At 44.7% G+C, this 72089-nt stretch overlaps 1 long non-coding RNA gene, 1 other non-coding gene and 1 pseudogene across 2 annotated transcripts; 1 reads left to right on the plus strand and 2 right to left on the minus strand.

The window, feature by feature from the left end:
* The first annotated feature begins 32778 nt into the window (after positions 1-32778).
* On the plus strand, positions 32779-32959 carry LOC132209105 (U2 spliceosomal RNA; annotated as a pseudogene).
* Positions 32960-37818: 4859 nt separating this feature from the next.
* On the minus strand, positions 37819-49031 carry LOC132209101 (uncharacterized). Its single transcript, XR_009445204.1, has 4 exons — positions 48805-49031; positions 46987-47162; positions 43503-43601; positions 37819-37916 (listed from the first exon to the last, which is right to left on the minus strand). It is a non-coding gene; the product is annotated as an uncharacterized LOC132209101 (long non-coding RNA).
* A 9892-nt stretch (positions 49032-58923) lies between these two features.
* Positions 58924-59005, minus strand: trnas-cga (transfer RNA serine (anticodon CGA)). Its single transcript has one exon. It is a non-coding gene; the product is annotated as a tRNA-Ser (tRNA).
* Positions 59006-72089: the final 13084 nt, after the last annotated feature.

A 72089-nucleotide genomic window follows, 5' to 3' on the forward strand; every position in this document is an offset into this window, starting at 1 on the left:
CCCTGGCACCAAACACCTCATTTTCAACATGGACGTCCAGTCCCTGTACAACTGTATTCCACATGCAGATGGCCTCAAGGCCCTCCGCTGCTTCCTGTCTCGCTGGCCTGACCAGTCACCCTCCACCAACACCCTCAACCGCCTCGCTGAACTCGTCCTCACCCTCAAAAACTTCTCTTTCGATTCCTCCAACTTCCTGCAGACAAAGGGGATGGCCATGGGCACCCGCATGGGTCCCAGCTATGCCTGCCTCTTTGTATGTTACGTGGAACAGTCCTTTGTCCGCACCTACACAGGCCCCAAACCCCACCTCTTCCTCCGTAACATTGATGACTGTATCGGCGTTACCTCTTGCTCCCCAGAGGAGCTCAAACAGTTCATCCACTTCACCTACACCTTCCACCCCAACCTTCAGTTCACCTGGGCCATCTCCATCACATCCCTCACCTTCCTGGATCTCTCAGTCTCCATCTCAGCTTGTAACTGGTGTCCATTTCAAGCCCACCGACTCCCACAGCTACCTAGAATACACCTCATCCCACCAACCCTCCTGTAAAAATTCCATCCCCTATTCCCAGTTCCTTCGCCTCCGCCGCATCTGGTCCCATGATGAGGCATTCCACTCCCGCACATCCCAGATGTCCAAGTTCTTCAAGGACCGCAACTTTCCCCCCACTGTAGTCGAGAACGCCCTTGACCGCATCTCCCACATTTCCCGCAACACATCCCTCACACCCCGCCCCCGCCACAACCGCCCACAGAGGATCCCCCTCGTTTTCACACACGTCCCCACAAACCTCCGGATCCAACGCATCATCCTCCGACACTTCCGCCATTTACAATCTGACCCCACCACCCAAGACATTTTTCCATCCCCACCCTTGTCTGCTTTACGGAGAGACCACTCTCTCTGTGACTCCCTTGTTCGCTCCACACTGCCCTCCAACCCCACCACACCCAGCACATTCCCCTGCAAACACAGGAAGTGCTACATTTGCCCCTACACCTCCTCCCTCACCCCCATCCCAGGCCCCAAGATGACTTTCCATATTAAGCAGAGGTTCACCAGCACATCTGTCAATGTGGTATACTGTATCCATTGTACCCGGTGTGGCTTCCTCTACATTGGGGAAACCAAGCGGAGGCTTGGGGTCCGCTTTGCAGATCATCTCCGCTCGGTTCGCAATAAACAACTGCGCCTCCCAGTCATGAACCATTTCCACTCCCCCTCCCATTCTTTAGATGACATGTCCATCATGGGCCTCCTGCAGTGCCACAATGATGCCACCTGAACGTTGCAGGAACAGCAACTCATATTCCGCTTGGGAACCCTGCAGCCCAATGGTATCAATGTGGACTTTACCAGCTTCAAAATCTCTCCTTCCCCCACCGCATCCCAAAACCAGCCCAGCTGACCCCCTCCCCCATGGCATCCCAAAACCAGCCCAGCCTGTCTCCAACTCCCTAACCTGTTCTTCCTCTCACCCATCCTTTCCTCCCACCCCAAGCCGCACCTCCATCTCCTACCTACTAACCTCATCCCTCCTTCTTGACCTGTCTGTCTTCCCTGGACTGACCTAATCCCTCCATGCCTCCCCACCAAAACTCTCCTCTCCACCTATCTTCTTTTCTCTCCATCTTCGGTCCGCATCCCCCTCCCTCCCTATTAATTCCCGAACCCTCACTCCATCCCGCTCCCTGATGAAGGGTCTTGGCCCGAAACGTCAGCTTTTGTGCTCCAGAGATGCTGCTTGGCCTGCTGTGTTCATCCAGCCTCACATGCTATTATCTCTGACAGTCTCTGTGCTGTTTGATGTGATGCAATGCCACCCTCTGCTGGCCTCCACACGCCACTGCATAGGCAACAGCAGAGGATGAGGAGCATCAGGGATTTGTTCAGAGAGGGCCTGGGAGGGCAGAAGCTCACAACACCATCCAAACTGATTTCTTCCTCATGTACTTATCTAAATGTCTTTTAAATGTTGTCACTGCATTCACTTCCACCATTTCATCTGGAATTTTATTCCATACGCGAACCACTCTCTGTAAAATAATTGCCCCTCATGTCTCTTTTAAAATGTTTGATCCTCAAAATTTGAAACATCCCCACCGCCCTGAAATCCTCCATCTCCAAGAAAAGATAACCGACATTCAACTTATTTGGGCACCTCATGATTTAAAAGCCTCAATCAGGTCACCCCTCATCCTCCTGTGCACAAGTCAGTAAAGTCCCAGCCTATCCAGCCTCTGAAAACACTCTGAAGTGGTGATGTATCCGGATTGAATCAGGCGACAGTGTTGGGCCCATGCAGTGTTTTCAGTGTAAGGGAGTATGTCTACATGTCAGCATTCTGAAACTTGCGAACACATCCTTCCATGGCACTGTCTCTCTATCTCCCCCTCTCTGTCTATATATCCAACCCATCCCATTTGTTCATATTTGAACCGATTCCAGACCATCTCTCTCTGGCAGTGACACCCATGGCACCCCTGGTCCTGGCACAGGCAGCACAGTGGCTCAGTGGTTAGCACTGCAGCCTCACAGCACCAGGGACCTGGGTTCAATTCCAGCCTCGGGCAACTGTCTGTGCGGAGTTTGCACTCTCTCCCCGTGTCTGCGTGGGTTTCCTCCGGGTGCTTCGGTTTCCTCCCACAGTCCAAAGATGTGCAGGCTTGGTGGATCGGCCATGCTAAATTGCCCGTAGTGTTCAGGAGGGTGTGGGTTCCAGGGGGATGGGTCTGGGTGGGATGCTTCAAGGGGTGGTGTGGACTTGTTGTGCCAAAGGGCCTGTTTCCACACCGTAGAGAATCTAATCTAATCCTTATATCTCAAACCATCCATTCCCACCGACATCCCGGTAAATCTCTGCTGATCCCTCTCCAGGTTAATATTATCCTTCCTATAACAGTGCGACCAGAACTGGACACAGTACTTCAGAAGATGCCTCACCTACATCCTGTACAATGTGAAAATGACATCCCAACTCCCAAACTCAAAGGCCTGAGCAAACAAGGTGACGAACTAAATGCCTTCTTAACCAGCCTGTCTGTATGTGACGCAGACTTCGAAGAATTATACCTGATGGATTAGTCTCTGTTCTGCAACACTAACAAAGGCCCTAATTTAAATTGTATAAGTCCTGCCCTTGTTTGTTTTACCAAAAGCAATGTCTTGCATTTGTGCAAATTAAACACAATCTGCCACACCACAGCCCAGTGAGTGATATTCCCACCCCCCGACACAACCCTGACATGTTTTGAAATACCCTCCCATCTCCAGAAGGCCTACAAACTCCTGCCTTTATTTTGGCAAAGACCCTGAGCTTGGTTTGCCTTGTGCGGGCAGCAGGAGGCGTGGGGTGGTGGCGGTGGGAGTGTGGATTGCAGACCAGCCTGTGATGAGGAGATTCATTTTCTTCAGGGTAGAGAGTTTACCAAGGGGCACCCAGATAGGTCCTAGTTATGCCTGTCTCTTCATTGGATACGTGGAACATTCCTTTTCCCAGTCCTATTCTGCTACCCTCCCCCACCCACAGCTCTTTCTCCACTGTATCAATGATATCATCGGAGATCGTAGGAACTGCAGATACTGGAGAATCTGAGATGTCATCAGCACAGCTTCTCTCTCTCGTCTGGAATTGGAAAGCTTCACATATTTTGCTTCCAACTTCCACCCTGCCCTCACTTTCACCTGGTCTATCTCTGACCCCTCCCTTCCCTTCTTCAACATTTCTGTTTCCATTTCTGGGATAGACTGGCCACTAATATTCATTACAAACCCACTGTCTCCCACAGCTACCTGGGCTATATGTCCTCACACCCTCCTTCCTGTAAAATTCCATAAATGTCTTGCATTTATGCAGATTAAACACAATCTGCCACACTATAGCCCAGTGAGTGATATTCCCACCGCACCCCCACACAACCCTGACGTGTTTTGAAAGACCCTCTCAGCTCCAGAAGGCCTACAAACTCCGGTCTTTATTTTCGCAAAGACTCCCTCCATCCCATTCTCTCAGTTCCTCCGTTTCCTGCACATATGTTCAGATGAGGCTAACTTCAACAAGAGAGCCTCCGACATGTCCACCTTCCTTCTCAACCAAGGATTCCCCAGCTCCTTTGTTCACAGAGCCCTCAACCAGGTCCGATCCATCTCGCACACTTCTGCCCTCACTCCTTCTCCTACCTCCCGCAACAGCGATAGGGTTCCCCTGAGCCTCACCAACTATCCCAACAGCATCCACATCCAGAAGATCATCAGACGCCATTTCTGCCACTTTCAGTGAGATGCCACCACCAGACCACCTCTCCCTTGAGAACAAAGTGTGAAGCTGGATGAACACAGCAGGCCAAGCAGCATCACAGGCCTGCCTTCCGCAGGGACCGTTCTCTCCGGGACACGCTGGTACACACTTCCTTCACCCCCAGCCATTCCCCACAGCCCTACGGCCCTTCCCCTGTAACCGGTGAAGGTGCAACACCTGCCCATTTACCCGCTCCCTCCCCAGTATCACCAAGCATACCTTCCAGGTGAAGCAACACTTCACCCGCACTTCCCAGAATCTCGGCGACTGCATTCGCTGCTCACAACGTGGTCTTCTCTACATTGGGAAATGAAGTGAAGACTTGGTGAACGCGAGGTTGAACATTTACGCTTGGCTTGTAAAAAAAGTCTCTGGACTGCCTGTTGCCTGCCACTTTAATGCACCACCCTGCTCCCTGGCCAACATCTCTGTCTCTGGCTTGCTGCAGTGTTACAGTGAAGCCCAAAGCAAGCTGGAGGAACAACACTTCATTTTCCACTTGGGGACCCTGCAGCCCTCCGGACTCAGTATTGAGTTCAATAATTTTAGGGCCTAAACTCTCCCATGTCCCACACCCCACTGCACACACCAGGCCTTGTTACCACACAGCCTGCCATGACACACTCCCTGTTGTTAGTCACTAACAGTCCCTATTAACAAGTACTCACCCTCCCAGCCTGATCGTTATTAACTCCTTTGTCTGTCCAACTTCTTTCTCTCTCTTTGGGCCCTAGCATCTCGTTTACTCTCTACCCCACCAACCTCCCTATTTTCAGCATATAAACTGACATTTTCTCACGACCATCAATTCTGAGGAAGGGTCACTGAACACCAAACATTGACTCTGTTTTTTTTCCTTCAAAGATGCTGCCAGATCTGCTGAGCTTTTCCAGCAACTTTGTTTTGGATCCTAGAAAATAATTTGTTGCTGTGTTACATTTAATGCTTTTAGGAGGAGGGCAGTCACACCTTAGAGGTGGGAAATAGTGATCTGCAATATGATCTTTTAGGGTTGGAAATTATGCTGTTTTGTCATGTCTGGTGTTCAGTAATGTCTAATCGAGATTCTTCATCGTGCAGAACATGTCTGCAGAATTTCTTTCCCGAACATTGCACTCTCCAGATATAGTAGGAACTGCTGCTGCTGGAGAATCTGAGACAAAAAAGTATCGAGCTGGATTAACACAGCAGGCCAAGCAGCATCAGAGGAGCAGGAAAGCTGACATTTCGGGTCTGGACCCTTCTGCAGAAACGGGGGAGGGGAAGGGATTTTGGAATAAATAGAGAGAGAGAGCGGGAGGTGGATGGAAGATGGATAAACGAACAGATAGGTGGAGAGAAGACAGACAGGTCAAGGAGGCTGGGATGAAGCCAGTAAAGGTGAGTGTAGGTGGGGAGTTAGGGTGGAGGTTGGTCAGTCAAGGCAAGACGGACAGGCCATGGAGACAGGGATGAGACTGGTTGGTAGGAGGTAGGGGCAGGGGTTGAGATGGGAGGAGTGGATCAGTGGGAGAAAGGATGGACAGGTCAGGGAGGCAAGGACAAGCTGTCAAGGTTTTGGGATGCAGTTGGGGGTCGGGAGATTTTGAAGCTTGTGAAGTCCACTTTGATGCCATTAGGCTGCAGGGTTCCCAAGCAAAATGTGAGGTCCTGTTCCTGCAGCCTTCGGGTGGCATCGTTGTGGCATTGGATGAGGCCCAGGATGGACATGTCATCCAGGGTGTGGAGCGTAGATGTTCCACAAAGGGGTCTCGAAGGCTCTGCTTGTTTTCCACAATGAAGAGGAAGCCACATCAGGAACAGGGGATACAACATACATCAGCAGATGTGCAGGTGAACATCTGTTTGATGTGGAAGGTTTTCCTGCGGCCTGGGATGGAGGGTACGGGGTCGTGAGGTAGGGGCAGGTTCCTCACTTCTCGCAGTTGCAGGGAAAAGAGTCGGGTGACGTGGAGCTGGATGGGAGTGTGGAGCGGACACGAGATTCATGGAGAAAGTGGTCCCTCCGGAAAGCAGGGAAGAGTGGTGAGGGGGAAATGTCTTTGGTGGTGGGGTCAGATTGCAGATGGCACAGGTGCTGTAGGATGATGTGTTGGATCCGGAGGTTGGTGTGGGTGGTCAGGGCGGGTGGGGCACCTTAGGGCGAGAAGATTCTGTTTGGGTTTTATTGAGGGGAGGGGGTGTGAGGGATGAGTTGCGGAAAACATGAGAGATGCGTTTGAGGGTATTTTCAACCACTGTGGAGGGTGAGTTGCAACCCTTGAAAAACGATTACATCTGGGATGTCTGGGAGTGGAATGCGTCATCTCAGGAACAGATGCAGAGGAGGCAAAGGAATTGGGAATAGAGGATGACATTTTTTGCAGGAAGGTGGGTGGGAAGAAGTGTATTCTAGGTAGCTGTGGGAGTTGGTAGGCTTGAAATGGATATTGGTTTCCAGGTGGTTTCCAGAGATGGAAACACAGAGGCCCAGGAAGGAGAGAGATGTATCACAAATGGTCCAGGGAAACTCAAGGTTGTGTGGAAGATGTTGGTGAAGTGGATGAACTGTTTGAGCTCCTTGTGGGAGCACGAGGCAGCACCGATACAGTTATCAATATAACGGAGGAAGAGGTGGGGTTTAGGGCCAGCGTGGCTTTGGAAAAGGGATTGTTCTATGTAACCTACAAAGAGGCAGGCATAGCTTGGGCCCGTGCGGGTACCTACGGCCGACCCCTTTGTCTGTAGGAAGTGGAAGGACTTGAAGGAGAAGTAATTAATGGTGAGGACGAGTTCAGCTAAGTGGACAAGGGTGTCAGTGAAGGGGGACTGGTCGGGCCTGGGGGACAGGAAGAAGCAGATGTCCTTTAGGTCATCTGTATGGGGATTACAAGTATACAGGGATTCGAGGTCCATGGTGAAGATGAGGTGTTGGGGACCAGGGAATTGGAAGTTCTGGAGGACGTGGAGGGCGTGGGTGGTATCATGGACATTGGTGGGAGTTGCTGGGCCAAGGGGGAGAAAATGGAGTCCTGATTGGTGGAGATAAGTTTGGTGAGGCAGGAGCAGGCAGACACAATGGGTTTACCAGGGCAGGCAGGTTTGTGGATTTTGGGAAGGAGATAGAAGCGGGCGGTGCAGGATTAGGGAACAATGAGGTTGGAGGCTGTGAGTGGGAGTCACCTGAGGTGATGAGGTTGAGGATGGTCTGGGAGATGATGTATTGGTGGTCATGGGTGGGGTCATGATCAAGGAGGCAGTAGAGGGAGGTGTCAGAGAGCTGGCATCTGGTCTCTGCAATGTCGAGGTCAGTGCACCATTCTAAAACTGTGCATGTTTTATCGTAAGGTGAGGGTTGGAGACAAGGGAACGGAGGGTTGTATGTTCTGCGGGGCGAGGTTGGAGTGGGTGAGAGGGGTGGAGAAGTTGAGGCAATTGATGTCTCAATGGCAGTTGCAGATGAAGAAGTCGAGGGAGGGTAGGAGGCCTGGGGATGGTGTCCAGGAGGAGGGGGTGTATTGGCGGTGGGAGAAGGGGTCAGTAGAGGGAGGATTTCAGATAATAACCATTAAAGCTGGAAATCATAGCCAAGCAATTAAAGATGTTAATAGTTTATCTCAATGGCACAGCACCTGTAGTTGAGGCAAGTACCTTGCACTTGTTCAACACTGAAAAATCTTCCCTTTGTAATTCAGTAAATTTAACCAGAATTTGATAAACCCAAACTCCGTTGATAGCTGGCATGCAAAATGTGACCCAAAATCTGGGCATGACTCAGGTCTTGTGTAATGGGTAGCGCCAATGCCTCTGTGCCTGTGCTCTGATTCAATTCCAATCTCTGAATCTATGATAATGTCACTAGCTCTGGACCAGGAGTTCTAGATACAACTCCTGCCAGTCGCAGAGGTGTGTCACAGCCTGTCAGAACAGGTTGATGAGCAAATATACGGGACAGTCACATTGTAGATTCAGGGGCCATCGCAGTGTGGTGGCCTTCACCTTTGGACCAGAGGTCTCGATTCAAATCCCACAGCAGTGTCACATAAAATCTCTAAACAAGTTGGTGAAAGCTTTTCCAGAATTGTGACTTGATTGAGAAGGACCAGTGTTGAATTTCAGAATTCAGGCCTGGGATAACAGAAAGCACAGCCATTCGTGTTGAATGGAGCAAAATGTGCACCTTTTATATGTTTATAAAAGCATGAAGGGCATGGATAGGGTGAATAGTCAGGGTCTTTTTCTGAGTGTATGGGGAGTCAAACATTAGATGTCACAGGTTTATAGAACAACGGGAAAGATTTAAAAACCATACGAATGAACTTCCAGATAAAGTGCTGGAGGCTTGTGAAAACACAATTTCAAAGGATAGGTATACGTATTGGAAGGGTCCAGAGGAATGTAGGCCAAACGCTGGCAAATGGGATGAGATTAATTTCGGATACCTGGGCAGCATGGACATGTGGACCGAAGGATTTGTTCCCATACTGTACATCTTTATGATTCATTCCTTTGCTCAGGATCTCTTTGTAATCTTGGATAACTTTGTCTGTCCATGGTTCAAATAATCTCAGTGTCATCCGGAAACTTGCTAACCTTGCCTTCTATAATTTTCAGCTAAATCATTCATTTAAATGACAACCAAAAGTAAATCTAGCACCGATCCCTGTGGATCACCGCAAACCACAGGCTTCCAGTCTGAACGACAATACTCCATGACCACCCAGTTTCCTGCCATAAAGCAGAAACACACACACACACACACATGCACACATGCACACACACGCACTTGCATACACGCACACAGCCGTGGAGATAGATACATGTTGATGAATAAGCAGTTCAAGGGTTATGGTGAGAAGACAGAGAATTGTTTTGAGAAATATGTCAAACATAATCGAACAGCAGAGCAGACTCGATGGGCCAGATGGCAAATTCTACTTCAATTTCTTATACTGTCTGGTCTGAAGGTATCGGGAATATTTTGAGGAGGTAATTTGCTGTGAGGCTAACACACTTTAAGGAGTCTCCCAATTAAGACTGAGATACTAATATATCTTTATATTTAATATTGTGCTGTCTGTGGTGTTCTCATCCCGAGGGAATAGTGAACACTGGGTTAATGAAGATATTCAAGGCGGAGCTCAACTGACCTTTAACGGACAAGAGAGTCCATTATTGGGAAGAAACAGGAAAAGTGTGTTCAGCCACAAACAGATCAGCCATGATCTTTCTAAATTAAGCAGCAGTCTCGAGGGGCCAATTGGCCAACTGCAGCTCATATCCTGTTTGTTGTTGTCTCACTCCACCCTTCAAAGCTGTTACAGAGGAAAAGGATGTCCCCATTCAAACAGTCATGGTTGCTATCATAGAGACACAGAGATATACAGCATGAAAACAGAGCCTTTGGTCCAACTCATCCACGCCATCCAGATATCCTAAATAAATCTGTGCCCATTTTCCAACATTTGGTCCATTCCTCTCACAACCATTCCGAAACATATACCAATCCTGATGCCATTTAAATGCTGTAAATATACCAGCCTCCATCACTTCCTCTGGCAGCTCATCCCATAAACACATCACCCTCTGCATGAAAATGTTGCCCCTTAAGTCCCTTTTAAACCTTTCCCCTCTCTCCTTAAAGCGGTGCCCTCTCATTTTGGACTCTCCCACCCCGGGGAAAAGACCCTGGCTGTTTACACTCCTGTGTCTCTTTTGACTTTGCAAACGTCTGTAAGGTCACTCATCAAAGACTTTTTATTTTATCGTGTACCAATTGTGGCAATGTTTCCACACAGCACCCACAGCCAAAAATGAAATTAATCATTAAGATTATCTATATTTGTGATGTTCTTAAAGGGACAGATGTTAACCAAACTGATAGGAAATCTCCCATCTTCCTCAATACATTTCCGGGGAAAATTGAGCACCTGATTGATTGGGCAGACTAGATTTATTGCTGCATCTAAAAGACAGCATTTTTGACCTTAAAGCATTCCACTCAAATGCTACTCCACATTCTGTGCTTGTTTTTTAAATGCTCAAGTATCAGAATCATTGACAGTGCAACCTCTACCTGATGATCTGACAACAAATAGCCCGAATGGTGTGTTGCTGAGCTCAGATACACCTCAACAACCAGGTACACACCACAGGAGAGGCCCTGCAACCATTCCCAGCTGCTACACAGAAAGTCCTGGTGAGCTAACAGGAAATGCAGAATATAGATAATTATTTAGTTGCAGGTTGGAAAGCTGCGACTAATGGAATTCCTCAATGAATGTTGTGAGTTCATCAACAGTTGACAATCCAGATTAACGATGTCGATGAAGGGCTGTTCGAATTGGAGCTCACTGTGTTAGTACAGCATTATAGTCACCCAATAAGATGACAAGTGGAGGGAGGCGATCTACACTGGTGTGTAGACAGGGGGTGTTTGGGAGCAAACTTCCGGTAATGCAAATAAAACAGTACAGTGTGGGTTGTGGGACATTTGTGTTTTGGGGAAAGGATAAAACAGCAGTAAATTAGATGGCTGGAGAAGTAACGCAGAGATCGGTGCTACTGAGTGATTTGTGTGTCCTGGTACAGAAATCATATAAAGTTAGTCTGAAGATGTCGCAAGTGATTTGGAAAGTAAATGGAATAGTGCTGTTTCTTGAAAAGGGTGCTGGGTATGATGTTAGGCATGTTTCCCTGCTTCTGCACAGGGCATTGCTGAGAATCCATCTCATGCTCTGTCTGTAGTTATGAAGCCCGAAACTAAAAAAAATCACAATGGCCTTTGAAACTTTTCAAAGATGGTTCTCTATACACTGTCCTGTGATGAAGGCATCATGTTATGGAGGATTAACAGTTTAGTTCTGAGAACCAGAAATGTTCTTGACTATATAAGAACTTGAGGAGAGTATAAATGGTGAATACCTGACGGATAATTTGTCTTGATTGGGAGAATACAACTGGGGAAATGATTTAAAAAAATAAAACAGATTCTGAGAAAGGTTCACTTGACCTGAAACATTAATTATAATTTCTCTTCATAGATGCTGCCAGGCTGCTGACCTTTTCCACTAATTTCTGTATTTCTTTAGGAGTAAGACACATTCAATTTAATATAGACGTTGTGAAGACATCAAGGCTTGTTATTTTTAAATTATGCAGGCACATATAAACATGTCTTTAAATCAAGTAGGCCCTTTCGTTGCTCAGGAAATGACTCTGTGTATGACAGCAGCAATGATGCACCAACATGGAGCAGGGAATGTGATGGAAACAAATAGCTCGGGCAATGTTCAAGAGGACCTCACATGTTCATGTTTGGGGGTTGCATAGCAGTATTGCGTGATTCAACTCAGAGAGGGGAAAAGAAACGCAACCTACCTGAAAAGCAACAGCCTATCGCTCCCTCTCCATTTCCTTGTTCCTCATCGCATCAATGTATGAGAGCTGAAAACGCACCAATCATCTTGACCACTCATGGAGGATTCATGATGAGGATTAATTGGAATATCCCACTGCCTTTAGCAAAGGGAATTCAGCCAAATCTAATAGTTCCAGGAAATAATCCCATTGCCAACAACTTGTGCGAGCAGAATAAATTTGGAAGCAGAATAACATTTGGGACAATCTCTCTTACTTTTCCTTTTATCATGAGTTCAACTGTTATGTGGACAAAGTTCTTTCAAATTAATATTTCAGCTTGTCATCAAATATACGTGTGTGTGTGTGTGTGAGATTGTGTGTGTGTGTCTTTGTGTGTGTGTGTGTGTTTGTGCGCTTCTTCTGTACATCATAGTTTGAGTAAAATTGGTTTGGTCATAAATGTGTCATTTTAGCAGATTAAAGAAAACTGTCTGACTCTTTCCTTACACTAATTCTAACCCAGTCTGAGACCTATATTATCAGCCACATCACCATCCTGGTTACATTTAAAATTTGTAGTGATCTGGGGAGAGGTGAGACTAGAAAAGGAAACAGTGACCCGGCAAGCCAGTGTGCCAGAGACCAGTGAGCCTGACATGAGAGCTGGATCCGTTGTTGGAGGGGATTCTGAGGGCTAGGATTTGCATGCATTTGGAAAGGCAAGAAGTGAATAGGGATAGTAAACATTGCTTTGTGCAGTGGAAATCACATCTCGCTAACTTGATTATATTGAAGAGGTGATAAAGAAGGTTGATGAAGGCAGTGTGGCAGACATTTTCTATATGGGCTTCAGGAAGGTGTTCCATAACGTTCCGAATGGTAGACAGATTAGTAATGGGTAATCACATGGGATCCAGCGAAAGCTAGCCAATTGAATTCAAAATTGGCTTGAATGCAGGGGATTGTTTTACAGACTGGAGACCAGTGACCAGCGGTGTGACATAAGTATCAGCTCTGAGTTCACTGCTTTCCATCATTAATATAAAGGATTTGGGTGTGAATATCAGAGACATGGTTAGTCAGTTTACAGATGACATTAAAAAGTGGTGCCGTGGACAGTGGTGAAGTTTATCTCAGAGTGCAAAGGGACATTGATCAGACGGGCCAATGGGCCAAGGTGTGGCTGATGGAGTTTAATTTAGATAAATGAGAGATTTTGCGTTTGGTAGAGTAAAGCAGGGCAGGACTTTGGGCCCCACACCTCAGGAAGGACATACTAGCCCTGCAGCGTATCCAGCGGAGATTCACACAGATGATCCCTGGAATGGTAGGTTTAATGTATGATGAACGGCTAAGGATCCTGGGATTGTACTCATTAGAGTTTAGAAGGTTGAGGGGAGACCCAATAGAAACTTACAAAATAATGGATGGCTTAGAAGGGGTGGACGCTAGGAAGTTGTTTCTGTTAGGCGGGAGACTAGGGGAGACTAAGTTCTTTCTGTTAGGCGGGAGGAGAGCGAGAGCCAGACAGAGGGAGTGCGAGGAGGCTGCCGGGAAGGTAACGTTTTTTGTTCCCACTTTAAAAAGCTTACCTCGAGCGGGGGCCGTCTTCATGTCCTTGGGCAGGAAACAGAGTGGAAGGGTGATAGTCATTGGGGATTCCATTGTAAGGGGAACAGATAGGCGGTTCTGCGGTCGAAAACAGGACTCCCGAATGGTATGTTGCCTCCCAGGTGCACGGGTCAGGGATGTCTCCGATCGGCTGCAGAACATTCTGAAGGGGGAGAGTGAACAGCCAGTTGTCTTGGTGCATATAGGCACCAATGATATAGGCAGAAAACGGGATGAGGTCCTACCAGCAGAATTTAGGGAGTTAGGAGCCAAGTTAAAAAGTAGGACCTCAAAGGTAGTAATCTCAGGATTGCTACCAGTGCCACGTGCTAGTCAGTGCAGAAATGAAAGAATAGCTAGGATGGATGCGTGGCTTGAGAGATGGTGTAGGAGGGAGAGGTTCAGATTTTTGGGACATTGGAACCGGTTCTGGGAAAGGTGGGACTATTACAAATTGGATGGTCTACACCTGAGCCGGACTGGAACCAATGTCTTTGGGGGTACTTTTGCTAATGCTGTGGGGGAGAGTTTAAACTAATGTGACAGGGGGATGGGAACCAAATATTGGACAGAAAAGAGGTAGGAACGAAAGTCTGTAGGGAACTAGTTAATGGAGTCAGTGTGACTAAAGGGAATAGTAGTCGGGGAGCAGATGATGAACACAAAGCGACAGGTGGTCTGAGGTGCATTTGTTTTAGTACAAGAAGTGTAGTTGATAAGGCAGATGAGCTTAGGGCTTGGATCAGTACCTGGAAGTATGATTTTTAACGCTATTACTGAGGCTTGGTTGAGGGAAGAGTATGATTGGCAACTAGTTGCCCCAGGATATCGATGCTTCAGTGGGGATGGAGATGGAGCTAAAAGGGGTGGAGGAGTTTCAGTACTTGTCAAAGATGATAACACAGCCGCACTGAAGGAGGGCCCCATGGAGGACTCAAGCAATGAAGCAATATGGGGAGAACTCAGAAATAGGAAGGATGCAGTAACAATGTTGGGGCTGTACTACAGGCCTCCCAACAGCGAACATGAGATAGAGGTACGAATATTTAAACACACAATGGAAACGTGTGGGAGAAACAGAGTGGTGGCGATGGGAGATTTTAATTTTCCCAATATTGACTGGGATTCACTCAGTGTTTGGGGTCAAGACGGAGCATAATTTGTCAGGTGTGTCCAGGAGAGTTTTCTCGAGCAGTACGTATGCAGTCCAACTCGGGAAGGAGCCATATTGGATCAGGTGCTGGAGAATGAACCCAGGCAGGTGAGTGATATTACAATAGGGGACTACTTTGGAAATGTCGACCACAATTCCGTAAGTTTTACAATACTCATGGACAAGGATGACAGTGGTCCTAAAGGAAGAGTACTAAACTGGGGGAAGGCTGACTATACCATGATTCGGCAGGATCTGAGGAATGTAGATTGGGAGAAACTGTTTGAAGGTAAATCCACATTTGATATGTGGGAGGCTTTTAAGGAGAGGTTGATTAACATGCAGGAGAGACATGTTCCTGTGAAAATGAGGAATAGAAATGGCAAGATGAAGGAACCATGGATGACAGTTGAAATTGTGAGACTAACCAAGAGCAAAAAGGAAGCACACATGAGGTCTAGGCGGCTGAAACAGACAAAGCTTTGTAAGAATATCGGGAATGTGGATCGAATCTAAAACAAAAGATTAAGAGGGCTAAGAGAGGACATGAGATATTGCTGGCAAACATGGTTAAGGAAAATCCCAAAGCCTTTTATTCATATATAAAGAGCAAGAGGGTAACTACAGAAAGGATTGGCCCACTTAGGGACAAAGAAGGAAAGTTATGTGCTGATTCAGAGAAAATGGGTGACATTCTTCATGAGTATTTTGCATCGGTATTCACCAAGGAGAGGGACATGACAGATGTTGAGGTTAGGGATAGATGTTTGCTTACTCTAGGTCAAGTTGACATAAAGAAGGAGGAAGTGTTGGGTATCCTAAAAGTCATTAAGGTGGACAAGTTCCCTGGACCGGATGGTATCTATCCCAGGTTGCTGAGGGAAGCGAGAGAGGACATAGACGGGGCCTTAACAGATATCTTTGCAACATCCTTAGACACGGGTGAGGTCCCGGAGGACTGGAGACTTGCTAATGTTGTCCCCTTGTTTAAGAAGGGCAGCAAGGATAATCCAAGTAATTATCGACCGGTGAGCCTGACGTCAGTGGTAGGGAAGCTACTGGAGAAGATACTGAGGGATAGGATCTATTTCCATTTGGAAGCAAATGGGCATATCAGTGATAGGCAACATGGTTTTGTACACAGAAAGTCATGTCTAACCAACTGAATAGTATTCTTTGAGGACGGGACAACGTTGATTGATGAGGGAAAGGCTGTAGATGTCATGTACATGGACTTCAGTAAGGCATTAGATAAGGTTCCCCATGGCAGGCTGATGGAGAACGTGAAGTCACATGACGTCCAGGGTGTGCTAGCTAGATGCATAAAAAAACTGGCTAGGCAACAGGAGACAGAGTGTTGTAGTGGAAGGGAGTTTCTCAAATTGGAGACCTGTGACCAGTGGTGTTCCACAGGGATCTGTGCTGGGGCCACTGTTGTTTGTGATATATGTAAATGATTTGGAGGATGGAGTAGGTGGTCTGATCAGCAAGTTTTCAGATGACACTAAGATTGTTGGAGTAGCTGATACTGAAGGGGTCTGTCAGAAATTACAGCAGCATATAGGTCGACTGGAGAGTTGGGCAGATAAATGGCAGATGGAGTTCAATCCGGGCAAATGCGAGGCCATGCATTTTCGAAGATCAAATTCAAGGGCGAACAATACAGTAAATGGAAAAATCTGAGGGAAAATTAATGAACAGGGAGACCTGGGTGTTTAGGTCCATTGTTCCTTGAAGGTGACAACGCAGGTCAACAGGGTGGTCAAGAAGGCATATGGCATGCTTTCCTTCATTGGGCGGGGTATTGAGTCCAAGAGATGGCAGGTCATGTTGCAGTTGTATAGGACTTTGGTTCGGCCACATTTGGAGTACTGTGTGCAGTTCTGGTCGCCACATTACCAAAAGGATGTGAATGTTTTGAAGAAGGTGCAGAGGAGGTTCACCAGGATGTTGCCTGGTATGGAGGGTGCTAGCTATGAAGAGAGGTTGAGTAGATTAGGGTTATTTTCATTAGAAAGACAAAGATTGAGGGGGGACCTGATTGAGGTCTACAAAGTCATGAGGGGCATAGACAGGGTGGATAGCAAAAAGCTTTTTCCCAGAGTGGGGGTTCAATTACGAGGGGTCATGAGTTCAAAGTGAGAGGAGGAAAGTTTAAGCGAGATATGCGTGGAAAGTTCTTTACACAGACGGTGGTGGGTGCTTGGAACACGTTGCCAGCGGAGGTGGTAGACGCAGACACCTTAGCGTCCTTTAAGATATATTTGGACAGGTACATGGATGGGCAGGGGGAAAATGGACCCAGACCGTTAGAAAATAGATGACAGGTTCGACAGATGATCTTCTGGATGTGAGTTTGCTCGCTGAGCTGGAAGGTTAGTTTTCAGACGTTTCATCACCATTCTAGGTAACATCATCAGCGAGCCTCCGATGAAGCGCTGGTGTTATGTCCCGCTTTCTATTTGTCTGTTTCGGTTTCCTTGGTTTGGTCATGTCATTTCCTCTGTTGGTGATTTCATTTCCTGTTCTTTTTCTCAGAGGATGGTAGATTGGTTCCAAATCAATGTGTTTGTTGATGGAGTTCCGGTTGGAATGCCATGCTTCTTGGAATTCTCGAGCATGTGTCTCTGTTTGGCTTGTCCTAGGATGGATGTGTTGTCCCAAACAAACAGGACAAATGGACAATCAAATGGACAAAATGGCAGAAAGCTAGCCACCAGGATACATGAACATCAACTAGCCACAAAACGACATGACCCACTATCACTAGTATCCTTACGTGCAGACGAGGAAGGACGCCACTTTGATTGGGACAACACATCCATCCTAGGACAAGCCAAACAGAGACATGCACGACAATTCCTAGAAGCATGTCATTCCAACCGGAACTCCATCAACAAACACATTGATTTGGAGCCCATCTACCATCCTCTGAGAAAAAGAACAGGAAATGACATCACCAACCCAAGGAAACCTAAACAGATAAACAGAAAGCGGGACATAACACCAGCGCTTCATCGGAGGCTCAGTGATGATGTTACCTAGAATGGTGACGAAACGTCTGAGAACTAACCTTCCAGCTCAGCAAGCAAACTCACATCCAGAAACTCAACTTGAGCTACAAATCTTCTCAAAGCTCGCTTACAGAGGACCTTGAGTGGCGTAGGCTTGGAGGGCCGAAGGGCCTGTTCCTGTGCTGTAAATTTCTTTGTTCTTTGACCCGTGGGCACAGCCTTAAAATTAGAGGCGATAAATTTAAAACTGAAATGAGACAACATTTCTTCAGCCAGAGAGTGGTGGGCTTGTGGAATTCATTGCCACGGAGTGCAGTGGAGGCCAGGACGTTGGATGCCTTCAAAACAGAGATCGACAAATTCTTGATCTCACAAGGAATCAAGGGCTACAGGGAGAGTGCAGGGAAGTGGAGTTGAAATGCCCATCAGCCATGATTTAAAAGGTAGAGTGGACTTGATGGGCCGAATGGCCTTACTTCCACTCCTTTGTCGTATCGTCCTATGGTCTTATACATTTAATGCTGAGACCCTGGGGACTGTTGCTGAATAAGGAGAACTTTAGTGCACACACATAGTTCCTTGAAAGTGGAGTAGCATGTGAGACAGGGTAGGGAAGGACACATTTGCCATGATTGCCCTAATCAGTCAGAGCATTGGGTATAGGGGTTGTGATGGCATGTTGCTCCTGTACAGGACATTGATGAGGCCACTTTAAGAATACTGCGCACATATCGGTTGGCTCTGCTAAAGGAAGTAAGTTGTTATTTTTGAGAGGGTGCAGAAAAAAGATTTACAATGATGTTCCTCGACTGGAGGGTTTGAACTGGAGGGAGAGGCCGAATAGTTTGAAAGGTTTTCCCTTGGGGTGTCAGAGGCTGAGGGATTGACATGACAGAAGTTTATAAAATTTCAATTCCATGAATATTCTGAATAACCAAGGTCCATTTCTCAGGGGGAGGGGAGGCCAAAAGTCAAATGTTAAGATCAAAGCTGAGAGGGGAACAACTTAGAAGGGAACTTACAAAGATCAAAGAACAAAGAAAATTCGGCCCTCCAAGCCTGGTCAAGCCCAGGCAGGTGGGACTAGGATAGTTTGGGATTATGTTTGACATGGACTGGTTGGACTGAAGAGCTGTCTGACCCTGTAACTCTTTCACTAGCTCTATTCCCACCTCCATGTATTCTCTGGGACATACCAGAGCAAAGTACCAAACTTCAGTTCAAATAGTTTTGAGCAATTCCTCTTTATTAATTCTAATCTCCCACAGTTACTCATTTTCACATTCACTCTGCCCTGTGGAATTTCTGGAAGTTTTTCTGTATCTTCTTCATTGGAGACAGAGTAATGTATCCCACCCAGCAGTGGGTCAGTGGGGTTGGGGTGAAGAGAGATGCCTCTGTCACCAACTGAATACATCGGAGCACTGCACTTAGGAGATGATTGACATGGCACCCACTCCTGCTCGGAGAGTTCTAGAATCTAAACCATTCAATGAAACTGCCATTTGATGACCATTGACAGGTTATTCTGAAACCAGTGACACAGAGCTGTAACCACCTCATTTTAGAATCAAACTGTCTTCACACTTTGCAACTGGCATAGGTCCAGGTAGAGACAAGAACCAGTCTCCAGTCAAAATTTTAGTAACTGCTAGTGTGGCCAGAAGAGAACTGCAACTGGAAAGGAGCAGATTATGATTTATTCATAAACAGCACTGAGGCAGAAGTGAAGACTGGAGATATTATTGGTGATGGGTCCCCATGTGGAGATGGTGCTGTTGTGGAAATATCATTAGATTAGTAATCCAGACCAGGCTAATGTTTTTGCAGCCAAGGAATGTTAAGAACAGTTAACAAAATACCGAAATTTCAAATCTGGTGTGAGGCAAAGTGGGCCTTGAAACCAATATCGATTGTTAAAACCAATGTGCTTCAACAATGTACTTTCAGGATGCAAATCTACTGTGCTTTCCTGGTATGTCCTAAAAGTGACTCCAGACCCTTGTTGAACTCTTCAATGGTCTCTGAGACAGGACAGGCTGCAACATTCCTGCCAATTTTTAAACTTAATGCCCAGGCCAATGAAGGTAGGCATGCCATATGCCTTGTTGACTACCTTTTCCACCTGCGTAGCCATTTTCAGTGACCTGTGTATCTGGACACACAGATCCCACTGCCTATGAGTGTTCTTCAGGGTTCTGCCATTTACTGGACATTTTCCATCTGGATCAGTCCTTTCAAAATGCATTATCTCACATGCTTCCGAATTGAACTCCATCTGCCATCTATCTGCCCAAGTCACCAACATATCTCTATTCAGCTGTGTCCTTTGACAGTCCTCATTGCTGTCCGTAATTCCAACAACCTTTGTGTCATCAGCAAACTTACTAATCAGACAAGTTATATTCTCCTCCAAATCATTCAGATATATTACAGATAGCAAAGGTACCAACGCTGATTCCTGAGGAACGCCACACTTTTGATCTCAAAGTGACCCAAACTATCTACACACTCTTCCCCAGGGTCATCATCCACCAAGTCCTTCTCTATGGTGAATATTGACACAAAGTACTCATTTAATACCTCGCCATATTCCTCTGGCTCCACATATAAATTCCCTTCCCTGTCCTTGAGTGGGCCATCCCTCTGCCTGGCTACCTTCTTGCTCTTTGTATGTATAGATGGGATTTTCCTTAACCTTGTTGGTCAATGACTTTTCATGACCCCTTTTTAGCCGTCTTGACTCCTCACTTAAATTTCTTTCATCTTTCCTTGTATTCCACCCCTGCTTCATTTAATCCCAGCCTCCTGGCCTTAATAAATGCTTCCTTTCTCTTTTTGATTAGGCTCACAATAAGTCTCGTTATCCAAGGCTCCCTAAACTTTTGATACCTATCCTTCATCCTACAATAGTGTGCTTTTCCTGAGTTCCCAACAACTTACCCCTGTAAGCTCCCACATACCAGATGTTAATTTGCTCTCAAACATCTGTCCCAATCTACATTCTTCAGTTCCTGCCTAATATTGTTACAATTAGCCTTTCCCCAACTTAGCACATTCACTCAACAATTACACCTATCATTATCCATCAGTAACCTTTAGCTGACTGAATTGTGATCACCGTTTCTGAGTTACTGAGACATCGACCGCCTGGGCAGGTTCATTCCCCAATACTAATTCCAGGACGGCCCCTTTCCAAGATGGACTGTCTACACAATGTTTCAAGAATCCCTCTTGAATGTTCTGCCCCATCCGAGCCTCAAGCACTAAGTGAGTCCCAGTCAATATATTGGAAGTTAAAATCACCAATGACAACAACCCTGTTACTTTTACAGCTTACCAAAACCTGGTTCCATGTCTGTTCTTCGATCTCCTGCTGGCTGTTGGGAGTAAATCCCAAACAATATGATTGCACCCTTCCTGTTCCTGAGCTCTACCCATATTGCCTCGCTGCATGAGCCATCCGAGGTGTTCTCCAACAGCACAGCTGTGATATTCCCCTTAGCAAGTGGTGCAACTCCCCCACCCATTATATATCCACCTCAATCCTGCCTGAAACGCCTGTATCCTGGTACATTAAGCTATCAATCCTGTTCCTCCCTTAACTAAGTCTCTGTAATAGCAACAACATCATAGTTCTCAGTACTAAACCAAGCTCGAAGTTCTCCTGCCCTACCTGTTACACTTCTTGCATTGAAACAGGTGAACTTCAGTCTACTAGATCCGCTTTGATCAGCAACTACACCCAGTCTGTTCTTTCTCTGAGCCTTACTGGCTCTATTCTCTAGTTCCCTTTCAGCCCATTCACTTTGCATTGATTCCCACACCCCTGCCAAGCTAATTTAAATCGTCCTGAGTGACACCAGCAAACCTCCCAGCCAGAATATTTACCTGACATTTTGAAATCCCACAATGTCGGCTTTCCCGATCCTTTGATAGTGCCTGACCTGCTGTGTTCATCCAACTCTACCTGCTGTGTTCATCCAACTCTACACCTTGTTATCTCAGATTGCAGCATCGGCAGTTCCTACTATCTCTGAGGAAGTTCTGGAATGAAACCAGTTCACTTGATGCCCTTTGTCAGCACTGGCCTCTCCCTGGTGCATACATGGCACACTCTCTCAGCGTTGAAAATACCTTCCTCTCCTTAGTTTACTTTCCTGGCTGAGAAACCGTTATATCTCTGCACGGTCACAGTGACCTGAAATTTTAATGTGCCCACACTGAATACAAGCAGTTGACAATGTAATTGCACAATTTTCTGTACCACAGTCACAGTAACAGCAACACCACTATTGCTGCTGGAGTTGACAGGGGATGTTGGGGATGAGATGGCCTTGTGGAATTATTTCTAGACTATTAATCCAAGGACCCAGGTAATGACCCACACCCTGATTCAAATCCCACCACAGCAAATTGTGGAATTTGAATTCATTGAAATACCTGGAATGATGAAACTATTAAGCCATCATTGAACATTGAGTAAAAAAAAACACTCGGCTCACTAATGGTCTTCAGGGAAGGAAATCTGCCATCCTTACCTGGCCTGGCCTACATGTTGCTCCAGACCAACAGCAATGTGGTTGACCCTCAACTATAATTTGGAATGACCAAACCAGCCACTCAGATATATCAATCACCACAAAGTCTCACAGAAATGACACAGGACAGACCTATTTACAGCAATATACAGCATATGTACAGTAGAGATGCAAGAAAAATGCTCACAAACACCTTCTCAAGGGCAACGAGGAAAGGGAAGTAAATGCTGGCCCAGCCAGTCACACCCACAAACCATTAATGCATAAAGAAGATGACCACATTCAGGAAAGACAGACTGAGGTGACACAGCTTACTTTAAGCAGGGACTTAGAAGTATATCTACATGGGCATGATATTCAGGAATATGGGAAAAGGCAAAAAAATGTAATTAATTTCACATTTTATTTCCATCCCACCGGATCATCAGCAATCCCTATTTTTGCTTATATTTTTCTCTCGCTGTCTCTTTCTCAATTTATTCAACTCACTCCTTCCCCCTTCAAAACAAACATCCCTGCCACCAGCATAAGTCACAATATTTGCCCGCAGATTTCAGTTCTGATGTTTGTTCAGTCGACTTGAAATGTTAACTCCGCTTTTATTTCATCAGAGCCTGCCAAACTGTTCACTTTCCTCAGCACTTTGTTTTATTTTTGTTTCAGATCTCTGACACATTTCTTTCTTTGGTTTTCCCGCTTTTTTAAAAATAAATTTCATGGGATGACGAAATCAATGGCAAAAGAAGCATTTGATGACCATCATTAATTACCTTTAGCTGTGACCATTCTACAAGGCAGTTTGAAGCCAAACACATTTTGTGGGTCTGAATTCACACTTAACCCAGCCCGGGTAATAACGTTAGATTTCTTTACCAGAGGAGATCAGTGAAATGAGATAGGTTATTTTTTTGACAAATTGCTGCTGGTTTTATGGTTGCTGTTAGTGAAACTGGCCTTGGTTACAATTCTTATCATTAGAATGAAAGTTCTACCACCAATTGTGGTAGGATTTGAAACAGTATCTATCATGTAATAACCAGTGTCTCTGCATTACCTGCTGAGTGACTTAACTACTCTAACATGGTGCCCCTATCGCTAGTTACTTTGAAAACAAGAACAAGGGTGTGATCAAATTATTTGTAACTTGGAAGACTGGTCAGAAGACAGCTGGAACCATAAAGTCTTAATTTTACAAAGGCATAGATAATAGTTCATCCAGCCACAGCACAGAGGCAGAGGGGGAGAGTGCAGATATTATGGAGCTCACGTTGGACAAATTTGGTGATTGAGACAATAGTAAGACATAAATTAATAAAGGCCCTCAATGTTCTGAACAAGCCTTGTTCTCAGATGCTTGCGAAGGATGAGTCTGAAATTCATGGACAATGAAGCGAGGTTTTAATTGAAACTGAAGGTAATTGTTTCCATCTTTTCCAAATACAGGTAACAGAAACAGCAACAAAGTTGCATATGCCTTGCGGAAGTAGTGACTGGACAGTGATAGAAAGGCTTACCAGGAACACCAACAACAGCGAGAATGGGATAGTAACCAGCCTGAATAATCATCAGTACACCTTCTATCCAATCTGGTAATGTCAACCGAGATGTGCTAAGTAAGAATAGACCCCAGGATAAACTCCTGTCCATTGTTGTAACATTCCAGTCTATTGTTTTCAGATTCTGATCCATTGTTGTAACATTCCAGTCTATTGTTCTCAGATTCTGATACATTGTTGTAACATTCCAGTCTATTGTTCTCAGATTCTGATCCATTGTTGTAACATTTCAGTCTATTGTTCTCAGAATCTGATCCATTGTTGTAACATTCCAGTCTATTGTTCTCAGATTCTGATCCCTTGTTTTAACATCCCAGTCTATTGTTCTCAGATTCTGTTCTCTCCGCCCCCTCTCTTTGCAGCTGCCGAACCCTGTTAGTGCTGTCGCTGATGCTCCCGCTTATCCTACGGGATAAGACATTGAACAGAGTGCCTTAGTTATAGGAGAGGGAAAGCTTCCTGTGATGCAGTTAGAATCCATAGAGACTGACATCAAGCAAAGTCACTGAACAAACAGTTTCAGTTAACCCCTTTCAATACACCTACAGTGAACCTTCGGTTCACAATTGAAACTGGGCTGGATTGGATGTTAACATCATTGGCTATTTGTCGTATATTCCATCACCATTTGCTCTAAAGATGTATGTGGTGAGGGAGAATGATGGGTGTTTTCATTTTGCAGGTTAAGTGGCTCTGCCTTGTTGTCCACGTGCAATGCTGTAACCACCTGCATCAATACACGACGCACCCCCCACAAAAAAAAACAAGCAAAATGTCATTACTGTGCTGACTGTACAAAAAAAATGCTGAGCAAAATTGGGTTGGCCTTGCAGAGAAAGTGTGGATTTCTCACTGATGTAATAAAACAACGTTGTATGTTGAAGATACAAAGTTCTTCATTGCAGTTTATGTGCTTTAAAGCAGTGACATTTACATTTCTTGATTCAATTGACCAAAACTAAAATCAAATGTGGTGTGTACAATGATGCTGTTCATTAAAGCCCATGGACTAAAGAGCCAGGGACAGAATGAATGTGACATTGGTTCGGAGACAGAGAGGAATGGGGGCAGTGGCTGTGGAGACTGGAGCGGAGCGCAGTGATATCCCAATGTCACCAGTATTTAGCTAGCACTTATTCTGACAGATGGAATGAAATGTAATGCAGAGCATGGAAACAGGTTATATTTGGGAGATGGAATGCCAAACAACAATATGAACACACCATGATAATTTTAAATGTAATAGGAAATTATATTTTATGTCAACACTGTTTAATCATGGGGTATGCAAATTGATAAAAATGTTCATATACGCACAGGATATTCAGAAATAAAAGCAGACAAAGATTTCAAAATAACAAAGTTTAGAGCTGGATGAACACAACAGGCCAAGTAGCATCTTAGGAGCAGAAAAGCTGACATTTTGGGATTTCAAAATGTTAGGTGTATAGGGATTTTACAGGATAATGATAGTAGGGATGTAGTTCACCGCCAGCTGGTGCAGAGATGATGGGCTGAGTGACCTCCATCTTGCAGTAATTATTCTGAGATTTGTATGAAAATGTTTCAGAGTCTGAGGGGAAACACTTTCAGAAAAGGGCACGGATTGTGCCGTCATGAGTAATCTATTTCTGTGGTCTCATGAAGTGCAGGTGCCTCGGAAATGTACTTTCAATCAAAATCAATTTCCTGAAATTCCTGCATTGAGGAAGATATTCAGGAAATGTTTTTAATAAAGAAACAGACACTCGTGTATTCCACCTGTTACCAGCTCAATGGCTCTCACAGAATCAGGAATGGACGATATTGTCCAAATACAACCAAGTTCAACATCTGGACCTATCAAGAAAAGCAAAATTCTGGAGATTAAGGAAACCTGAAATAGAGGTTAGTGGAGAAACACAATATATGAGGCAACATCTGGAGACAGATTTTGAGTTAATAGATCTGGTCTGTGATGAATCTGTTCTGAAAAAGTCAGATTGCAGATGCTGCTGGACATGATAATTTTTATCCCAGCATTTCTTTTCTTTCTTTTGGACTGTCACAATTTGTCTGATCTGAATCAGGACAGTGAAGCTGCCATTTGAGTTGAACTTCAAGTATTTTTGAATGGTCATGAAAGGAGACATTGCAAAGTTTCTTTAATAAAGATCCCAAGTATCGATGGCATGTTACATTGAGATAATTGCCATGAAAAGTTTGAACTCAGTGGCACTGATATCGCACGATCAGTCCTCTTATTGAAAACAATGTGGATCCTCAACTCAATGTCATACCATGCTCCTGATGTCGCTGGGGTTACACTGGTCCAGCAAAGTCTTACCTTTCTGAGACTTTGGGCTCAACTTTGAAAACATAAAATATCTTGATATTTTTAATAGGACGCACTCAACCATGGGTTTTAGCAGGCACTGGCAAAGACTGAGTTTATTTGCCATCACCAATTGCTCTGGAGAAAGTAACAGCTAGCTACCTTCCTGAAACACTTCCAATCCAAATGCTGCAGACGTGCACACAGAGCTGTTTGTTAGGGATTCCAGGATTTTTTTTTCAATACATTATAGTCAAGGAACAGCAATTTAGTGCCTATCCAGAAGGACAAGTGACTTGAATGACAACTTTCAGAGATTGATTTCCCATTGTCCAGTCGAGGACATTACCAGTGCAGGATTGTCTCCAATTTGCATTGATCACATTTTTGTTCAGGGTCCATAATGCCACATTGAGTGAAGTAACATGGGTGGCATGGGAAGTTACTCTGATCTCACTTCAAATGATGTTGGAACATGAGCTAAAACACTAAAGAGTGAAAGTACAGAACACTGTGCTCATTGTTCTCACAATATTCCAAAGCTTTTTTTCGGTACGGACTTCTGATTCTGTCAGCAGATGTTTGTCCTATTTGTGATGAGGCTAGTTGGTGTCTGGAATGCACTGCTTAGGAGGGTGGTTGAGGCAGGTAACATCCCAAACTTTAAAAGCATTTGGATCAGCACCTGGTGGTGTAGTCTCAATGGGCCTTTTCTCAATTGTATGGTTCTGTGTGGGAGCAGCCATGAAAGGTCTGATGTATTCTGAAGTACTGGCCAATGGCACTTGTTTGTCTGTTCCATCAAATGTGCTCAGAAAGTGTTTCAAAACAGCATCACTCAGACAATATCAGCACTTACTCAGCCGAGGACAGCCCAGCTATCTCTGAAGATATACAGGATTTTTAAAATGGTCAGTGCAAGATTATTCCAGCTGTTTATCGCCATTATTTTAATGAAACCAATAAAATGGATACAGCTTTCCCTTCATTAGAATAAAATATTTTAGCTGTTATGGTGTCATTCCTCAAAAGAAGAACAAACTCCTTCTGCCCATGTGCATATTTTTGGGATGTATTTGTTTTCCTGCCGGTTCTTAATCCCCACTCCCCTCCAGTGCTGCTTCCATGATCTGGTTCCACGTTTGTGCCACTCGAATATGCATTTCCAAAGAGAAAGTTTCTGTTTGCTCACAGACTAACAGATCATATTCCTCAGCACCGTTTCACAGTCCTCAGTTCCTGCAGTAGTCTATGTCGTTATTCCAAAATATGAGGCACTATTCAGGTTTAGCTGATGAATGGCTAACAAGAACAGTTCTTCAGTGTTGCCGGGCAGGAATTATCTCCAACAGGACGCAATCCAAAAGCACCACCTTGATATTCAAAGAGATAATCAACTTCCAGCGACAAATATCCTGTGTGTAACTATTCATCAGAAATTCACCAAATCATAGAGTCAGAAAGTTGTGAAGAATGGAAACAGAGGCTTCAGTTCACTTCACCCATCCCAATTACATTTACCCAATAAATCTTCTCCCATTTGCTAGCTTTTGACCCGTATCCTTCTAAACCTTTCCTAATCACATACCCATCTTTTCAAATGTTGTAATTGTACCAAACTCCATTACTTCCCCTTGCAGCTCATTCCACACACTCACCTCCCTCTGTCTGAAAAAGTTACCCCTGAGGTTCCTGAAAATCTTTTCCAGCTCACCTTAAACTCGCACCCCTAATTTTGGACTTCCCACCCCGCTGAAAACACCTTGTCTAGATATCCTATCTATTCTCCTCCTGACTTTATAAATCTCAGTAAGGTCACCCCTCAGCCTCCGAAACTCCAGGCAAAAGCCTATTCAGTTTCTCCCTGCAGCTCAAACCGTCCAACCCAGGTAACATCCTTATAAATATTTTCTGAACCTTTTCAAATTTCACAACATCCTTCCGATAGCAGGGAGATGAGAATTGCATGCAATATTCCAAAAGTGGCCTAACCAGTGTACAGCCACAACAGGACCTCCCAACAACTACACGCAACGCACTGACCAATAAAGGCAAGTTGTACCAAATGCAACAGGAGTAGACTCCCAACTTTAAGGGCATTTAAATGGTCATTGGATAAACATATGGATGATAATGGAATCGTGTAGTTTAGACGGACTTCAGATTGTTTCACATTTCGGCACAAAATCGAGGGCTGAAGGGCCTGTACTGCACTGTAATATTCTATGTTCTATGTTAAATGCTCTCTTTACTATCCTATCTATCTCTAAATCCCCTTTCAAGGAACAAAGCGCCTGCACACCAGGATTCATCACTCAGCAATACTCCATAGAGCCTTACCATTTAGAGTACAAGTGCTGCCCTAATTTGATTTCCAAAATGCAACACCTCAGATTTATTCAAATTAAATCTGCCTACCATTCCTTGGTCCATTGACCCATCTGATCAAGATCCCATTGTACTCTGAAGTAACCTTTTTCAGTGTCCACTACATTTCCAATTTGGTGAACTTCTAGCTGGAAGTTTTCAAGGTCAATTAATGCCGGTCTAGCTACACTAGAATCCCAAATGAATTTTTAAAAAAGTCTGATTATCCAGAAAAATTATTGATCTATAGAGCTAATTGCTGTCTTTGATGTCATGGGATATATTTGCAAAATGCAGTTCATGCATAATGTGAAAGAAAAAGACAAATCACAGCTCAGGTCACAGATCATTAAAGATAACGCAGCATCTTTTGAAGCAGCTGGAGAAGCACTCAAAATGCCATGCCTCGTGGGTGTCGACTTCAAGATAAGTGTGATTAATGTAGTTCTGTTTTTTTGATTGGAATAGACATGGTGAGCTGAAGGTTCTGTTTTTCTGCTGAATGGCTCTCTGACCTTAATTTTTGAAAACAGAAAAAGCAGTCTCACAATTTCCATAATATGTCAGCTTTTGTGCTCCTGAGATGCTGTTTGACCTGCTGTGTTCATCAAGCTTCACACTTTGTTATCTTGGATTCACCAGCATCTGCAGTTCCCATTATCTCTGATCACAATTTCCATGTGTTGTGAGCATCAAGTGATGAGGCTTACAATCTCAAAGACCACACAGCATCCTGGCTTGAATCTATATCATTGTCCATTCACTGACACTTCTTCAGAATCCTGAACGCCTCCATGTAACATATGTTAGTGTCCCTGGGTTTCACCATCATATTCTGAATGGAAATTAGACAGAGGCAAGAAATGCAGGTCTTGCCAACAAAAGTCATCTCAACAGTACAAATAAAAGTAATCTGTACTATTAAAGACATATATTCAGCCCAATCTGTTTACTAAAGCAGTTTTATTGAGATTTTAGCTTTGTTCTATGTCTCTGATCTTTCTGAAAAACCATGAAGCTTTCCTGAGCATTTTCATAGTGTCATTTAAAAATCGTATTTGGAAGTTGTACCCATCATTCTGAAAGGGAGAGCCTTCATGGCCATGTGAAAACTTGGATCAGGAGTAAGTGATTAGAAAAATCAAACCAAGTTCACCATGTGGTGAGCTTTTGAATGATGTGGCCTCAAATAAACGTTCCTCTCCACCCCTGCTAAAATTGGTGTGTTATTCTTAGTCATGAATCTGTCTGCCACTCCCTGACGAATATTCAATAACTTATCTTCCATCTCTCTCTGGAAAGACTTCCATAAACACACGATCCTTTGAAAGGGTAAAATAAACAAGTCACCATTGTCTAACTGAGATATTGTCCAGTTTTACAGTCCATCCACTGGTGGTAATCTCGTGCACAAATGGAAATATTGTTTCAGCATTCAACTTGAAAAGACTGCTCGCAATATTTTGCGTTCAAAACAAGATCATGTGTCATTCGCCTAAAGTGCAATAAATCCAGGGCCAGTCTGGTCATGATTTCCTCAGAAGATAAATACTTCTCAAAAGAACCACTTCAGTCAATCATCTCTGGATGGCTTCTGATTTCATCGTGCCCACAGCCTAATGCAGTCTCACCATTACCCTGGAAAAGTGGCCAAAAACTGCTCTATTCGGCCTTGAGACTGCTCGACCATATCCTGCAGCAAACCAGGTACTACAGCCACGTTACCTTTCTTAGTACCTGCCTAAGGAACCAGATCATCCCCATTGGACTACAGTCCACATTCAAGCCTTCCCAATTTGTCCCCAGATGTGACAATGTCTACATCCAGAACATTAAGACACTTCAGAAGCATCTTTCCCTGCAACTCCTGAAACACACACTCGCAGCAATGCGACGGCAACTCCAGGCAATGCAATCCAGCCTACCCAAGCTCAGACCCTCCCTCTCTCAGACCTCTACACCCCTCGCACTCACTCCAACCTCTTCCCTGCAGAACGTACAGCCCTCTGCTCCAATCCCAACCTCACCATAAAACCCATGGACAAGGGAGGCACAGTTGTCGTATGGCACACTGACCTCTACATCACTGAGGTTACACGCCAACTCTCCAACACCACCTCCTACTGCCCCCTTAATCATGACCCCACGCCCGACCACCAAACCATCATCTCCCAAACAACCCACAACCTCATCACCTCAGGTGACCTTCCACCCACAGCCTCCAACCTCATCATTCCCCAACCCTGCAACGGCTGTTTCTATCTCCTTCCCAAAATCCACAAACCTGCCTGCCCTGGTTGACCCATTATCTCTGCCTGCTCCTGCCCCACCGAACGGATCTCCACCTCATTGGAATTCATCTTTTCACATTTCGCCCAGGAACTCCCTACCTACGTCTGTGACACCACCCATGCTCTCCATCTCCTACAAAACTTACAATTCCCCAGTCCCCAACACCCTCATCTTTACCATGGACATCCAATCCCTATGAACCCGCATTCCCAATACAGATGGCCTAAAGGTCATCCGCTTCTTCCTCTCCCACAGGCCCAACCAGTCCCCCTCCGCTGACACCCTCATCCGCCTTGCCGAACTCTTCCTCACCCTCAACAACTTCTCTTTCAATTCCTCCCACTACCTACAGACAAAGGGGGTGGCCATGGGTACCTGCATGGACCCAAGCTGTGCCTCCCTCTTTGTAAGTTATGTGGAACAATCCCTCTTCCATACTTTCACAGGCCCTAAACTCCACCTCTTCCTCCATTACAGTGATGGCTACATCAACGCCGCCTCATGCATCCACGAGGTGCTCAAACAGTTCATTCACTTCACTGACACCTTCCACCCCCCCCCCCCCCCCCCCACCCACCTTAAGTTCACCTGGGCCATCTCTAACGCCTCTCCCTCCTTCCTGGACCTCTCTGTCTCCATCTCCGGCAACAACCTAGAAGCCAATATCCATTTCAAGTCCACTGACTCTCAAAACTACCTGGAATACACCTCCTCCCACCCACCTTCCTGCAAAAATGCCATCCCCTATTCCCAATTGCGCCAGATCTGCTCCCAGGATGAGGAATTCCACACCCTGTACATCTCAGATGTCCTCGTTTTTCAAGGACTGCAACCTCCCCCCACTCAGTGGTCGAGAACTCCCTCGACCGTGTCTCCCACATTTTGCGTAACTCATCCCTCACACCCCGTCCCCACCCTTATCTGCCTTCCGGATGGACTACTCTCTCCGTGACTCTCTGGTCTGCTCCACACTCTCCTCCAGCCTCACCACACCTGGCACTTTTCCCTGCAACCGCAGAAAGTGCTCCATCTTCCCCTACCCCTCCCCCCTCATCTCAATCCCGGGTCGCACATCTGCTAATATGGTATACTGCATCCGCTGTTCCCGTTGTGGCTCTGCTGCATCGGAGAAACCAAGGGAGGCTTGGGGACAACTCTGCAGATCACCCATGCTCGGTTCACACTAAACAACTCCACCTCCCATTCTGCAAATGACATGTCCGTCCTGGGCATCCTGCAGTGCCACAATGATGCCACCCGAAGGTTACAGGAATAGCAACTCATATTTTGCTTGGGAACCCTGTAGCCCAATGGTATCAATGTGTATTTCACAAGCTTCAAAATCTCACCTTCCGCCACTGCATCCCAAAACCAGCCCAGCTTGTCCCCGCCTCCCTAACCTGTTCTTCCACTCACCGTCCCCTCCTCCCACCTCAAGCCGCGCCCCCATCTCATACCTACAAACCTCATCCCGACTCCTTGACCAGTCCGTCCTTCCCGACTGACCTATCCCCTACCTACCTCCCCACCTACACACACCTTTACTGGCTCCATCCCTGCCTCTTTGACCTGCCTGCCTCCTCTCCACCTATCTTCTCCGACACAGCAGCAGCTACGCACTGATGATGTCTTCTCGACTGGAGACGAAACGTTTGCAATTCATTTGCCAAACTCGGTGAACAAACCAACAGCCAACTATCTTCTCCTCTCTCCATCTTCAGTCCGCCTCCCCATCTCTCCCTATTTATTCCAGTTCCCTCTCCCCATCCCCCTTTTCTGATGAAGGGTCTCGGCCCGAAACGTCAGCTTTTGTGCCCCTGAGATGCTGCTTGTCCTGCTGTGTTCATCCAGCTTCACACTTTGTTATCTTGGATTCTCCAGCATCTGCAGTTCACATTATCGCTGATGCAGTGACAGGCTGAAGCACCTTCCCCTGTGCTGGGACATTCTCTGAGTGTGCGATTCTGTACCGGTTGTTGCTGCAATCTCACTGACCCTCCACCAGTCGCGGAACTGGTTGATGAGGCTTGTTGGTGACGTCAGCTCTGCCCTACCTCATCTGATTGGTACCTTTCCGATGATCTACATTCACTGCGAAGAGAGATTTATAGAAAAGGTGCTGAAAAAGTGTTGGTGTAAACTGACTGTTTGCCCTGGTCTGGAAGCCCAGGACTTTGGGAACAGTAAAAACTGACAGCAGTGATTTACAAGTCTTTGCACACAGTCAGGCTGATGGAAAATATGGAAGGTAACTGGGACTTCAGGTAGTCCAGCACTATAATGGCATTGCTTTTTGGCCGACTTGGTTGACATCAGTGGGTTGTACTTATTCTTGTTAGTTTTAATATCTGATATGTCCTTTATTTAAAGACCCTATGTTAAACTGATTGTTGGAGTAAGAAGTAGGAGCTTGCTCCATTTGCTGTGTTTCCAGGACTGGTTATAGTCTCTTTGAACCAATTCTAAAAACAGTCTCATCAAAATTTGAGGAAGGGTCCAGGCATGAGACGTCGGCCTTCCTGCCATGTTCATCCAGCTCTACACCTTGTTATCTCGGATTCTCCAGCATCTGCTCAACAGGCCCTTCAGCCCCACAAGTCCACACCAAACCTCAGAGCATCCCAGCCAGACCTACAACCCACCTAATCTACCCCTCCCTAAACATTACAGGCAATTTAACATGGCCAACCACCTAACCTGCACATCTTTGGATTGTGGCAGCACCCTGACAAAACCCACACAGACACAGGGAGAATGTGCAAACTCCACACAGGCAGTCTGCTAGAATCGAACACAGGTCCTGGTGTTGTGAGGCAGCAGTGCTAACCACTGAGCCACCATGCCGCCAAAGTGCTTTCTCTCAGTACTCTCACCCAACTTTCTCCAAATATGCTTGTTCCAAGGTAACTGTTAATCTGTCCTTTTTTGAATGTTCAACACTTGCTCTGATGTTATTGCCTCATCCCTGGTAATGCCGCACCTTCCCACCAACACCATCCCCAAATATCCACACATGGCATCAGCAGTAAAAGAAAATCGCCTGCCAACACTACCTCATTACAAATAGCATTTCAGAAAAAAAAATGAAGCTATCGAAGTATTCACTAGTGTTGACTTTGATGATGACTTGGGATGTATTGAACTAGAGATTTTGGAAACACTGTGAGCCAGGAAAGGATATGGCATATACAACACACGTTTTTCATTTGAGTGCAGAGCAACTAATCAAACAAGTGTGCATGTGACTGCTTTATTTTTCTCATGCCAAGGCCTGTGAGCTTAATCAGATTACCAATTCACTGATGTGGGATACAACTGTGAATGACAGTCAGTGGCACATTATTCCGAAAGCCAACTCTCACATTAGCCAGACTGAGAGATATTTGCAAATCTAGCGAAATGAGCCAGAGTTAAATAAAAATGCTAAATCAAGATGCAGAATTGCCTGTCCACAAATTACATTCTTGCTCTAAGAACTCTACAAGCTTTTCAGCACCTGACACGAGTTATGCCGCAATATCTCTGCCCTTGCCTGACATTTTTGCACTTTGATGTTTCAACTAGAACTTAATGTCTCACAGTGCTCCTGTCTTGCCTGGTGTTTATCACAGGCATAAGCCAAGCAGCTTAGCATTGTTATTACCAGCAGTCAGTCAAGGGCTGGTCAGCAGCTATGGCAACAAACACATGTGTTTTGACCAAATGGGCACGTCTCAAATTCTCAGGGAAACAGTTCTCAGTCAGGGCAAGGGAGATAGTATTCAGTCAGGAGGTCCTGACACAGCATGGCCAAAGAATCATTCGATATCAGCCCAGGGACATCGACACTGTCAGTCAGCCATTTGGGATCAGGGGATCTGTATCACTACAGTACAGAGAGGTGGCCACACTCACCACTAATTACATTCCCAAAATGCTCCAGTAGATTTGTTGAGCCTGAATTATGAGCATCAATCCAAGCTGACCCTATCCATTCCTGCCACTGGGGGTCAGTTTGATGAAATTCTCAAAGGTGTTCAGGAGATTGGGAGGTTCAAGTCCATCGCTCCCTGAAATCGCAACACAAGTAGATAAGATGGTGAAGAATTTCACTTTCATGGTACACTGCATCAGGATCTGGTCAGCTTTGATATCTGGCTCATAAGTGAGATGAGGTATTTTTTTCAAACATGTCAGAGCATGTATTGTTCCTATGAGAACAGCTGTGGTTCCATTCATGCATTGTTTTTATTTCAACCATGAAACGGCCACAACTTGATTAGAAGTGAAAGTGACCATCAACCAGATTGAACTGTCGGTTGCTAAATAAATTAAGACAGAGATAAATGTATTTGCAGGAGTTTTTTTTTGTTCAAAAAAAATCATTCATGGAATCTTGATATCACTGGATAAGAATGGAAGTTTTCTTCCCTAAAAGGACAGAGGTGAACAGATGGCTTTTTCTCACTGACAACAGATTCACGGTCATCATTAGATTCTTAATTCCAGATTTTAAAAAAAAATCAAATTCCACCGTCTGGAATGGTGTGATTCAAATCTAGGTCACTAGCCCATATCTCAGTCTCTGTGTGAGATGTTAATGTGATGACATCCCATTGATTTATATACTTCTATAAATTAAAGTCTCTGTATAGGAATCAAATGCAGATAAAAGACTTTAATTTACAGAAGTAAACTCTTATCTACCTACACATAGGTATGCAGACACTACCCTGAAGCTTCCTGCCCAGCCAGGAATGCGGTGTGTAAAGCTTTTGTAACTCCTTTTCTTCTCACACATGGGTATGCAGACACTGTCTTAAGCTTCCTGACTGAATTGAAATTAGAATCAAACTGTTGTTTCGAATAGGGTTAGGTGGGGAAAATTTGTAAGGGTGTGAAACCTCTAAAGCATGTAACTTCTGTCGCTGGCAAAGGGGCCAGGGCACTGACTTTGTTCTAGCCAGACACACTAGCAACTTGAAATCACAATCTATCTTGGACAACAACTCAAAAATCGCCTACTGCCATTCGCAGCTACTTCACTAGCAATCGATACTATAAGCTGGTCTTTTATGTTTTTGATGTAATAATTGCTTGGTATCCTATTTTTGTCTGTTGTAGTAATTGTTTTATGCATCATGCCATTATAAATTGTGAAATCATTTTAAGTATCATATCTTTTGTGAAGTATAATAAGCGGGCACTGTCTGCTGCTCGGGGAGAATTACTTGCGAGACTCTGCACTTTGTGCCGGGTTGAGTACAGTAATGCTCCACAGCTGGTACTTGCTTGGTCATAAAAGGATTTGTGTTTTTCTAAACAGGTCAGTGTCTTGTGATTGCAGCAAGTCCGTGAGGGTCTCCGAAAACAAACTTGACATGTGGAGTAATGGACAGCAGACTAAATAGAAAATATACACCAGATATCACACCATGTCTTGTTTTTTGTATTCATCACGAGATCCGTCACTGCTATGGACACCTGGTAAAGATCTGAAGAGACTGCATTCCCCATGGACGGGTCACCAGGTTTCATTGCATTTTTGCAATCGGCTATCAGGAATATAGAACATGACTCATCCCAATCTTTTGTTTCAATTTAAAACTTTCCTTTGATTGTTTCCAATAAACAAATATCTATTAGTAGTTGAAACATGTCTGTGGAGAGCAATAGAATCCATAATTGTAAAAGGTGTGCAAACATATTGACCGGGCACAACAAATAAAGGGCCATTAAGATCAACATAGAATCCCTACACTGTGGAAGATGGCCATTCAGTCCATTACCAACCCTCCAAGCAACATCCAACCCAGTCTCACACCCTGCCCTGCATTTTGCACACAAGACACTATGGGCAATTTAGCATTGTCATTCTACCGAATTTGCACATTTTTGGACAATGGGAAGAAACTAGAGCACCTGGAGGAAACCCACGCAGGCAGGGTCTGGGTAGGACACTCTTTTTAAGTTCAGTGTGAACTCGATGGGCTAAATGGTCTGCCTCCAGACTGGAGGGATTCTCTGATCTCCAGAAGCAAGCCCAAAAAGCATGGTTTGGATATAGCTAACAGGAGAATCAAAAACCAACTTCACAGTTACTCAGAAATTTGCTGCTCGTTAACCAGTCCCGATGAACCAGGAAATCCTTTTTCACATACTGTGCGGGCGGCTAGTCTTTAGTCAGTGAGAATGTGTCAATGTGTCGTGATAAATTGACTATTCCCAAACTCTACCTGACAGATACACAATTGATATTAACATTTTATCCACAATACCTGTACCTTTAATTGAGCAGGGATCAGTAACACCAGTACAAACAGCCCAAAACCATGGTTCACTTGACAGTGAGAGTGACAGCAAAATCATTCAAATGTGCTTCTTTGTGAACTCACTGGTGTGTTAACAGTTTGGATAACTGAGTGAATGCTTTCCCCACTCAGAGCTCATGAATGGGCTCTCCCCAGTGTGAACCTGCTGGAACACAGGCAGGTAGGATGACCAAGTGAATGCTTTCTCACATTTAGAGCAGGTGAATGGTTTCTCCCCAGTGTGAACGCTCTGTAGGTGAGGTGAGCAAGTGAATCCCTTCCCACACTGGGAGCAGATGAATGGCCACTCCCCAGAGTGAAGTCGCTGGTGGATCAGCGGGCAATTCGAGTCAGCAAAGCTTTTCCCTCACGCAGAACAGGCCAACGGTCTCTCTCCAGTGTGAATTTGCTCATGCATCAGCGGTTGAGATGTCTGAGTGAATGCTTTCCCACATTTCAAGCATGTAAATGGTTTCTCTACAGTGCGAACTCACTGCTGTTTAAGCAGGCTGGAGGACTGAGTGAATCTCATTCCACAATCAGAGCAGGTGAATGGTTTCTCTCCAGTGTGACTCTGGTGGTCAGTTTCTAGCTGGGATGGATTAAAAAATTCGTTCCTGCAATCTGCACATTTCCACAGTCTCTCCCCAGTGTCACTGCGCTGGTGTTCGGACATTTCAGATGAATCTTCACAGACTCTTTACAGATCATGTGCATTTCTCCCCAGTGTGAATGCTGCTTTTTCCTCCATTGTTCAAAATCCTGAGGTAACTGGTTTGTGATAAACAAAGTGACTGTCAGAGCTCGATGTGGACCAGTTTGAATTCTCCAATTGCAGACTAAGCTTTCAAACAGAAAGCAAGTGCAGCGAGTGAGGAACCAGAAGAACAACCACAGATTGTGAAATCGAGAAATCCTCTGGACATTTATGGAGTGACACTTGGGAAATATGCTGGATCATCATTAGGACAAATTCAAATAAATATCCTCCAGGTAAGGGATCCAGTCAGTATTTGCACACAACTGCTGAAAGAGAGAGGTGGGAGAGCCAGGGAGCAAGGGCAGGCATTGTAACTCAGTCTTTCAGAGGGATCAAAAGGTTAAGAACAGTGCAGAAGTAAAATTGTGGAAATCTGAAATGAAAACAAAAAATGCTTAGTCAGAGTTGTACAGCATAAACCAATCCCTTTCATCCCAGTTGTCCATGCTGACCATATGTCCCAAATTAATCTAATCCCATTTGCAAGCAATTGACCCATATTCCTCTAAACCCTTCCTATTCACATACCCATCCAGATGCCTTTTAAATGTCATAATTGTACCAGCTTCCACCAGTTCCTCTGGCAGGTCATTCTACACAGGCACCACCCACTTTCCCTTAAAAAAGTTTCCCTCTCAGCTTAAACCAATGTGTTTAGTTCTAGTCTCCCCTACCCCAGGTAAACAAACTTGGCTACTCACTCCATGCCCACCATAATTTTATTAACCTCTAAGGTAACCTCTCAGCCTTCAACGCTCCAGGGAAAATAGCCCCAGCATATTCGGCCTCTCCCTGCAGCTCAAAACTTCCAACATCCTTGTAAATCTTTTCTGCATCCTGCTAAGTTTAACAGCATCATTCCTATTGCAGGGAGGCCCGAATTGAACACAGTATTCCAAAAGCAGCATCATCAATGCCTTGTTCAGCCTATAACATGACCTCCCAACTCCTACACTCAATGCACTGACCAATAAATGCAAGCATAGCAAATATCATCTTCACTACCTTCTGTACCTGCAATCCCCCTTCAAGGAACTGTGCACCTGCACCTCAAGGAGTGTCTGTCGTGTAACAGTCCCCAGGGCCTCACCATTAACTGTTTAAGCCCTGCCCTGATTTTCATTACCATAATGCAATAGCTCGCATTTATCCAAACTGAACTGATTGCTGTCACACCTCGGCCCATCGACCCATCTGACTAAGATCCCATTGTCCTTGGAGATAAACTTCTTTGCTGTTTACTACACCAACAATTTGTGTCATCTGCACACTTAGTAACCATTCCTCCAATATGCATGCCACATGACTTGTATCAATGGCAAAAAGCAGTGGAACCAGCACCGATCCTTGCAGCACACTGCTGTTCATAGTCATCTAGACTGAGAAAAAAAAAGCACCCCCACCACGATCCTGTTTCCTACCTTCAAGCCAATTTTGTTTCAAATAGCTAACTCTCCCTGGATTCCACTTGATCTAATCTTGCTAACCTGTCCGTCATGTGTAGTTTTGGTGAATGCCTTGCTGAAGCCCATTTAGACAAAGTCCACTGCTTTGTCTTCTTCAATCTTCTTTGTCACTTCCTCAAAAAACTCAATCAAGTTAGTTTCTCAAGATTTCCCACTCACAAAGCCATGTTGGCTATCCCTAATCAGTCTTTGCTTCTCTCAACACATGCAAACCCTGTCCCTCAGATTCCCCTCCAGCAATTTACCCACCACTGACATCAGGCTCAATGGTCAATGGTCCTCTAGCTTTTCCTTAAAGAATGGCACCAGATTAGCCACTCAGCCTTCTGGCACTTCACCAGTGTCTCAGTGATGCAGATATCTCAGCAAGGGGCCTGCAATTACTTCCCCAGCTTCTCACAGTTTGTGGATAACACCTGATCATGTGCCAGGGACCTATTCACCTTTATGCAGTTTAAGACGTCCAGCACCCAGACCTCTGTAATATGGACACTTGTCAACTCATTATTTATTTCTCCAAGTTCTCTAGCTTCCATATCCTTCTCTGCTGTAAGTACTAATGTGAAATACTCATTCACATCTCACCCTGCAGTTCCACACAGACAGCCTTGTTGATCTTTAAAGGGGCCCTGTTTTGTCCCAAGTTGCTTTTTTGTCCCAAATGAAGTGTCAGAATCTCTTGGATAAGGATAGCTCATGTCTCCTTTTTGCCATCTTCATTTCCCTTGAGTATACTCCTACTGCCCTTATACTTTGAGGGATTGACCCAGTTCCTGCTGTCATTACCTGACATGCGCTGCCTTCTTTTTCTTAACCACAGCCTCAATTTTTTCAGTCGTCCAATAGCCCCGACAATTACCAGCCTTGCCCTTCACATGAACAGGAACATACTGCCTCTGGACTCTCCCTATTTTATTTTTGAAGGCCTTCCACTTTCCAAGTATACCGTTAACTGCATATTACCTCTCCCGATCATAGTTTGGAAGTTCTTGCCCAATACTGTCAAAGTTGGCCTTCCTCCAATTTAGAAATGTATATGAAATATACAACTTTTATATTTAAACTGATCACAGCTGTTTGCATCTGGCACATATTCCTCTAAACCTTTCTTATATATGTCCTAATTCAAATGCCTTTTAAACAATGTGACTGTACCTGCATCCACCACCTCCTCTGAAAATTCGTTTCACACATGAACCACACTGTAAAAGAAAAATTGTCCCTCATATTTTTTTCAAATATGTCTTTCTCCTCTCACCTTACATGTCCCCTTGTCTTAATCACCCAACCTAGGGGAAAAAACCCTTAATATTCACATAATCTGTGCCCCTCATGTTTTTTATGAGGATTTGTAAGGTCACCCCGTAACCAGTGAGAAAAGTTTAAGCTTTGGCAGTCTCTTTTGATAATTGAGCCCTCCATTCCTGGCAACATCTCAGCAAGTCTTTTCTGACCTGTCTCCAGTTTAATAATAATGTCCTTCCTGTAACAGGGCGACCAGAACTGCACGCAATACCTCAAATGAAGCCTCAACAATGTCCTGTACAACCTCAACATAACATCCCATTTCCTATACTCAAAGGAGTGAGCAATGAAGGCAAGTGTGCATAACAATTTACTAACCACCCTGTCGGCCTGTCTCCATAAACTTCGAAGAATTATGCAGTGAATCTCAGCATTTCTCTGTTCCACAACACTACCCTGGGTGTAACCATCAATTGTGTAATTCCTACCCTTGTTCATTTTACCAAAATACAATATTTCACATTTATTCAAATTGAGCTTCATCTTCTACTCCTCAACCCATTGACCCAATTGATTAACATGTCACCATCATCTGAGATAACCTTCACTAACCACTATACCAACAATTCAGTATCATCTGCAAACTTAGTAATCTTGTCCCTTAAATTCTCATCCAAATCGTTAGTGTAAATGAGAAACAAAAGTGGCCTGTACCGATTGCTGTGGAACACGCTGGTCACAGAACTCCACTCTGAAAAATCCTCCAGCACCACGTTCTCTCCTATAACTAAACCAATTTTGTTTCCAATTAGCAAGTTCTTCCTGAATCACATGTGATCTAACTTTACAGATTAGTCGACCATGTGCAACCCTGACAAAAGCTTCACTCTCATTCAAGAGGTGTTGCAAATCTGACCCAAGTCCCCTGCCATTTGTCCATGGCCCTCTTGATCATTCCTTGAAAAGTTAAATCCCAAATCTTTGGGAATAACTGCTGAATCTGCATCCAGCTGCCATTCAGACTGTTCCAGATCCTGGGAACTTGCTGAGTCAAGTAATCTTCAAGTTTTCACACTGCATTATTTGCCAATTACCTGAATGTTGTATTCTGCAGTTACCAAACATTGCCACAATGTTAATCTTTTTTCTCTCTCTGCAAACTAATATCCTGGAAACAAACCTACTACTCAACTAAATCATTGCTAATCAGCCCCAAGGAGAATCATCCGAGCTTCTGTTAGCTCTCTCCAAACCAGAAACCCATCATAATTTTAGATAACAAAGTGTGGAGCTGAATGAACACAGCAGGCCCAGCAGCATATGCTGTGTTCATTCAGCTCCACGCTTTGTTATCTCAGATTCTTCATCATCTGCAGTTCCCATCATCACCCATCATAATTGTAACTTACTTATGGGATGTGGTCTTTGCTGCCCAGACTAATATTGACTGTCCATTTTTATTTGATTTGGAGAAAGTGGCGGTGAACCACTTTCTCTCACTAATGCACTCCGTGTACTGTAAGTGCACCACTGTGTCGTTTAGATGATAATCCACCCTGGAGCCTCACCTCACTCCCTATCGCAAGAATCATACCTCAATCCTCACTACCCTCCCTATCATGAAAATGACCCTGGAGCCTGCACTATTGCAGGCTCCACCCTCGAGCCTTACCACCTTTCCTATCACTGGAATCTCTCCCCAGCCTCACAACCTGCCTACTGTTGGAATCCCCCTCTAGCCTCAGAACTCTCACGGTCTCGGTAGATTCCTCCAGTCTCTCAAGCCTCCTTATCTCGAATCTCCTCCAGCCTCAACACCCTCCTATCTCTGTAAATTCCTCCAGCCCGTATAAACTTCCTTAGATGTGTAATTGCCTTTACCCTCACAAACCTCCTTCTGTTTGAGGTCTCCTCCAGCCTCTCAATCCTCACCATTTCTGCAACTTCCTCCAATCTCACACTTTTCCCTATTTTCGTAATCTTCTCCAGTCTCAGAACCCTTCCAGTCTCTAATATCCTCCAGCCTCACAAATCTCAACATGTCCCTTCCTCTAATACAGTCCTAATGATGATGCCCCATTTTTATTCCTCCACTTGATAGCAGCACGTGCAATTTCCTGGGCTTCAAGCTCCAGAATTTCTTGGTAAACTGCTTCATCTCTATACCTCACTTGTCTCCCAAAAACATTAACCATCTATTCAATTATCATCTATTCTAATATCTCCTTTCCTGAGAGGGGAAAAAAAAAACATTGCTTGAACTATTGCTTGGCATCTTCTCTGTGAAGTGTCTCGGATGGTGGCCCATCCAGCCTCTGCCAGTTAAAATCCACCACCTAACTATTCTAATCTAATTTTCCAGCAGTTGGCCCATAGACCTGTCTGCGTTGGCATCACAAGTGTGTATCTAAATATGCCTTAAACGCTATGAGGATCTCTGTGCCTACCACCCTCACAGACAGTGAGGTTCAGTGCCATTGTCACAGCATGATGACATCACAGACAGGAACAGAGATGAGCTGAGTCTGTGCAAACCAAAGATCCCACACACACCGTGAAGGGCGGGAGGGTCCCTGATAGGGGGCAGAGGAGACTTAACAGAATGGTTTGTAAAGAAGAGTTGCATGGTTAGGGCTGTTTTTTTTAACATTCTTCTTTCATGTGACTTGGGCGTTGCTGGTACAGAGCGAATATCCATCTATAATAGGTGGACTCTCCTTCTCAAACTCTCCCCTCGCCTGGGGTGTGGTAATCTTCAGGTTAAACCAGCCCTATGGTCAGGTCGGAAAATGGTGACTTTACTTTTGGCACAGAGATGCCACTGTGCCTCGGTGGTGTAGAGGGGAATGTTGAATGTGGTGGCTGGGACACAACTCTGACAGTGCGCTTCATCTGGAGGATGTTCACTTTTTCTGACAGTGTTGGGGCTGTACTCATGCAGGGAAGTGAAAAATGTTCCAACACAATCCAGACGAGTGCCTTATAGACAGCAAACAGTCATTGGGGAATCAGATGTTTGAGGAAACTGAGATTGTTCTCCTTGAAACAAAGGATTTTGAGGGACCTTTGATAGAGGTGTTGACAAAAGAAACAGTTCAGGATGATACAATGTACACTCATGACTGATCATAAAAAAGATTACAGGACATATACTGAAAATTTTAGGAATGATCTATTGAGAGAATGGGGTGATTTAAGAGAAAAAAATTACACGGCAAATGAGAAGTGAGCAGGAACACAATACTCACACAATACGAATATCCAGATGTTGATGAATTGAGTAATTCTGTCAGAGTTTAGTGTTACAATTATTGAGTTTCCCCACCTGAAAGTCCACTTGTAATATCCTGTAACACAAATTCATAAAATCCATCACTGTCAGTCCGGGTAGAAATTCACAACATCCCCTCATCCTGGCCGAAGATAACTGTGCATTGTCCCTATCGCACGTTATCCAATGTGGAGGCCAGTCATCGATTCAGGGAGAAATCTATTTGGGTTTCTAGGAATTTCCACCTTGGGACTTCATGTCACTGACCAGAACTGCAGATCTTTGACACATGGCAAAGAATGGCCAAGATTTAGTGACAGGAAAGAGAGAATAGAGATGGAGTGGGATTTTCTAACGACAGTGAAGTCAAATATTAAAACCAATATTTGACTTCACTGTCATTAGAAAATCCCACTCCACCAAAATGTTCCAACACAATCCAGACGAGTGCTAGGACAATATCTGAACTGGCATGGGGGAAGAGGCAAAGAGGAGGAGAAATAAGAGAGACGCAGAATGTTTGTGATTTAGCAGGAGTAGGGCAAAGGATTAAGACGAGCTCTGATAAGGCTTGACACAAGACTGGAGAAAGATGCATGTTTAGGACTAAAACGCCGAGCAACATGCAAGGCAATTTGGTTTGGTGGGCTAGTGGCAGAGAGGGAAGCAGCAGAGGCATCTGATTTGGATTGCCTCAATCTTAATGATATGGAGTTTCTATGTGTCTCCCTCACTTGTTGGAGGGGAGGATGGAGGAGACAGGATGATGGACAACGACCTCCGAGACACTTCACAGAGAAGATGCCAAGCAATAGTTCAAGCAATGTTTTTTTCCCTCTCGGGAAAGGAGATATTAGAATAGATGACTCGCCAGTGTTAGGCTGAACAAACCTAATGATTTAACTTTTATCTAGTATATTAAAATTTACAACAGAAGTCCGCGCTTGAATCCCATCTCAGCAGATGGTGGAATTTGAATTAAATAAAAAAAAAAACGGAATTAAGAATCAACTGGTTGCCATGGAACCATTGCTAATGGCAGAAAAAGGAGAAAATCTAATGTCCTTCAGGGAAAGAAATTTGCCAACCTCAGCAAGCCACTCAGTTGCAAATCACTGCAAAGCCTCAACAAAGGAATGATGCTGGGTGGAACACTTGGCATCTGCCAAGGCACGAGGAAAGACAACTGCAGAATCAGCCCTATCGACTCCATAAACTCCTCCTTACTAATATCTGGGGGCAAGTGGCAAAATTTGGAGAGAGGGCTCAAAGACTAGTCAAGAAACAGCGTCGTATGCATAGAATTTACCTTATAGACAAGTGACACACGCCACCATCACTGTCCTTAGTGAAGGCCTGTCCCAAGAGCAGGCCAGACGTGACAGCACAGTGCTATTCTGATCGCAGTAATTGAACTGGGAGTACAACATTGACTCTGCCACCTGGAAGACTCATGGCTCCTGCTGAATTCCATGAACCATCCTCCCTCAGTTGATAAATTGGCAACAGTGTTATCCCTAGATTATTACTCCAGAGACACTGACATCATTGCGGGGTCCTGGGTTCAAATCCTGCCATGGCAAATGGTGGAATTTGAATTAAATAATGATCTGGAATTAATAGTCGAATGACGACCATGAAACCATTGCTGATTATTTGGGTTCACTTGTGTCCTTTCGGGAAGGAAATCTGCCATACTTACCTGATCTGCATGACATGCAACTCCAAACCCACAGCAATGTGGTTGACTCTTAACTGCCTTCAGGGAAATCAGGGACAGGCAATAAATGCTGGTCCAGCCAGCGATTTCCACATCCCAAGAGTGAATTTTGATTAAAAACTCCATGTTAAACAGCACTTGGAGTAAGCACAGAGTGTAAATGGCAATAGGTGTACTCAATGCCCTCCATCAGGAGTAGTTCACAGCAGGATTACCAATCAAGCTGGTCAGGTCCTAAAGGACAAAGCTGACTTTCTGGGACTGCAGCAGGTGCTGACACAACCAACAGAAGGGAAAAACATAGATCTCATTCTCACAAATTTCCCAGCTGCAGATGCAACTGCCCGTGACAGTATTGGTAACAGCAACCACCGCACAGTCCTGTGGAGACAAAGCATCATCTTAAACTTGAGAATACCCCGAGTGGCGTTGAGTGGCACTAACTTCGGCTAAATGGGACAGACTTGGAACAGATATAGGGGTTCAAAACCAGATATCTTTGAAGCTTTGTCGGACATCAACAGCAGCAGAACTTTCCAGCACAATCTGTAACCTCATGGGCCAGCATATTGTGCACTCAACCATTACCATTGATCCAGGGGAACCACACTGATTGAATGGATAGTATAGGAGGGCATGCCAAGAGCAGCTCCAGGCATAGCTAAAAATAAGGTGCCAGAGGCCTTCTCCAGAGGTCCTCAATATCACAGATGTGAGTTTTCAACCAATTTGATTCATTTCAAATGATATTAATAAATGGAGGAATAGTGCAGCAAAGATTATGGGCACTGGCAACAGTACCGATGACTTGTGCTCTAGAGCTTGCTACCTGCCAAGACAAACTGTTTCAGTCCTGCTACAGCACTGGCATCTGCTGACAATTTGGGAAATTGCCCAGGTCTGTTCAGCACAAAAACACAGCAAATCCAACCTGACCAATTTCCCCTCAAGCAGTCTACTCTCTATCTTCAGTAAAGTGATGGAAGGTGTTGTCAACAGTGGAGCTAAGCAGCACTTAGCAGTAACATGCTCAGTGACACCCAGTTTGGGTCACGCCAGGCACTCAGTTCCTCATCTTATTACAGACTTGATCCACAAATTCACACACAGATGAATTCCTGAGGTGAGGTGAAGGCAACAGCAGAGTCCTGCACAAAAACCATTTCGTTCCACTTCAGTGACAATGACACCTTAGTTTCAGCTCATCTGCTGAACCTCTCATCTATTCCTGCGTTACCTCTAGGCTTAACTATCCAAACACACTCCCAGTTGACCTCCCACATTCAACGTCCCTGTAATCTCAAGAATACATAAAATTCTGCTGCGCTCATGTTCATTTGTACCAAAACCTGTTCACACATCACTGCTGTACTCCCTGACGCACAAAGACTCCTATTTATAAGCAACAATTTAAAATTCTCACCCGTGATTTAATTCCTGGCCGTGATGACCCATGTTTCCCTGCACCACACAACCTTCAAGACTCTGTTGGAGTCTGAAAGTAAATGATTGTCAATGTATTTAATCATTGCTTCACTACTGGAGGCTGTTTCTACAGTTGCCAGGCAACATGGTCTGGAATTCCTATGATAAACCTCTCAGATTTGCTTTCCTTCTTTAAGATAGTCATGAAAACCTGTGAATTTGGTCATGTTTTTGGTCAACTAATCTAATATGGCCTTACATCAAAAGTTCCTTGATAATATTTTTGTGAAATTATAAATATGATAAAAATACATACAGTTTGTTGATTTGGACACACACCATCAGCTCTTCAGTATCGCTAGATGAATGATCTGTAACTTCTCTAATGACCGCATTGTGGGAGTACCTTCATCATATGAACTGCAGCAGCACATGAAAGTTGAACATCACATTTTCCACAGGCAACAGGGCTTTGGCAACGATCGCTGGTATCTGTGGAAGGAAAAACAGACTAAATATTGCAGAAGTGCAAAAATGAACGCCAGAATAAAAAAAACTGTCAAATTTGGTGGTCTGAAATGGAAGAAAAATGCACTCTCTGCCAAAATATTGCCTGACTTTGAAAGACGCCATTCAAAAATTAATCTGGTAAGACAGCAGCGCACAGTTAGGAGGTGGACAGCAATGGAAAATTCAGTTACAACAGGTATAAGAAAATAACAGTAAAATACTAAACAGAGATCAAATATATCCATCATTAGAGACTGGAGAGATCAGTCGCCGACAAAGCTGTGATCAGGAAGCACAGAACTAAGTTAGCAGTGCTAGCTGCTATGATCCCACATTCTGGGAAAGAAATCCAGAAGAAACAAACATTTAACTTGGTTTGAATTTGCTCTGTGTAATTTCATTTCATTTCTGAAGAAGGGTCCAGACTCAAAACGCAGGCAGTGCCGATACAGTCATCCATGAACTGGAGGAAGAGGTGGGATTCGGGGCCAGTGTCGGTATGGAAGAGAGATTGTTCCACATAACCAACAAAGAGGCAGGCATAGCTTGGGCCCATGCAGGTACCCATGGCCACCCCCTTTGTCTGTAGGAAGTGGGAGGAGTTGAAAGAGAAGTTGTTGAGCGTGAGGACGAGTTCACTTAGGCACACAAGGGGGTCAGTGGAGGGGAACCGGTCAGACCTGCAGGACAAGAAAAGGCATCGGGCTTTTAGGCCACGTGCATGGGGAATGCAGGTGCTAATGTGGTATACTGCCTCTGCTGTACCTGTTGTGGCCTCCTCTCCATCAGGGAAATTTGGGGACTGCTTTGCAGAATATTTACACTCAGTTCACAATAAACAACTGCACCTTCCAGTCCCATTCCACCAACATGTCCATCATGGGCCTCCTACAACACAATAAAGATGCCACCCAAAGGTTGCAGGATCAGCAACTCATATTCTGCTTTGGAACCCCGCAGCCCAATGGTATCAATGTGGATTTCACAAGCTTCAAAATCTCTCCCTCCCCCAACCGCAGTCCAACACCAGCCCAGCTCATTCCCCCCCTCACTAACCCATTGTTCCTCTCAGCTACCCGCTTCTCTCATATCAAGCCACACCCCCATTTACTACCTACTAACCTCATCCCACCCCCTTGACCTGTTCATCCTCCCTAGACTGACCTATCCCCTCCCTACCTCCTCAGCTACACTCACCTTTACCGGCTCCAACCCCGTCTCTTTAACTTGTCTGTCTCCTCTCCACCTGCCTCCCCCTCTCTCCCTATTTATTTCAGAATCCCCTTCCCCTCCCCCATTTCTGAAGGGTGTAGGCCCGAAAACGCCAGCTTTCCTGCCCCTCTGATGCTGCCTGTCCTGTTGTGTTCCTCCAGCCCCACACCTTGTTCTCTCACTTTCAGCCAGAGACGGCTGCGCATGCGCCCAGCTTCACCTCCGCCCTCAAAGTTTCAATGCTACCGCGCATGCGCCCCGCTGATCATTGCCCCCAATAAAGATGGTGGCGGTCACACGGGCCTATCGCCATCTGAGGCATTGATTTGTTTTCTGCAAACGTGAGCCTGGGAGTTTCAAATGTGGGTTTTCCGACGTGCACTCCCAAGCCCATACGAATATCACTTCCCACCTGCTTTCTGCCGTTTTGCCTTCTTCACCGTGTCCTGCTCTTACATCAATTGCACAATCCTTAGTCTCAGCGAAAGGGCCAGGCACAAAATGTGAGCTTTCCTGCTCCTCTGATACTTCTTGGCCTGTTATATTCATCCAGCTCTACACCTAAGTATCTCGGAGTCTCTAGTTCCGACTGTGCTCAGCGAACCTGCACGGATCACGTGGTTTGCACTGATCCAGCCCTCTCTTCATTCCGATTGGTTATAAGGGCAGAGACGTCCGCCCGGTCATTCACGTCAAACCTGTATTCCTATTGGTCCCACACTGACATCAATCAATCTGACGCAATTGTGACCTGTAGCATGCGCAGTGCTTTCTGTTGTCATTGTCATCAGACTCTGACACTTTGAGACAAATGAGACTGAGAACTGGATGAGAAAGATTGTTACATTAGCGATCCTGGGGCTTTAATAAGTCGCTCTGAGGAAGGGGCACTGCACCCAAAACGTTAACTCCGTCTTTTTACCTTCACAGATGCTGCCAGACCTGCTGAGCTTTTCCAGCAACTTCGTTTTTGTTCCTGATTTACAACATCCCAGTTCCTTTTTTTTAATAAGTCGCGATTGAAAAGGCTTCCTGCACCTCAAAGCTAAAGATACTCTTGATACCGCTCTGGCAGCGAATAGAGAAATGGCGGTGAAATAAGGCTAATAAATACAGGTATAACAGTCCTCGGGTGAGATGTAAAGGGAGTAATTATGAACATGAAGAACATCACGTGGTGAAGTGAGGTGAGTGTTGTTCATATGAACTGTGATTGGGCAGAGAGGGAGGTTAATCAAAAAAGAACAAGCAGAAAAGAGATTCTCAAGAAAGGTCTGTGCAATGGAAAGCAACGAGAATCAGAAGATAAAAGCCCAAGACGGAGGATACAGTTTGAAGACCAAGGCTGCAAAAACTCCTATAAGTTGTTTCACTGCTAGTTATTGGCATCAGCAGTATAACCCACATTCAACTGGAAATAGCTGTCTGAGTTTCTCACTGTAGTTTACTTCTTAACAGATAAACTCCACAATTTGTCTCAATAATGCTGATAGTTGGTTCACAAATTAGTTCTGCTGCCAAGTCCATTCCTTTTTGAAAAGGGGTATAGATCCCATTTAAATCGACAATGCTAAATGTCAATCCAGGCTGGCAGCCAAACTCCATCGCCTCACCACTGACTCCATCCCTGCCCCTGGTAACTGGCAGGTAACACACTGCTTACAGTCATGGTGCAATATTTCACCCCAAGATGAGCTTCCAACCATATTACTCACCCCCACACTCATTATCACAAAGTCCACATACAATTTCAACCTCAACAGCATCTCAGTTCATCTGCTGCTGAAACTCTCATCCATTCCTTTGTTACCTCTCGACTTAACTCCCCAAACACACTCCTGGCCGGCTTCTTAATTCTACTTTCCTGAAATCTTGAAATGACCCAAAAATCTACTGCCCGTGTGTTTACTATCACCCATTTCAACATCTTCAAGTTTTGTCATCCTGTGCTCATTAACATACACATTTTCTGGGTGGCAAAGCACCAAGGTATTGTAATTCATATCCTTATTTTGAAATTTTGTCATCAAACCTCCTTCTGCAGCTACAAACCCCTCTGAGATATATCTGAAGAAGGGTCACTGGACACAAAACAATAATGCTGCTTTCTCTCCATAAGCACTGCCAGATATGCTGAGTTTTTCATCAATTTCTGTTTGTGTTACTACTTTCCAGCATCTCCAGTTCTTTTGGTTTTTCCTTCAAGACATTTGTTCTCCCTGACTTCCAACTTCCTGTGGATTTCTGGCTTTAACTCGCCCACCTTTTTCATGGCCTCAGTTTCCAAGGCCATAAGCTCTTGAATTTACTCTCTAAACATCCCTGGGTTTCAAAGTCCCTTTGTTTGTTCAGGATATTCTTTGAAACCTACTTCTTTGGCCTGTTTTGGGTCACTTGTCCTAATATGTTCATCAGTTCCTGGTAGCAGATATTGTTTTGTGACAACCTTGTGTAATATGTCAGATCATTGGATTGAGTCAAAAATCTGAAAACATTTACATTGTTCTTTTGGAAAACATCACTAATCCTTAATGATCATTTGGTAACTCCTTACCTAATATCATTGCAAGTGTGACTTCACCACACAGCCTGCAATGGTTCAGAAAGGTCAAACATCATATTCTCCAGAGGTAACTGAGGATTGGCAATAGTTACTGATATCTGTGGAGAGTGATCCAAAGTTCATGTATCAGGGTATGGTGAAGGAATGACATGGTTCAGAACTTCTTGGGTAATATAAGCTCAGAAACAGTACAGAAGAGGACTGCATTACGAATAATTTCTGAGTATGAATCGTACTGTGGGAAGACAAAGCTTCTAAACCCATAGGGTTCGATCAAAGAAATGTGGTGGAACGCTCATCTGGACGTAATCTGATAGAGTAACAGAAGCATTAAACAGACAGTTACTCACATTATTAGAGACAGAAGGAAGGCAGAAGTGAAACAGAGCAATGTACTGAAATGGATTCAGATCCATACTAAAGGAGACACACCAGCCCGAGAGCTACAGACCATCTCACAGGTAACAGGCACAGCAATAAAACTCAACATTGTTGACGAATGGTCAAAAATACTCCACCACGTCACTGTTGACAATTTGAGATTCTCCTGTTGCACCTGCAGCTGGAAAGATATCAGAAATACTGGAGTTAGAGAAAAATCTCTCAGTTGAGGAAATCCCTACGGAACAGGTGGCGTCACTGTGCTACTGTTGCTGCATGATGACATCACACACGGGAACACAGAGCATCTGGGTTTGTGCAAACCAGAGATCACCCACACATTGGGAAGGACGGAGGGTCGCTTAGAGGGAGCAGACCTATTCCTTTGCCAGGAAGGTTAAACATTGAAAGATTTAGGATGTCAGGGATTAATGGAAGCTGAAGGGAGATTTGGCAGAGCTGTACTGTTTACTGTTGGTTGAGGCAATGTGGGCAAAACAAGCGGTTCACATTAACTGAAAAGAAATGGATCATGGGATACAAATGTCAGATTTAGATCAACATGAAGGTTATAATGGAAAAATTACATGCAGTGAGTGGGAATGACAGGGAACTGAATACTTACACTCAAAAGGCCAATACTGCCCAGTTTCTGATTAATCGATTGATCATGCCAAATTTTGATTTGATGTTTGTTTAAAGTTTCCTGTCTGTTTTTTTTATATATTATGTAAAAGAAGTTTAGTAAGGCCAGTGTCAGTCTCGGTTGGAAATCAGACACACAAATTATTCCCTTTGTTTGATTTAATATTTTATATGTATGTCCTCATATGAGCCTCAGTGAAAGAAACTTCAAAAATCAATCACTATCAGTGCAGACATAAAAGTAGAATAACCGGTTCTAAACATTAACACTATTTCTCTCTCCCTAGAGGTTTTCAGTCCTACTGGGTGCTCCAACACCTCTCTTTTATTTCAGGAATTCACAACATCCCTCCTCCTGGCCGAGGATGACCAGGTATACTCGAACAGAGATTATCATACAATGTGCAGGAGGGGAGGATCCTCAGAGGAGATAGATTCATTCATAAACCAGAAAGTTTCAGGACTGAGGGAGTTGTGAAGCGATGGACCAACTGGAATGGGAGGGAGATTTGACTGGACTTATAGGCTCATAATTGGTTTAGGTAAGGGAAATAAAAGCAATAAGTTCACAGTAGTCAAGGGGAAATGGGCCATGAAATACAATTTTAAGATCTTGGATCAAATCGAGAAGGAGGATCTGATGAAGAAGCTATGTGAAAGGGCTTCTATAGCCTGGCTGCAGTAATTGTTTGTAGATAGTTTGACTGAGCGGTCAAAGTCACTGCATTTAAGCTCTAGTCTCTATCGAGTCATGGGTATGAATCTTACCGGTAACCAAAATCATGAGTGATCTACCTCAGGCAGAAACATCGAAGGAGCTGGGCAACTTCAAGTTTGCAATGTTTACATTTCTTCTGGGTAACTGTGGCTGCTTGGGCCTCTGATCCTCTCGGTGCTGAAAGTGGGAAAATGGGCAACAGACTCTGAAAATAACAAGAGCTCTGGCTTCACAACGGCCCTTCAGAACTCCGCTAACACCCTGCTTTAGCGGATTTTGCATAGCTTGTTGATGCCAGTTTTTATGGCTCAACCGGTCAGCATTCGGTGGTAAACTGAAAAGTCGGGTGTTTGAGACCATCCGGGCACACAACTTTAGTTATTTTGGATCAAGCAATTTGAGTGACCACCGACCTGCATTTAACCCAAGAAAAAGTTACAACAGGATTGGATTCAAAACACATCCATCAATGATTCTCTCTTCCCCAGCTCCACACAGAGTGAGACTGGGACAAGCAGCAGGGTTTGACCTCGCTCTCCAATCCCCATTGCCAGATTTTATGGGCAGAGAGATCAAGGACAGAGAGATCAAAAGATCGTACAAATGGTTTGAGTGCAGTCTCCAATAAACAATCTCTGCAGGTGATCTAAAGTGTTAAACGGTGTGAGTAAAGTGTCAACAGCTGAATAACAGGTGAAGGGATGAACTTTAATTCGATTAAATGAGGCAGAGAGATAATTACAAAAACAAACTTAAAATAAGGCCGTGCTTGGCACAAACCAAATGGCTGGAATTACGTCAGAGATAATAGGAACTGCAGATGCTGGAGAATCCGAGACAACAAGGTGTGGACCTGTATGAACACAGCAGGCCAAGCAGCATCTTAGGAGCAGGAAAGCTGACGTTTCGAGCCTCTACCCTTCATCAGAAATTTCTGATGAAGGGTCTAGGCCTGAAACGTCAGCTTTCCTGCTCCTAACATGCTGCTTGGCCTGTTGAGTTCTTCCAGCTCCACACCTTGTTATGGCTGGAATTATGTGTTAGATATAAAAATCGCCTGCTGATAGTCTAAAAAACGTAATAAATGATCCAAAACAGTACTAACTAATTAAGGTAGAGAGGTCATAACAATTTATCAAGGTGACGGTGTCGAAATAGGACAATAAGAAAGATTTTACAGAAACAGAACAGTACAGTAGGAACACGTCGCACAACATGAACTTAAGATCATGGTTGAGGCCATCTTCATGGACATGGAATTTGGCAATCAGTTTCCACTCAGTGATTCTGCTTTGTCGTGTATCTCAAAGGTCACGTTGCATGCTTACCCGAAGTTCGGAATCTTAACGTACTTTACTGCTGAAGTGTTCCCCAACTGGGAGGGAACATTCTTGTCTGGCAATTGTTGCACAGAGTCCATTCATCTGTTGTCTTAGCGCCTGCACGGTCTCACTAAAATACCATGCCCGGGGCATTCTTGCCTGCAGTGTTTGAGATCGATAATGTTGGCCGAGCCACATAAGTATCTCCCTTTACATGGTGGGTGGTGGCCCCATATCTGATGGTAGTATCCATGTCAATGATCTGACACCTTTCAGAGGTGCCAGTGACAGGGCTGTGTGGTGTTGTGGTCGATGTTGTCCTGAAGGTTGGGTAGCTTGCTGCGAACGACAGCCTGATTAAGGTTTGGCACTTGTTTGAAGGTGAGAAGTGGAGGTGTATGGATGATCTTGGCAAGGTGCTGGTCATCATCATTGACATGTTGAAGGCTCCGGAGAACACGGTGCCATCACTCCGCTCTGGGGAAGTACTTTATGATGAAGGGTACTCGATAGGTTGCATCCTGTGTCTGTCTTCTGAGGACGCCGTTGCGGTTTTTCGCCGTGGCACGTCGGAAATGGTGAGCCTCTGTCTAAAAATAAGTCTCTGTCAGTGATCAAAAAGTGTTCGATGGTGTGAGTAAAATGTTAACAGCTGAATAGCAAGGGAAGGTATGATTGATAATCCGAGCAGAGGAGAAAGGGAGATAATTACAAGAAAATAAAAAAAAATAAGATGGTGCTGGAGAAAAACCAAATGGTTTTGTTACTCCTGCGGAACATTAAAACCCATTTTCAGCACTTATTCCGGGATTTTAAATGAATATTTTTTAAAGTTATTGCCCTCATCTTTGAGCAGCCCACCTGACTGCTAACTACTCTGTCAGACGCTGAATTAATCTGGGAAATTGCTTCAATAAATCCAGTCGTTTCTGTTACAGATCATAAGGAATTCTCATTTGGCTGACGAGACACGATCAACACTTTGTCTATTCTGCGTGCAGGGTCTCAGCGGCAATCTGAAGAGACTTTGTACAACTGGAGGTTTCACTGTTTTAAGAAACTGTTGCCAATTTTACTGCTCACATCGGTCAGTGCATTGGAAGCCTGCAGAGCCGGCAACTGATCGAATTGGGGGGAGCTGGTTACATTACAACTACATTTAAACTCTCTCCCAAATGAGAAAGGCCTCAAATATTCATCACAGTTTCAAGGAAACTATAAATGACATATGGAGTAATGAATTGAATTATTGGTGATGTTTAATCCGTCTGTTAGGATTACAGAACAAAAGAAAATTGCTGATGGTTCAAATCTGAAAGACGAAAAGTAAATGTGAGAGACACCCAGCAGGGCAGAGTCTAATCTATCGGCACAGAATCTCTCCGCCCTCAGAGACTGGGGTTAGAATCTTTAGAGCAGAATAGACTGAGGAATGGTCACCGCACCTGAAAAGTTAACACAGGCTTTTTATTCACAGATGCTGCCAGACCTGCTGAGCTTTTCCAGCAAATTCTGATTTTGTTATACACTGAGGGCTGGGGGAGAGGGGAGGGTGGGAGGACATGATTGTGATTAGTACATTTATGAGGGAAATAGAGTAAACAAGAATGAAACTTTCTGCTTGGTGGTGGAATCAGTATCAGGTTGAGGGTGGCAAGGATTAATGATTAGAGGCAGGCAGTTGAGATGAGATGTGAGGAATTTTTTTCACTCAGATAGTGGGAATCTGAAACTCACTGCCTGGAAATAAGGGAGAGGTGAAAACCATCATAGCATTCCAATCTCGTTAGATGTGTAAAATAAACACTGAAAGAACTGCAGATGTCAAAGTTCTGCAGGTCTGGCAGCATCTATGAAGAGAAATCAGTGTTAACTTTTCATGTCAAGTTTCCCTTCCTTAGATCAATTCTCTCCGCAGATGGTGAGAGACGTGCACAGCTTTGTCGGCAATTTCCATTTACGTTGATGCCATTTCGGACACGTCTCTGGGCAAAGAGCTGGTAATGACACTTGTATAGTTATTTGACTAGCACTGATTCGATGGGCCAAAGCATCTTTTTCTCTGCAGTGGACTCTGAAACTGGGTGAATGGTTCAGGTTGGTGAGCAAGGGCACGGGGAGAGGTGGGGAGGGGAAGTGAACAAAGGAATGTGCAGGTGAAGGTTGGGAGAATTTCACTGACAAAAGTTTTCATGTTGTGAAATCAAGGGGAGTGGTGATGGAGAAGTAGAGACGAAAGAAATGTCTGATATAACAAGGTGCGGAGCTGGGTGAACACAGCACGCCAGGCGACATCAGAGGAGCAGGAAAATTGACGTTTCAGGTCTGAACACTTCTTAAGAAATGGGGGAGGGAGAGGGGTCTCTGAAAGAGAGTGGGCAGTGATAGAATGTAGGTAGTGGAATGGACCGGGTGGGAGAGAAGATGGACAGGTTAAGGAGGCGGGTATGAAGCTCGTCGAGGTGAGTGTCAGAAGGAAGTGGGGATGTGGGTTGGTCAGTGAGGAGGGAGGAGCGAATAGGTGGGAGAGAGCATGGATAGACCAAGGAAGCAGGGTTGAGGGGGTACTGTTCTTGGGGTGTGGTCAGGGTTGGGGAGATTTTGAAGCTTGTGAAGTCCACATTAAGACCACTGGGCTACAGTGTTCCCAAGCAGAATATGAAGTGTTGTTCCTTCAACCTTCGGGTGGCATCGTTGTGACACTGGAGGAGGCCCGGGATGGTCATGTCGCCAAGGGAGTGGGAGGAGGCGTTGAAGTGGTTCGCGACTGGGAGGTTTTTTTGCCATGAACACAGTGTAGTTGCTCCACAAAGTGGTTGCTGAGTTTCTGCTTGGTCTCCCTGATGCAGAGGAGGCCACATCGGGAACAGCGGATACAATATACCACATTAGCAGATGTGCAGGTGAACATCTGTTTAGCGTGGAAGGTTTTCTTGTGGCCTGGGATGGATGTGAGGAGGGAGGTGTATGGTAAAGTGTATCACCTCCTGCGGTGGCAGGGACGGGTACCGGGTGAGGTGGGGCTAGTGGGGAGTGTGGAGTGGACGAGGAAGTCGTGGAGACAGTGGTCCCTCTGGAAGGCACATGACGGTGGGGAGGGAAATATATCCTTGGTAGTGAGGTCAGATTGCGGGTGGCGGAGAATGATGCGTTGAATTCAGAGGTTAATGGGGTGATACGTGAGGACAAAGGGAATTATGTCTTTGCTTTTATTGTGGGCAAGCGGTGTGAGGCCTGAGGTGTGGGAAACACTAGAGATGCCATTCAACCACTGTTTGGGGGGGATGTGGTAATTGCGGCCCTTGAAAAACAAGGACATCTGAGATGTCCGGGAGTAGAAAATCTCATCTTGGGAGCGGTAGAGGAATTGGGAATAGGGGATCACATTCTTGCAGGAAAATGGCTGAGAGGAGGTGTAGTCTCGGCAGCTGTGGGAGTCGGTGGGCTTGAAATAGATATTAGTTTCCAGGTGGCTCCCGGAGATGGAGACAGAGTGGTCCAGGAAGGAGAGAAAGGTATCAGAGATGGTCCTGGTGAACTTAAGTTTGGGGGTGGAAGGTGTTAGTAAAGTGGATGACCTACTCGAGCTCCTCGTGGGAGCACGAGGCGGCACTGATACAGGCATCGAAGTAACAGAGGAAGAGGTGAGGGATGAGGCCAGTGCAGCTGTGGGATAGGGACTGTTCCACATTTCCTACAAAGAGGCAGGTATAGCTTGTGTCACTATGGCCACTCCTTTCATCCATAGGAAGTGGGAGGAGTTGAAGGAGAAGCTGTTAAGATTAAGGATGAGTTTGGTTACATGGATATAGGAGTCAGTAAAGGAGGATTGGCCTGGCCTGCGGGATAGGAAGAAGCAGAGGACGTTTAGACCATCTGCATGGAGAATGCAAATATACAGGGATTGGACGTCTATGGCAAAGATGAGGTGTAGAAGGCCAAGGAATCGGACGTTTTGGAGGAGGTGGAGGGCGTGGGTGGTGTCCCGGACGTAGGTGGGGAGCACCTGGACTGGGGGGAGGAAATAGAGTTGAGATAAGTGGAGATAAGTTTGATGGGGCAGGAGCAGGGACGATGGGTCAACCAGGGCAGTAAGGTTTGTGGATTTTGGGAAGGAGATAGAAACGGGCGATGTGGGGTTGGAGAACGATGAGGTTGGAGGCTGTTGGTGGGAGGTCACCTGAGGTGATGATGTTTTGGATGGTCTGCGAGATGATGATTTGGTGGTCAGAGTGGGGTTATGATCAAGGGGACGGTAGGGGGAGGTGGTAGAGAGCTGACACATGGCTTATATTTAAGTTATCCTTATAGGAGAAATATACATAGAATACTTGTACACAGAGCAACAAATGTGCCCGAGAATATCAGAGTCAATGTGTGAGCCTCTTCAAGAAGGGCAAGGTGCCTGACTGTCTTTGTTCAGTTGGACAGATTCACGCTTCATTCTCCCCTCCCTTCTAAAGGTTCATAATGCTGAGACTAGGTTTTTTTTTCATTCCCAGCAACTGCAGTGATTCGGTCGGTGGGGTTGGTCAATTGACACATGCCATGAGCAGCTTGTCGACTATTTTACCTTCCCGTCCTGTTTGCTGTTCTCAGTGAGACCTTGAAAGGATTTTCATTGCTGCAAATCAAGAATGCAAAGCTCATTTCGCTTTCAACGCCACGAGAAAGTTTGGTTTGGAGCTCCAGCACATGGCTCACAGCCTCACCGCCTCACTATGGTTGCCCCTGCAAATGTATATCCTAAAACATGTCAGCTTTTGTGAAGGTTTGTGCTTGTTCTATCATGACAGGTAGTGAGTTGCCTTTTCCCTTCTTTGCAATCTCAGTGAAAAGTTCTGCTGTCCTTGCTTTGACTCCTGACATAAACAGCCTTTGAATTTGTTCTCCGTTTTCACCCGTAGTCAGGAGGATTTGAACCTGCGCAGGAATAACCCAATGGATTTCGAGTCCATCACCTTAACCGCTCGGCCATGACTACTGCAAGACAAGCTATGCTATTTATCTTTTCAGGTGGCTTTCCGAGGCCAGTCGCGCTGTGGATGAATTATTTCTGGGTTTGCTTGAATCCAATCACTTCACAGATTTTCAAAGTGTTAAATTTGGTACATGGTGATGCAGGTTGTTTCATCCCAATGCATAAAATAAATGTTCATTTACCGGCAAACATATAAATTGCAGGGAAACAAAAAAGCTCAGCAGATCTGGGAACATCTGTGGGCAGAGAATTTGAATCAAAGGTTCAGAACTTCTTCAGAACTCTGTTTTCTCCTTTCAGTCATGCAGTTTCTGTTTTTGTTTCAGATTCCAAACATTTCCCAGGTCTTTATCGCAGCTGTTAAAGCAACATCGAAATACCTTTGTGGTCACTCACCGGACAAGATTTCCATTTGGGCAACATTTTCCTGACTACATTAAAACCCATAGCTGTACAGTCAAAAGGGAACTGGTAGAGTGAGAACAGCACTTGTTCCCTCCGCAGTGTCTTCAAAGCGACAATTTCACATTTCACCCTCAAAAACAACAGCCAATTGCACCGCAGAAAATGGCGAGCTCTTGCAGCAGCCCTTAAACTGAGCTTGTGGTGAATTCAAACTTCCTCGCTTGGCAGGATAATTATCCTGTATCGACTGTACTTTTCCAAAATAAAACCTGGGACATACCTTGAGGAGACGTGAGAACAGTCTGATCCTACCCTCTGCAGGCCCATCCATATCAGTGGGAACCCGCTCCCCTACAACCGGCCCGTCTCCCTTCAACCCTTTCAGTGTCTTGTCTATTCCTGAGTTTTCTCGTTGTCCTGGAGCTGAGATGAGATTTGAATTCCTGATATGCAGGAACGAGAATCCTTTCAATGTCTCAGATCAGTTCATGTCTCGAGAACATCCAAGTCAATGTCCCGGGCTCAAAGAAGTGGCAGGTGTCTGGACTGTTTGTGCTCAGTCGGAAAGTTCACTCTTCATTCTCCTGTGATTCCAGTTCCCAAAAGGTTTCTAAAGGTTCGCAAAGCAGGAGGCTGGGTTTTCTGTTTTACTTCCTTAATAATTTTTTTCCCCACCGACTGTCAATGTTTTCCCAAAATCTCTTGCACCATGTCAGGAGGTGAGGAAGTCCCATTTGGTGGACAGAATCCTGGGGCTGGGAATGTTCGCTTTGGAGCAAAACCAGAGATTTCCTGGGGCTGTATCTAATGATGGGGTTGGGTAGGAGTGAGGATGCGCAGGTTGATCGTCAGGAGAAATTGTGCCAATGACAAAGGTCAGTTGCCAGAGGACTGGGATTGACGATATTTCATGAAAAACAGCAGTTATTCCGGATAATAGCACAGCATACTGCAGAAACTCAACAGGTCCAGCTGTATCAGTGGAAAGAGAAACAGAGCTCAGGTTTTGAGTACAGTTAGATTCTTGTTCAGAAGGTGTCTTTCCTGAATGCCAGCAAACTACCAGACCTGAGAAAACAGGTTTTCTTTACAGGATTCAAACCTGTGTGGGGAAACTCCCAATAGATTTTGAATCCATCGCCTTAACCACTCGGCTATGAGCTACCTTCTAATATTCCTCACGAAACAATTCGAACAGGAAAGGTGAGTATTCGATTCGTGATGTCTGTGCCACCACCCTAATATTTACTGCCACCCTGTACTTGATCGGAATGGAGTAGGCTGTTGTGGGAATGAATTGATCTAAACACATAGAGGAGAGAGAGTCAATGGAAAAGATGTTTCCATGAGTGGAGAGATTAATTATCAGCGCAATGGATTGAGAAAGAATTATGTCCTTGTATTTTTATTGCACCTTTCACCACCACCTGAATCACAGACAATGAAGGACATTTGGATCAGATTCCTCTTTGGCAAATCTAATGTGCAAATCAGGGCTGTTGGTTTAATTAGGGGTCTAAAAACAAAATGTTTTAAACACTGACAGCTGGCACCGGAGACACCAGCGAGTTCACGCTGAACTTTGGAGGCTTCCGGTGCTCTGATTTATCCCCAGGTGCGTTAACTCACGGAAACGAGTCGCCCATTTAAATCAGAGATAAAGTGGATGTTCTCACACACAGGGAGAAGCAAATCTGTGGAATTCTTGACAACAGAGGCTGCCAAGGCGAGGCATATTCAAGGCTGAGATGGACATTTAGTCATTTCGGGTTCACTAATATCTTTTTAGGGAAGGAAACTGCCATGCTGGTATGGTCGACATGTGACTCCAGACCCACAGCAATGTGGTTGACTCTTTACTGCCCTCTCTGGCAATTAGTAATGGGTGATAAATATTGGCATCACCAAACATCTCCCTCATCCTGTCTACGGATAAAGGATCTGCAGTCCCTGCTATCTCCTGTTAACAGCATCCTGCTTTGTACTTTTCTGCAATACATTTACTGCACAACATCAGATTATCACAGGCCCGCTTTCTCCACTTTGAAACGCAGGGCGATAATATGAATCATTTCGAAACTTGGAGAGAGAAAGTTCGCTGGTGAAGGTGTTTCTGGTGTAGGAACAGGTGTGGGAGTGTGTACAAGTCAGGTCGCACGGATTAGTGTCAGTAAACTGGTTGGCATACAGGGTTTGCATCGCTCGGCGTGGGTGCAATTCCCAGTCGGGAAATGAAGATTTATATCTCTTCCTGTTAACTGTAGGAATGAAAATGAGTCCCTGGTTATGCACAGAGCACATACCCTGAATCTACCAGAGTCAGTCCAGTGAGAGTTTGCCTTCATGTTGAAGGATAATGGCAACAGATGCATGGGAATATGACCATCACAAACTCCCTTCATGTATCTCACCGTTCTCAGTTTGAAATATGCTGCTGTTCCTTCAGTGTCACTGCTTCTAAATCCTGGAACTCCCTTCCTCATGGCATCAACGCTATACCTACGTGCCAAGGAGTTCGAGTGTTCAAGAAAGTAACTCGTCACCTCCATTTGTGGAGTAATTAGGGATGGGCAATAAATCCAACCCAATGGAATGAAACCCTATCCCAGGCATCAGGGTTTAAGCTGCAGCTTCTGACTGAACACCTACAAACGGTCAGGAACACGTTCAAAAGCAAAGGATGGGAGTAAAATAAAAGTGAAAGGCAATGATGGCTGGGAAGGGCAGCAGGGGCATGAGGCAGGAAGTAAGTGTGGTGCAAGGCTCAATATTGGTTCCAATGGGTCAGGCTTGACAGCTGCTCAATTAACCAAAATGAACACATTCCTCTTGTTAGGTTCCCTCAGCGTGTGTTACCATTGTTAATGGTCCCTGAGAGGATGAATCCATGCGCTTTATCCAGTCAGCTTAAACAGGAGAATATGTCAGCTTTGAACCAAAGCAGGAGGAGATCGTCTCCTTCCGTGTATTTTCACGGGAGAATATTCAGCTGTGAACGGTCCGTGTTGAAGAGTGGGGTTAGACTGAAATTCTCACTGAGTAACACTGATACAGGATAGTTCCCCAAGTTACTGTGATTGCATGGTTAAGGAAATGCCATAATGGATGGGTAAAAAAACTGTGTAGTGAACAGGCGATTTTGAATTAAAATCCCAGCGGTGCCTGAGCTTTACACTGAAGATTCCTTGTTTAAACTTCTCTGAAATGCCATATTGTTGATGTAAACAACAGTTATTTTTCCCCCTTTATTCATTCATTGCATGAGGGTGTCACTGGTTCTGCCAACATGTATTGTCCGTTGCTAATTACCCACGATTATTGCGGTGGGCCTGGAGTCAGATGTAGGCGCAATCAGGTGAGGATAAAAGATCCCTAAAAGATATTTGTGAACCTGATGGGTTTTGGTTCCCTGATGATGGAATCAAGGTCATCACTGCATTGTAAATTCCGGATATATTTGGAACTCAAAGTCTAGCTTCTTGCAGGGGAGCAGGTATTTGAACATCGGTCTCCAGAACATTAGCTGGCTTTCTGGGTAAACAGTCAAGTGAAAATACCGCTCGTCCATTGCTTCCCGTGTTGGAGGAGAGAACTGAGCATGGTTCCTATGTTTGAGTGCAGACAGTTATCATTCGGTGCTGGCACCCCGTCGCCTATTTTCTCCCCATCAGGGAATGGTTTCCTGCTCACAATTAATTCATCCTGAGGTTTGGGAGGAATAACAAGGTGAGGCAGATTAACTGCAGACTTACTGTGGAATATTGTGGTAGTGAGACAGACACCAGGAACTGATCACTCTCATTCTCTGCTGTCACCATTCATTCACTTTACACCAACAGTGAAAACATCACTGTAATTGTATAATTGTAGCATTTTGTTTCTTTATGGTGGATTAGGAATTCTATTTCAAAGTTGAAACACTCATCATGTTTTGAGGGAAGAAATGTCTCCTTGTCTCAGTCCCTAAGTGACAGAAACACTATTTGGAGAATGTGAGCCCAGTTCCAGGCTTTACACTCGGGGTGGGAGTGGTGCTTGTGGTGAGGAAGCCTCTCAGCAGCTCCACTCTCAAACACTCCCCGATTTTCAAACTTTACAAAGAGCAGCAATGGGAAATAAGGGAAATAGACGGACGGAGACTCGGAAAATATAAAAGAGGGTGAGGTGAATACCCACAGACAAATAGAGATGCATATTGGGGTAGACACTAAAAGGGCCAATTCTCCATTCGACACCGCTGCTAACTAACTGAAAGGAAAAGGCAAATAAAACCATTTAAGCAGAGCCTTTCACCACCTGAGGGTGAAGCAAGCAGCATTACAGCCGATAAAAGCCTGTTAAAGTTGTAAAGTTGACGACTGGAAAGTCATGCAATATTTTGATAAATATTCCGATTCAATAGATAAAAGTGATAATTTCCGTGGCATTATACTATAGGAGGTCATAACTGACCTGGTTCTGACGAACGGTCAGTAGATCTGAAATGTTAACTCTATATCTCTCCACAGATGCTGCCAGGCCTGCTGGGTTTCTCTGTCAATTCCCGTTTTTGTTTCAGATTTCCGGCATCCGCCGTTCTTTGTTTCATGTTAGCTTGAATATCATTTGGGACACAGTTAGTTACCTCACAGACCCTTTCCTTTTCTTCACAGGGGAGGCGATACAATCCATGCAATCGATTGTTGGAAGAACCCATCCGGTCACTAATGCCCTTTCAGGACAGAAACTGCCCACCCTTATCTGTTCTGGCCTACATGTGACTCCAGACTCACAGCAATGTGGCTGATTGAATAAATGCTGCCGAGCCAACAATGCCAGTTAATGAGTAAAAATACAATGAGTCAACAAAGCTGTTGTCATGAAAAGCTAGGAGGGAAGAACTTCCGGTCGATAGTTCAAACCAGGGCCAGGGTTCCAAAAACGCCAAAACTGAATCTTTAGACAACCAGGGAACGTGCCGGAGATGCTTGTATCGTTCATCAACGATATTATTTCTGCCTTTCCATTTTGTTCCTTTTGGCGACAGATCAGTTTGTCCCTGCGTTCGAGTTTTCATCGTGAGGAAGAAGACCATCCGGCCCATTGTGTCGGTGCGTGTCATCAGATATCTACCTATTCTACTCTCAGTTTTCAGCATTTGGTCCACCATATTGGGCGTTCTGATGTGTCAAGGGCAAATATCAATGAAATTAACCAAGTAATCTACGAACTGGACTGAGTTTTTGTGACAGTAAAACTGTGCTACAGCCCACTTATGGAACTCATGCTTGTTTTTGGCCTCAGAGAGCAACACACAGACACATCCCTGAGGTTGATGGGAGCTCAGGATTACACCTGCTCCAGGTGCTTCACGTTCACTCTCTGTTCCCACACGTTTCCCAAGAAAAGGCAGCTTTCCATGGACCACAAGCAAATTCTCCAGGCAATGAGAACTGCTATTGTGAGTTTGGAAATGAAATGGACATTGAGTTGGATGTGTCCCCCAATGCTGCTCATGTGCAACTTCCAATTTCCAATCACTTCAGCTTCTGGGAACCTGACAACAAAAACATCCGGCCTATATTCCAACTTCAGGCAAATGAGTCAACTTGCTAGTATAGAAAAGCTGTCGGCTGTACTCGAGGCAGGCAGGACTCAATCCCACAATCCTCTGATTTGAACTCAGATGCGATATCCATGACACCACTGGCACATGGCAGGTGAGTTTCATATTGTCGAGTTGTGATGTTAACAGGAATCAAGGTGGAAATGTGATTCACGAGGTGAGCACTAGCAAAGGGAATCTCTGCCATTGCTTCACTTCAATGGATCCCACTTTGGGAAGCAGTAAGTTTCACTTGCAAAAGAAACAAATTTGTCCTCAGATGCCTGTTTCATTGTCGTCTGTTTCTCCGCTAAGACTTGCCATTGTTTCATTCAATTACTGTGCCAGTTTACGAACCAATGTAGTGAAACATAATTTCGTACGATTACTCACCCTAAACCGTCATCAGGTAAAGAGGGTGCTTGTCATATATTCGCAGCAAACAGCCTTTGGGGACATAGGCTGAAATTGATCTCATAAAGAACCACCCCAAGCTCTCCCAAACATCACAACTAAAACGTCAGAGGCAACAACAGCTCATGCAGAATTCAGGCCTGCAACTTCTTGCATTCCTATAAACCAGCTGATGTGAGAATCAGACCACCAGACCAATATCGCAGTGTGCTTAACGGCCCACTTAACAATAAATGATGTGCCACTCAGGCAGTGATAGTGTCCCTACCTCAGATGTAGGGAACATAGTTCAAGTTCTATCTGCTCCAGAGTTATGCAACAACATATCTGAACAATTGCTTAAAAAAATTCCGATCCCCCATTGCTTCAATGAACATCTTCTATTCGCTCTGCCTCCCTGTCCCTGGGACTGAGCTATTTTCTCCCTTGCACTGGGACAAGGCTCTCTCCATCAGCAGATGCATTCAACCACTTGACCATGGGCAGGCAGTGCTGGGGTGTGATATACACTTTTTCACTGTCTCTCAAACACTGGAAGAAGGAAGGAGCAGAAGGGGTGGAATCAGACTTGTGCAGCAAATTTTAAAGGTGATTTGGAACTTTCATCAAATGACATATATCAGAGGCAGACAGAAGGACGGAGAGCAGCTGTAACTTAAAATGCGATCTGTCTGTGCAGCCTGTTTGATGTTCAGAATTTGTCTGCACACAGGGCGTCCTTTTGTTTGCGACCTCCACAGCAGGAGTTAATGACTGACACCAAACAGTGCCACATTAACTGAACCTGAGTGAAACACTCACTCACTGAGAGACACCCCCAACGGCCCTGAGTTGCTGGGCTGCAGACAGTACAACATGGAAGGGAGGGTTAATAATGAGCCATTGTTTCTCCCCCACCCGCTCCCTCACAGAGACAGGGAGACTGACGTCATAAACCCATGGCGTCATTCCCGTGCAGATAGAAGCCGTTCAGCCCATTGGGTCCACAGCGACTCTCTCCCTCTTGTACTTCTCTGCAGTTATTCACAATCGGTGATATCTGTCCTGATAATGGTGAACTGTATCTGTGTCATGATGCAGTCTCTGATATCCTGATCCTTTTGTCATTCACGTCTGAAACAGCGTGGGGAATTACTGCCAGGCATGACAAAAAAGACTGCAAGTAATGAGTTTCTACTTCACCAGTTTATTCCCATCTCAGAGAGGAAGTTTTGTGATTCAGTTCGGAGCAGGCTGACTGAGAACAGGAGAAGACCATTCAGACCTTCACAAGTGTATCAGCTCTCCTGTGTGTCCTTGGCCAGTGCATCAACGTGAGGTATTTATTTCAGATACATGAAGCTGAGGGAAGCAGACAGTTGATGAAAATGCACAGTGCAGTTCACTGCAAGCCACAGCACTGACCAATAGAAAATAGCAGAGGATGGTTTCGATCCATCGACCTCTGGGTTATGGGCCCAGCACGCTTCCACTGCGCCACTCTGCTACCATGAGCCATGTGTGTCTCAGGCAAGTATTCAGCTTTCCATCTGGAGTGCAACATTTCCATTCGATGAAGATGTTAAAAGATCTTCACTGTTGTGTTGTTGCACAGACTTGTCACAGCTGTGTAAGTATAAGGTTTGCCTAATTTCACACATTCTTTTGGTCGATTTCACTCAGAATCACAAAACTTGTCACAGCTCAGATGGAGGCCATACACCGCACCTTAGTTATGCCACGTCTCCCCAGTAAGCAACTGACTATCACTTTCAGGATCAATCTTTTGCCTTCTCCCTGTAACATCTGCACAGGTACTTTTAACATAACAGTCCAATTGCATTTTTGTTGTTTGAATCTGCCTCTGTCGCTGTCAGATCGTGATTTACCGACCCGAACCATTCCTTGTGTGAGAACGTTCTTCCTCAAGTCACTTTCACTTCGTTTTCCTCATGCCGTCAAATATCTGCCTAATCATTCTCAATCCCTTCAGGCATGGTGTGGTAGAACTTTCCCGCATTTATTTCCACTGTCCAGACCCCTCGTGACTTGGAAAGCTTCATTCGGATCACTTTACAGCCTTCTATTCCCCAAGGAGAACTGTCTCAACTTTCCAACGCATTTTCATTTCTGGCATACAGGTACATTTTAAACCTTCAATATTTGGACCTATCTTCGATACTCCTTACTCACAACACCTTCAATGCCTCCAGAAACAATTATTTTGATGCGGCCTGGACTGTTTTGTACTTCCAGTCTCCTCTTTGTCTATGATTCGCATGAGCCTGTTTAGCACTATCCCCAATCACTTCACATTCCCACTTTCTGAAGTTTCATGTTCATGATTGAGCAACGCTTCAGCCTAAGAATTCATTCAGATTCGGATTGCCCGTGTGAACCTTCTAAAACTCTTGTTATTCCTTTGAACAAGTGTATCCCTTGGCCGTGATCGCTGCAATGGGACCTCTACCCTATCCCAAAGTCAAGCATTTCAACTTCATTTCACGAAGACACTTTTTGAGATAATTAATTGGGTACTTTGGCAAAACACGGGTGGTTGTTTAGATGTAAAACTGGGACTTCTGGCATTTATAAATGCTGTAAGGCCCAACGCAAGAATCATACCCCTGGACCAACGAGCCACCTGTAGACCACAGGGGCCAATCCTCAACCAGCTGGGACTCGCTTCGTGTGACGTACATCCCACAATGCTTCAGGAATTCCAAGGATCAAACAGTTTCCCGAATATTATCCCTTGACCTTGATTGTTCTTGGAACAAAACCAAAATTGCTGGAAAAGTTCAATACGTCTGGTAGTATTTGTGAAGGAAAATCAGGGTTACTGTTTTGGGTTGGGTGAATCTTTCTCAGAACTGACTGTTTAGACTTATTTCCCAGGACATGGCTCACAGCCTCACCTGTTGGCCCGGCAAGTGGATATCTTAAAGCTCTTTAACTTTTATGAAGGTTTGTGCTGGTTCTGCTATGACAGGCAGTGAATTACCTTTTCCCACTGTTGGTAGTCTGAGTGAAATGTGTTTTTCCTGCTGTTTTGATTCCTGTCACAAGCAAAACGGAGGAAGCAAACAGCCCTTGCATTCATTCCCAGCTTTTGCCCACAGTCAGCAGGATATGAATCTGTGCAAAAACACACAAATGGATTTGAAATCCATTGCCATAGCCATTAACCAAGAGATGCTTGTTAATATTAACAGCAGAGTTCATAAAGGGAGCCCGCAGAAGAAGTCTACTTGAATTTTCCACAGCACGCAAAAGGGGTTCAAAAAAGGTCATAGCACAAGGTCAGAGTTCATGGTGTTGGGTAATAAATGAGCATGGACTTCCTATTGTTTAATGAACAGAAAACACAGAATCGGGATTAAAGGGTATATTTCATGTTGAAATACCCACACCCCACAACTCACCCACTGTACTCTTGAGTACACTATTTGATGGGCACTGTTGTCTCAGAGATCTTTTAACTTGATGTAATTCATTAAACCTGCCACATTGCACATTACCAGAACTAAATTAGCCACATCCCACATCCTACCCCAAATTCATCTTTTGCCTCGTTGAACAGTTATGGAAACATTTTTCTCTGAAATTTATCACCTTCATAAAAAAGGGGCTTTCCAGTGAAGGAAAAATCGGAAGCCATTCTTTTCTTGGCACAGATTATTTACAGACTTCAGCATTATGGGTGTGTAGTTCCGTACTCTGCTCTGTGTCTGCAAGTGTCTTGTTATTAGTTCTCCAGTCACCAAAGAATGTGTACATAATATTTAATATAAATGAACAACTACAGTCAAGGCCACTAAAACATTTATCATCTGTGTGGCTACCAAGGTGTGTCAGTAAGTGAGATGACTGATTCAATACTTTCCCACTCTCAGAACAAATGCATTGGTTTCTCTCCCGTGTGAATTCACTGGTGTGAGACCTGATGGAAAGACTGGCTAGATCTCTTCCAACACTTGGAGCATTTATTGACATCTGCTAAGTGTGATCTCACTGGTGTGTAGCAGGTAGGATGTTTGAGCGAACCATTTCTAAACTTCAAGCAATTATCGAGTCCAAGAGATATTCAGCACAGAAACAGCGTCTTTGGTCCTTCTCGTCCATGCCGACCAGATTTCCAAAATTTATTTCGTCCTGTTGGCCAACATTTGGCCCATATCCCCCTAAACCCTTCTTGTACATGTATCCATGCTGATGCCTTTTATATGTTGTGTTTATACCAGCCTACACCATTTCCTGTGTGAGTTCATTCCATACACACACCATCCTGCGTGTCAAAACATTACACCCTATGTCCCTTTAAAATTTTTACCCTCAAACCTTAAACCTATAACCTCAAGTTTGGACTCCCCTACCCTGGGAAAAAGACCTGATCACTACCCCTCATGGTTTTATTAATTTCGATAAGGTCACCCCTCAGCCTCCAATTCTCCAGTGTAAAGAGCTCGATTTTATTCAGCCTCTCCTTCCGGATCATCTGCTCCAACCCTGGCAACATCGCTGTAAACCCTTTCATCTTTCCTTGAGCAGGGGGAAGAGGATTGAATGCAGTTTGCGAAGTTTCGTCTGTGTGTATTAACGTGGTCAGTGGGTACAGAGAGGATGAACACATCCCCTTTATCCCACCACTTTAAATTGTGAAAATATCGGTTTTAAAGCAGTGTAAGAGGGGATTGTATCTTTCTGTGCATGTTTACTGGAAATGTTCAGCTGTGAACTATCTGTCTTTTAAAAAAACGGTGTGTGAGTTAAATTCTCACTGATTAACATTGAGATAGAAAAAAAGTTTCTGTGTTCGGGTGTTGAAGTTCACGAACATATGGATTGGAGCTGAATCAGCTTGTGTGGTGTTGAATCAGCTTGTGTGGAGCTGAAGCAGCTTGTGTGGTGCTGAAGCAGCTTCTGTGGCGCTGAAGCAGCTTGTGTGGCGCTGAAGCAGCTTGTGTGGTGCTGAAGCAGCTTGTGTGGAGCTGAAGCAGCTTGTGTGGTGCTGAAGCAGCTTGTGTGGTGCTGTGGCTTAGTTGGCTAATGTGCCTTTCTGACAATCAGCATAGCTGTGGTTTGAGTCCTACAGGTGCCTATGGCTTAGACTGACAGTATCTTGTCCAAACCTCTTGTAAATAGTGCCAGTTGCTTGGTTCCTGAAAGCTGAAGTGGCTTGTTTCTTGTGTTTAAACTCAATGCATTATTATTCCTCTGCTCCCACTCCAGTTACCTGAGCTTAACCCAACTGGCTGTTTTGTTTGTTGCTGTTTTGTGATCTGTAACAATTGACACTTATCAGCCACTCAGAGAGAGAAATTTTGATAAATATCCCGATTTGACAGATAAACCTGATCACTTTGCCGAAGATGACATGATTGAAATGCATAACTAATCTAGTTCCAATTAATGATCTGTGGACCTGAAAGGTTACCTCTCTTCTGCTCCACAGATGCTGCCAGGCCTGCTGAGTTTCTTGGTCAATTCCTGTTTCTCTTTCAGACTTTCAGCATCTGCAGTTCTTTGACTTCTGTTAACTTGAATAATTTCTGGGACAAAACAGTCCATCTATCAGCTTCAGAGTTTCTTTCCTGCTCCTGAAAATCAGTCATCACAATAAACGAGCAGAATAGAGCTCCCATTCCCTGACCGAAAACGGAACCCAGCCTGCGGTAGTGAAAGCGCCAAATCCTAACCGCTACACCACCAGGAAGGGTACTTCAGGCTCTTGTATCTTTTCTCACCGACACTGCTTCTGACTTTTTATTTTGTACCATTTTGGCTGCAGATCAGTTTCTCCCTTTCACCAAAATTCCCTTTGCCTTTTTAATTCCCTGCTGCATCTGCAATCCTACTTTTAGCGATACATGCACAAGGACACCCAAGTCCCTCTGCACAGCAGCATGTGCAATTTTTTTACCATGTAAAACATAGTCCATTTTGCGTTATTCCTACCAAAATAAATGTCCTCACACTCATCAACATTGTACTCCATCTACCAGGCTTTTGCTCACTCACTTAGACTATCTACATGCCTCTGCAGACGTTTAGTGTCTTCTGCATACTTTGCTCTATACACGTCTTAGTGTCATCTGCACATTTTGACACACCACACTTAGTCCACAGTTCCAAATCATCGGTATTAATTGTAAACAATTGTGATGCTAACACTGATTCCTGAGGTACACCTCTAGCCACTGAACGCCAATGAGAAAAACACCCATTTACCCCTACTCTTTGTTTTCTACTGGTCAACCAATCCTCTATCCATGCCAATACATTACCTGTAATATGGTGCAACTTTATCTGATGGAGCAGCCTTTGGTGTGGCACTTGTCTTCTGGAAATCCAGGTACAACACATCCACAGGTACCCCATTGTCCACATTGCAAGTAATGTCCTCAAAGAATTCCACCAAATTAGTTAAACAAGACCTACCCTTCATGAACTCATGAAACCAAGTGGGACAATTTATATCCAGATGTCTTGCTATTTCCTCCTTGAATATAGATTCAAGCATTTTCCCCACTGCCGAAGTTAAGCTAACTGGACCAAAGTTACCGGCTTTTTGCCTACTTCCTTTTTTAAACAGTGATGTCACATTGGCTGTTATCAATCTGCGGGATCCACCCCAGAGTCCAGTGAATTTTCGTAAATAGTTGCTCGTGCATTTGCTCTGTCCCCAATCACCTCTTTTAATAT

This window comes from Stegostoma tigrinum, unplaced genomic scaffold (assembly GCF_030684315.1).
Source record: "Stegostoma tigrinum isolate sSteTig4 unplaced genomic scaffold, sSteTig4.hap1 scaffold_66, whole genome shotgun sequence".
NCBI classification, from domain to species: Eukaryota; Metazoa; Chordata; class Chondrichthyes; order Orectolobiformes; family Stegostomatidae; genus Stegostoma; species Stegostoma tigrinum.